This window comes from Alosa sapidissima, chromosome 10, assembly GCF_018492685.1.
Source record: "Alosa sapidissima isolate fAloSap1 chromosome 10, fAloSap1.pri, whole genome shotgun sequence".
In the NCBI taxonomy this organism is placed as follows: Eukaryota; Metazoa; Chordata; class Actinopteri; order Clupeiformes; family Clupeidae; genus Alosa; species Alosa sapidissima.
The window spans coordinates 3,335,479-3,397,290 of record NC_055966.1 but is presented as its reverse complement, the minus strand read 5'-3'; the positions used below and the strand labels follow the sequence as shown (position 1 = coordinate 3,397,290).

At 39.6% G+C, this 61,812-nt stretch overlaps 2 protein-coding genes across 2 annotated transcripts; one reads left to right on the top strand and one right to left on the bottom strand.

Annotated features, from left to right (window-relative positions):
- Positions 1-1,883: 1,883 nt before the first annotated feature.
- On the top strand, positions 1,884-6,293 carry LOC121721054 (transmembrane protein 196-like). Its single transcript, XM_042107626.1, has 3 exons — positions 1,884-2,273; positions 4,843-4,899; positions 5,977-6,293. Exons 1-3 carry the CDS (start codon positions 2,109-2,111, stop codon positions 6,247-6,249), a joined length of 495 nt encoding a protein of 164 aa, XP_041963560.1. The 5' UTR covers positions 1,884-2,108; the 3' UTR covers positions 6,250-6,293.
- A 7,656-nt stretch (positions 6,294-13,949) lies between these two features.
- Positions 13,950-30,768, bottom strand: hdac9b (histone deacetylase 9b). The gene is made up of 11 exons (XM_042107958.1): positions 30,277-30,768; positions 25,603-25,844; positions 24,900-25,050; positions 24,340-24,466; positions 24,132-24,253; positions 21,952-22,083; positions 20,562-20,674; positions 19,453-19,575; positions 19,086-19,257; positions 18,731-18,942; positions 13,950-15,310 (listed from the first exon to the last, which is right to left on the bottom strand). Exons 1-11 carry the CDS (start codon positions 30,380-30,382, stop codon positions 14,978-14,980), a joined length of 1,833 nt encoding a protein of 610 aa, XP_041963892.1. The 5' UTR covers positions 30,383-30,768; the 3' UTR covers positions 13,950-14,977.
- Between the last annotated feature and the right edge of the window lie 31,044 nt (positions 30,769-61,812).

Sequence of the window (61,812 nt, the reverse complement as noted above, 5' to 3'; positions counted from 1 at the left end):
GCACTGTTGACTTACTCATTTGCACTATCACCATGACCACTATCACCATTGCACTACCACCATGACACTCATTCACACAGAGCACCATAGAGCACCTTACCATACCTTACTATGCACAGAGAATCATAAGCTCAGTCCCTGCAAGCGCCTCTGATTTATTAATCACCACTATGTGGATACTGTTTTTAGAATTGATTTAGATTAAGTGTTAGTATAATTTGTATTTTTGTAATTTGTATTTTAGTATATTTTTATATATTGTATTAAGTGTTAGTATAATTTGTATTTTAGTATATTTAGCATATTCTTTATCTTCTACTGTCCTTACTGCTTAGTTGTGTTTTTATATTATATACTTTAATTACTCTTTCTGCTGTTAAAGAAAGTGTTTGTGTTGTATGTATGCTGCTGAGACCTTGAATTTCCCCTGGGGATCAATAAAGTATCTATCTATCTATCTATCTAAAACAATAGGCTGAGGTACAATATTTCATTAGTAGGCAAATCTAGTAGTAACAGTTTTAAACATAGGCCTTTAGCTTAAGAGTTTCAAGCATTTTCTTGAAATACTAAATAAATAGTTAAAATACAGATAAATAATATATATAGATAGTTAAAATATGGTAATCAACCTTGCTTCTAAACATGTTTCAAGTAAATTCTTCAGAAAGCCATCAACCTGTTTCATGGTCCTCTTTTTTCATGAATTATTCATTATCCGAGACAACAATTTTAACCATGTCCATTAATTTCAAGCATTTTCTTTAGTCTTGATCTTAAATCTGAGCATGGCTTTGAATTCCCTATATGTGAAAAACCTATAAAAGCACATTACATTCAGGTTTTTACCTTGTACAGTCCAAAAGATACAGTAAGTGATTAATTAGATTTTGACCTGGCGGCGCCATATTGGATTTCTCCATTTTGGGGCATTATGGGACATTTTTGAGCCTGGCATACAGAAGATTTGAATTCAGCACCCTTCAAAACCCCTAAAAATGTTGTATGCCAAAAATTAACATGATTTGCCTTCGGGACATTACATTTTCCAAAATCCTGCCTAGTCTAAAAGAAGGACAAACATAAGTTCAGCTCAGTGTCATGGTTTCTTCACACACTGTTGGGAACTTTTGCCAAATAGTTCAGTCTTCGTTTCATCAGACCAGATGATTTTACTTCACATGGTCTGAGAGTCATTCAGGTGCTTTTGGGGAACCGCCTATTGCAAATCAAATCAGAAATGTGTACTTTTCAGATACAATGTATTTTAAAATAGGAGAGGGAGGAACTGCTAGAGGGAAGAACAGCACTTGTGTGGCTACTGAGTGTGAAGGAATCCCTTTCCAGAGTCACTGAGGCAAATTTGATTAATGGAATATGACCGGTTTTGTTGTGAGAGCCTTTCACTGAATCCAGGGCATTGGATGGCAGGCAAGTGTCTGTTCATTGTAGAATCAGAATGGATCACTGTGAGTAGCCTACCCAGGCCTTGTATGGGTGAGTGTTCTATGTAATAAAGGAAGCAGTGACTATAAATAGAAAGCCTCATACTTTTTCTGAATAGTTTTTCTATAGAACCTTCTCTGATGTTCAAAACATAACTACCATAAACCAGCTACAATAAACAAACTGTGTAGCTAAATGTATACATGATAAAAGTAGACCTAATCTTTCACACCAAACAAATGCACAATTAGCCACCTACTTCCAGCAGTTCCTCACTAGAGGGAACAAGGGATCAAAGGAGACACGTGACTCATCCTGCCACATCACGGAGAACTCAACAGTTATGTTGAATAAAGAGGCAATAGAAAGGTTCAGTAGAATGTCATGCGAGGCAAATTGACCTAGAGCACCAATTGTCACATCGTTTGTGTGCACACGAGAGTCGGTTGGACTTTCTCACTGAAGACATTGTCACCAACGATATCGAACTACAACAAATACTATGGACACCAACATTTTACAGGGGACATGATCGTACCTTTTTGCCAACATAGCCTATCAACAACCCAACAGACCGTATCGCCGTTAGAAGATTGCGGGTTAAGAAAGATGCAGAAGTGAAGTTCAGTTGCAACTTCTGAAGGAATGACGTTCGAGAAAGGATGTGCAGTAGTCAGAACATCGCATGGAGTCTTGCGGTGCTCTCGTTTGTTGAGATGGGATTCGGCGTGTCCAGCATCACGGTGGGAATGTTGGAGGGCAGGAGAACCCGAGCTGCGCTTAAAACACATCATGGGGAGGGGGCGCCAGTATGGAGCGGCGTGGCTGTAGGTTGCACTTTCATGTGACTTCCAATTCGATGATAATACTCTTAAATTAGTTAGCTGTTTACCCTATACCTCCATTTCGTGTATGGAATATCCAAATAACCTCAACTGAATTACATTTACAGTCAGTGTGATAATTGATGATAAGGAAAACATAATGTAGGTAGGCTAGCCCATGTGTTTTAGCCTTATGTTTACTTGTCTAAATTGTTAAAAAAAAAAAGCATGATAAACCCCTGAAATCAACATGCAACACCAGAATCAAATCTGAAAGTCCAGGTGTCTGAATGGGTCCGTGTAACGCTTTGCAGTGCTTTGTTCTATTTGTTCCATCCATCGGGTCCAAATAAAAAATGTGTTCAATAATCCAATTTTCAATTTGTTTTAACTGGTCAGCAAATAGATAATTGCTGCTATTTTCTAAATGTGTCATTAGTCACGCAAGATAAAGAAAACAGAAACTGGATTGGAAACAAAAGTAAAATTCAGTTAATATTGGATTTTGGACCCTTTTTTTTTAACTGTTTTTGTTGGGCTGAACCACGCGTAGGGGTTGGTGACCTGATAGATATTGGCGCGCGGTGTTGGTGATCACATTTTATCAGCGGATGTAGAGCATAGACTGTAAAAAATAGATGTAGAGATGGAGGGCTATCAAACACAGTTCCGCTTGCATCAAGGTGCCAAGCGATTGATAATGTCAGCTCGAGATCAGAACTTCAGATGCAGAGGGAGACATTGCTGCGTCCTGACACTTATGAGTAGGCCTACGTGAGCCCTAGTAGCCTACAGGCCAATGTAGGCTATTTGCTGTTGAAATTAATAAATGGATAAACGGATAAATTAGGCTCACCGTTGTGTCTTCGTTTAGCCTAATGAAACCTAGTCTAGCGTAAAGCGTTAAATAAGCAAAAATACCATGTCAAACAGTGCTCGGGGTAGCCTGTATAGCCCGGTATAGCCAAGACTGACGTCGATGACATTCTGCTTTGGGGAATTATTTGCTATGGCATGGCTATGGTATTCAAATATAGGCTACTGTAGATATGTTCAACATAGGCTGAAAGTTATGTTTAACGTGCCTTCTCCCAAAAAGTTTGTCATTAATCTCTAAAGTAATGAGTCAAAATCACAAACAACTTCAGGCGGCGCTCCCTTCCACCATCTAGCCTGGCCCAGCTAGATGGTGTTCTCCCCCCGGTGTTCGTGGTTCAGTCCAATCACAAGGGCAAAAAAGGAAAATTAGAAAATTGACGCATCATTTCAATTTTTAACTTCTGAACAGAAAACCGTAACTGTGCTCAATTGAAAATCAAAATAAGCAACAATAACCCATTTACTGTGCCGTCCTAAAGAATGGATAACGGATTTTTAAGCCTATTTTTATATTTTTTCATGTGAATTCTGCAAATAGAACATAGCACTGCAAAGCGTTACACGGACCTGAATGTGTTACAGGTCTTGTAGGATTTCACTTAGAGATGGTCTAGAAAGATTATCAGGATGATTCTATACAACTGCTTTTAAAAACAGTGTTCATGAGAATGTCTCTGTGTTTTGTTAAATTCGGTGAACATCATGTCAAACTCTACAGCAAGAGGTGCAAGCTAGAGGATTTGCCATGGTCCTCACAATCCCTAGGCCAAAGCATCATCAAAAATCTGTTGATATGCATGATAGGTCAAGAATAATCCCTGAAACAAACCCCCCCCAAACAAGAATAGAAACAAAAAACGACTAGAGCCGACTACAAAAAGCTTTTACAACCTGATATATGTGTGTGTTTAGTACTGACCATGAAGGGTGGATGCCCAGACAGTTTCCTTTTTTGTTGTTTGGAAACTACAGTATAGTATGGAAATAAAAAAGTAACATGTTTAAAGGAACCATATGTAAGAAATGTATTTCAATTAATCATAAAATGGCCCAGATATGTCACTAGACATTAAGAAATCATGTTAATTTCAAATACTTATATCACTGACAACAGTAGTCCAGCCAGGATATTGTCATTTAAAAAGTGAAGTTGCAGCCCTCAACTGATGTTGATGTTGTGTTTTGTCATGTCATGTTGTGTTTTGGCCTGATGCACCACCCTCCACCTATCTACTAATCACAAAGTCAGTAGTGTTTCGGCATCCGGGTTGGCAACCTCGAGTCAGAGGGGAGGGGGAGGATACACCGCTCTACAGTAATTTGAAAGTGATTGCAGTACCAGTTTTGGCCACAATCTTACATATGGTTCCTTTAAAAAACAAATTGTTCTAACCCGCAAATGTTGGTATGGTAACAAGTTGTGGCCTGTCTACTTTGTCCTAATGAGTCCATTATCTCTTCCAAACTTATTCCCATTAGAGAGGGGGGCCTAGTGGTGGACAAATCTGGTGATATGCTGCTTGAGATTTGTTTTATCCGTGTGAAATAATTTATCTTTCTTGTCGACAGCTACCAAGTTTTCGATATAGCAACTTTAGAAATAGCCAACCGTAGAACCAGAGAAACAGATCAGTCAGTAATTGTGTGTGGTGTTGCACTTTGAATCCTTGATTTTTGTCTTTTTCCCCAACAGTTTCTCATCTGTGGACTATGTGGAATGCTTTGTGCAAGGAGGAGAACAGGGCTAATGGTGAGTTTCTGAGATTAGATTGTATTGCATGACATACAGTAAGTCATCTCTGTTTAAAGTCTGAAGTAGCCTATGCTGTTAGATTTTCATCAGTGCACAGACAACCTAGCCTGGCCCCGCCCACCTAGATTTTCCTTCAGGGAGACATGGAACACCATAGTTCATAACCGTTTCCCTCAGACAAGAAAAATATCAGGCCAATCAGCGACGAGAGGGGAAGTCGAAACCGAAACTTATTGTGATAAACAGAAGCAGCAACACCTGCAAACGTCAAAAAATGCAGTTGGAAAAATTCAGAAATTTATTTACAGCAAAGGTAGACCCACATACACTGTTGAAGCTGTTTAATGTCAGTTTGTAAAGTGTAGGCAAAGTAAGAAGTAATGTTAGGAATCTCTGATCAATGGTATTGGTAAGGCTGGACCAATGATTTCAAAGTTAGTCCCCGTCGTAATGCAAGTGTTGCAAACGTTTCCCAATCGAGAGTCACTAGACTCTATTCACTTTGTGAATGAGTTTGGATTTTTCCAGGCTACAGACAACCCATCAAATGTTGTTTTTTTTTTGCTACTGGTCTCCCCCTACAGTTGTGGAGTATTTTTTTTTTTTTTTTATAAATGCCACCCATTGCTAGTACCCTTCCCCCTGGACATGGTACTGTACATGAACATTTGTTTACAAACCAAAGATAATCTCCAAAAAGTCATGTCAACTGACAAGGTAATATTACACAATTTCATACAAATAGTAGGCTATTGCATAATTGCCGTAAAGCAATTTGTGATTCTCCGGGTTGAGGAGAGAGAGAGAGAGAGAGAGAGAGAGAGAGAGAGAGCAATATATATGGCATATGAAATAATTCAGGATGCCTGTTAAAGAACTGCCTCATCTACTCACTATATATATATATATTGTACTATAGATTTCTTGTTGATTACTGCAATATGCTACATGCTTAATTATTCTGATCAGTAATCTGCACTAGTAGTCTGGTGTTGTTGGTGTCATTGATCTGGGATGAATATCTGTGGTGTGTGTGGACATCAGGAGGTTCCAGTGATTTGTTTGTGTTTGCAGATGATCCTCTTCTGCGCCTGCTGTATCTGTGGCCTGATAAGTGGCATTCTGAACGTGCAGTTTGTGCGTGCGGCAGCAAGACGTGCTGACTTCATGTCCTCTCTGCAGCTGGCCTCCATCTGCCTGGCATGTCTGGGAGTGACCGTCTGCACCCTCAGCGCCTGGCTCACCTGCCGCCTGGCCAGCGCTGAGCAGCAGCGGATGTTCCTAGAGCGTGAGGTCCACCACTCTGTAGAAATGACCGAAAAAAACAAGTCAGGATGCAGCAGCTAATGAAAATCCTTTCACACTGGAGAATGGCATCAGAGGCTGTTAAGATGCGCTTCTGTCTAACAATATGTCAAAGCAGTTAAGAAAAATATCATCAATTAAAATTATGGCACGCTATATCCCTGGATCAAAATGGCATTTTATGCATTTCATTGCATAAGTCTTTGCATGCAAAAGACATCCTATTTTATGTTCCTAGTAAATATATAGAAAAAGTAACCTTCTTAGAGCCTTGCCATTTTGTCAGTGCTGTTTCCACCCCTCAAATCCAAACTCCAAGGCATTCTGAACTTTTTTCTTATTCACAATGCAGGTCTGGGAATTTGAGAAGGAAATAAGGGTGAGATGGGTAATGTATTTGCTGTTTGCTGTCAATGGGCCGCAGTGCACAGCAGATGATTTTTTAATTGGTTCTAGAATAATCCCAGCATTAGGTGCAGAAGTCACCTATGTATGGAATGGAGTGCTGGATCAAGTATTGCATCTTGGGGTGTACTATTTGTTGTAGGAAGATAGTTAGGAAACAAAGGCCAGTCATCAGAAGCTGCACCCTGGAATACAGATAGAAAATCTAATCAGAGAAGGAGCAGTAAATCTAAGTCTTGAAACTTAGCAGTATTAAAGAATACTATAATGAAACTGTTTTTGGAATAATGTAGCGATGAATTATTATTATACCACTACTGAAATGGAACATTATCCTACCCAAACACAACCTGAATCCAGATGTTTTAAGAGGATTAAAAGGCTTTGTTTATAACTTGGGACAAGTGAAAAGAGCTGGTTAAAAAAGCCTAAATGAGACAGAAATTAAATTATTTTTTCATTTAATATGCTGGACCTTGCAATTACCTTCATTGTGTAACAATGATATTTCCTTTACAACATACAGTATCAATGTTACTTTACTTGTTTACCCTACATTTTTCGTGACATAATTTAAGTGGTTCTTTCACATTTGCCACAGTGATTTTTATGTATTATTTGTTCATTTCATGATAAGATCCTAAAAACAGCATTCAGTCAGTTTTGCATTTACAATTATAAAAAGAAATGTCTATGTGATTTATTGTGGAAAATAATTTTTGGTTTGGTTTAGTCACGATACCAAAATTATGACTTCGATACGATACCTGCCATAAATATCATGATGCTCGATACTGAAACGATACTACGGCGAAATCCTAAGATATCTGGAAAAGAAAGGACTCATACCTCCTCCAAGTGTATTGAGTCATTTGTGTTGAATTCGGTGCACTTTTGTAGTGTGCAGGTCAATTCTGGGTTCTAAACTTCCTACATAATTATTATTTTTATAGTCAGTAAAATAGTAGGCCTACTTTGTGTGATTAAGTCCTTTATTTTTTGTTATAGTTAATTTACATTGTGTTGTGTTTTGCCAATAAAGTAGCTTTAAATAGCCAAACTAGGCTAGATCAAGGTCAGTGTTGAAATTACTGCATGCAAATCACTGAATGCTATGCAGAGGGGCCTAATCTTTAGGCCATCTTATGTACAGTATAGGCTTCCCTAGGCCTTCCCGTGTTCATGGGATTTCTTTGACAGTTGCAAAGGGAAAAATGTAAGGATAGTCTTCTTTGCGCCCAGTGTACAAGTACGACGTTCCAACCACTCAGGTCTTCATCAGATAGGCCTACACCATTACCTGTTGCAATATGTCTGTGTGCATTCCTACATTAGCCTACGTCTGTTTCTTTGATAACATGATTTGCTACCAAGTAACAATAAGCCGCTATTATTATTAGGACTCAACACGCTTTGGTGGTATTATATGCTGTGGGCTTTAATTAGCGCATTTCGGGTATCCTATCCTACATCTGGGCAATACTTATTGAACAAATTTCAGTCTACATGCCATGACAAATAATACCAGTAGTACTGACCAAACATGAAATAGATTGTTTACAAGTTATGGTAATGTTATTCTGGCGTAAACATTGCGCTTTCATCACGTTAGCACCCTATGATTACAGCTTGTTATGTCTCGTCAAAATGATTACAGCTCGTTATGTCTCGTCAAAATTCATTGATGAAGGAAGGTTCGCTTTATCCTAGAGAACCATACTCGTTTCACTTCATACACTGAGGGGCCAAGAACTGGTCAACATCCATACACAGAAAATCCCTTGTTCAGTAAGGCAGAGGCACGTTGTCTACGTGATATGCAGGACTATACGCAGTATACCCAAAGTCCTTTTAGGCAAGTCCCTCCACTCGACGGCCATATTGCAACGCTTTTTGGGCACTCATCGGGCATCCTATTCGGCAGAAATGTGCGTGCGCAAGGATTCACGACACCAATCTTGCTCCAGCGGTGAGTTCACAACACATGATTGGCATGATGTCTTCACAACACACCATATGATTGGCTTAATGTATTCACATCACACCACATGATTGGCTCAATGTATTCACATGTTGACGTTTTGCCGAGGAAGGGGTGGGATATGTGTAGACAACTGCCATATTGGCATAATAAACTAGCCCCATGCATTTCTATGGAGGTTTTTTTGAGTGCTGTGTCTCCTCATTATAAAGTCTCTGGTATACCCACTTAAAAAGCATCACCATCTCAGTATGCCCACTTAAAACAGACAAGGATAGGTATTAATATTTGGGGTTGATCACAGTATACCCACTACAGCTAACTAGACTACACCACAGCAGTAAGGTGCATACCTTTCACCAGTCTTACCTTGTTCAAATATTTGAATGCTAAATGCTAAAAAACAAAAAAGACAATACAATTCTTAACAATTTTCCCATTTATTTATAATGTGCATTGAAAACACAATATACAACTAAAATATAATAGACACTTCAGTGGAAATACATTGATATTTTAAACAGAAATCATACATCATCATACACACATTTTTCGTTCAATAAAACTGTTTCCCCTTTTGTTGATAAGAGAAACCACTTTCACTGCCAGTTTGCGTACATTAAAACAAACACATACACACACACACACAGCATGTGAGCAACAACTACATCATATTTACACAATTTTTTCAACAACTTATTTGGAATGGTCTTTGAAGGCACCGTCTTGCTTCCAGTTAGAAAAGCCTGATTCTGATTTGAAGACTGACGATGGGTCATTTGAAAGCGAAAATTACGGAAGGGGTAGCAAAACACTAAAGATGGAATCTTGCGGAATACCAGTTTAGGAGAGGTTGCACAGAACCATCTGCTCTAGAATGGGAAATGTCTGGAGAGAAGAAAATGAAACAAGTTTGAGTAACTTAATTGTTATTAACTTTCATAACCCACTGTCAACCTGGCGTTTCTAAAATGAATGACAAAATATGCTCACTGTAGTGGCAATAGGAAATAGCATCATACCATTAGGAGCAGCTATGCTTGGTGACTGGTGGTTCTGAAGACTGTGGGTTGAAGTCAGCTCCTGCGCCATCCCAGTCTGTAGGTGTAGGTTTCACAAAATCCATGCTTGTATTCAGCATGTCGTCTGGCAACTGTAAAACCAGTTATTATTTTTTAAAATCATATAAAGCTTGACTGAATAGAGTAGAACATTTAACCAATTTATCTTAATGAAACTCTCCTTGTCCTAACACTTTGAGACAGAATTCATGCGAAGCCCATGAATCAAATAAACTCAGAATAGTGGTTAATAACTTTGCATTTGGTAAGGCGCACGCACTAGCGCATGTAATAGTATTAATTTCGGACCCCAAACAAACAGGATGTCCATTTCTCTGCATTTCATATAACACCATTTCAAACACTTCATACATTACCTTTCCATACATAAAATCTATCAGCATGCTAACAAACAATCAAACCTCAACTCAAGTAACTTAACGTTAAGTTAATGTTAACAGTTCACTGACTAAGTCAGTTAACAGTTCACTGCAAGCTTGCTGCTGCTTCGTAATTTAATTGACATACTTAACATATTGTGACAGCAACAAATAAACGTCCCTTTCACATAATGATGATAACCAACATAGAGATTTGTGACTCACCAAGAAACTTCTGTGGAGGATGAAACGCTGCCATCGGTTCTTCACGTTAGAATTTTAGCTGATACTTTCGTTAGCCAAATGTATCGGTTCTTCACGTTAGCTGATACTTCCGTGAGCCAAATGTATCGTTTCTGGTTAGCCAGTTTTACAGTTCACTGTGTGCTTTAGCTTTCAAGCTTCATAGGTGCATTACTGCCACCAGTTGTTTGGGAATGGAATTGCATCTCTGATCGTCGTTCTCAACAAGTTTGACACTTATTGATGATTGACGGTACAGGGGCCAATGAGATTTCAGATGGGGCCCGGGCCCCTGTGGCCCCGCCCCTAGAACCGCCCCTGCTAACCATGTAGTCGTGTTTTCTATAGCATATTCGTTAACCTGTCTTTGAACAAAAATGTTGGGATATGTCTGCGAGGTGTTTAGCCAAGTTCCATGCGTAGCCTACTGCTTTTAAATGACTTTGAAACATATTTCACAAACGGGCCTCTGTGTACCTGATGGCTTGCCTTCACTATTCGCGATGTATCCAAAATAGTTGCAGATTTCACTTCACCTTTTGTTTTATCCACAAGGCCGAGGACGGTCCGCAAAGAACTACTGTATGTTGACGTTAGCTGCGCACTCACTCACTTACTCAGAGCTGCCTGCTTGACACGCCCACTTGCCTAGATGCGTGCAAGGAGCAGTGAGAGCAGCAGTTCACGCAGACACAGAACGTTAATTTTAATAAAGTATCGATTCTAAAAACGTCGGAAATCGTATTGTTTTTTGCGTGAAGGCATCGTGATACCTTTTTAGTATCGATACACCGTGCAACACTAGTTTGGTTACCAATCTGTATTGTGTGTGACATCTCACATCATGAATATTCATGAAAGACTCCATTTTGCTGTCCTTAATCTGTTATGCTAGCCTGGGTGAGCCCAGACAAATCTGAGAACATTTGCATTTGCTCCACTGGTCCGTCTGGCGAGCTTCCCATTCAAGCCAATTTCCGAATCACCAAAAACCCAGGAACCAATGACAACCACTTATCCAGCAGAGGGTGGGCTTTATAGGATGACAGAGGAGTACAGTTAGCAGTGGTTTTAAACACTTCCAATGGCTCTCCTGATGCTGTAAAATGTGTTTTTCTTTTGAATTGAGTGAACAACTGCATTGTAAAATCTTTGTTTACTCTTGAAAGATGTGTAGCAAATCCACCTACTTCATTAAACCAGAAATGTGTCTGGTTTTCATCTTTCTTTCATTCTGTTTACATTATAACTTAGTGCAGTCTCAGCAGGCTAACTATGTTTCAACTTATATTTCTTTTGAAATGTTGAGAAATGCTAGCCTGGCTAGCGCCACCACTTCTCAATGAGACGTGGTCTGGGAACCAAACATTCATTTTCTCGTATTTGAAAAAAATGCCCAGATCCGTTTATTGGGTGCCACGGATGTCTATTAAATGCGTCTGTGCATAGCTCATCATCGTCTTGCTTTCCCACCTGTTCTGTGATTGGTTCCCTATCTCAGGCGAAAATTTGCTCCATGGTCTCCAGGCTGCCTTAGCAGCGTGAATCAAATTGCGCGCAAGGCAGCATGGGAACACCCAGGCTAGAGAAATGCACTCAATATGGATATTCTATATAATATATGACTGACAGAAAAATATAAAAAAAAAATGCTTTTACATGGCTTAGGATACGTCGAGTGCTGTCTACCGCCACATTAAAATCAATGCAAAATAGAAAACTGGATTTCTGAATAGCTTACTGAGGTGTCATGGCGACATGGCTGTAGATCCTCACTTGAGATCCTGAGAGTTGGAATGGTTCTGAAATGGCATAAACATCTTTAAAACATCAAGATTTAGGTTGCTTACTGTAATGCACAAGATGGTGTTTATGGTTGCTTACTGTAATGCACAAGATGGTGTTTATGGTTGCTACTGTAATGCACAAGATGGTGTTTATGGTTGCTACTGTAATGCACAAGATGGTGTTTATGGTTGCTACTGTAATGCACAAGATGGTGTTTATGGTTGCTACTGTAATGCATGCCCTTTTTGTACTTTTTATCCTTATTCCCTCTTCTGCATAGGGAAGCCTAATCTAAGACTAAGAGCACATCTCAAGGTTATTCTTGCAAAAATATGAAATGGCCAATGACCTGTTTCAAATATCACTTCTTCACATAATTCAGAAAGCAGATTGAAATCTGATTTAGTTCTAATTCATCTAAATCCTGATTTAGGTTGGTAATGTTCAGTTTTCATATTCATGTTATCATAGGTCTATTGTAAAATTAATATTTCCAGTCCTTGATTATGATCAGCTAATTCACATTCAACTGTTGTGAAATTCTTTACAGTCACACAGCTGTGATCGCATAACATCAGTGAAAACTGTGTGGTTTATGGCAACCATTGAACAATAAGATTTGCTTTGAAGACAAACACAAGCTTTGCAGAAGAAAGTTATCGATAAATTGTTGCAATTTTTGTTGCTGTGTGTTAATGCAGTAACCTTCTAAATAAACAATATTCTTCTTAGGGTTTTTGATTCTTGCCACACCACACAAAATCACAGAATAATATAATTATAAATGTAAAAAAATATTAAAGGTTGTATCAGCGATGGCCTCCCTCCCATACAATTGAAACTCTCCTGAACGCGCATCTCGTTGGCAACACGTGTTGATAGCAATTGTTTTTGTGTGCAGATCCCAGAGCCTAGGCTGCCTACAGAGACACGTTTTTTTGACGGTCTGCTTATGGGGCGGGCGGCTAGCGGGTCGTTAGGAAAGATTAGATGAATGTGATAATTTATGGTTGGACCCTTTTTGGGCCTGCAATCGCTGATACAACCTTTAAAATATTAAAATTAATATATAAAACCCTGTTCAGACTCTAACATGATATGGTTATGGGATTTGGCTGATGCTTTTGCCCAAAGCTACATACAAATAACAACAACACAATAGTTAAATTTAACATTAAACAATTTAAAAAGTTGACAAGACTACATTAAGGAGAATAGCAATAATAAACAACAATGTCAATTCAATCAAAAGCCTATTGAAAATAAACAAATACTATAATATACAAACCATAACGCATAAGAAACGCTTAATAAACTAAGTGTTGAACAGATATGCCTTTAGACCCCTCTTGAAAGACCCAAAACTATCACAGGAACGGAGAGCACTGGGCAACTCATTTCACCAACATGGAACCACTGAAGAAAAGAGTCTTTGACCTAGCGTTTATGGCTGGTTGACACAGCAGACTGATCAGAAAGCTGTAGTGGGCGGTTGGGGATGTACATCTTGATCATTAATTTAGATAGCAGGGAGCAGATCCAGTGTCCTATAGGCCAAAGTGAGAGAATGTAATTCTGCCCACTATAGGGAGCCAGTGGAGAGTAACTAGGAGAGAAGTTACATGTGTCCTCTTTGGCTGATTGAAGACCAGGTGGGCTTGCAGCATTCTGAATCAGTTGCAATGATCTTACTACACAAGCAGGTCAGCTAACAGTGAATTACAATAGTCCAGCTTGGAGATAACCATGGCCTGTACAAGAAGTTGTGTGGGAAACATATGTATTGTATGTTAACATACTTCTTATTGGAGCAACGTTTTCTTGTTGGTCTGTCATTGATTTGAAGATGTCACAAAAAGTTCTTACCTAAAAAAAACTAGTTAAGAGGGTGGGAATGAATTTTATTTTAGTGTAATGTAAAACAGAAGGCAAAGGAGACATACAAAAAGAATAACATGAAGTTTTCATACTGCCTATGACACCTCGTCAAAGAAAGATGAATAGCAGGATATGGTAACTTCACTTGGATTGTCCACTCACGTTACAGATGGTTTTTAAGAAGTTCAATCTTTGAAATTGTTGTTTAACAATTACTGAACACCACCTTAACCCTAAACCACCTAAACCCTTAACTCTATCCTTAGCCATAAATTGTTGTTAACAGTCAACATATGGATAATATGAGCCTGTGTAGATAGTCTATAGGAGACCATCAAAATAAAGTATGACCAAGGAGACTAATACAGAAATGTTGAAATGTATAATATGCAGACTTGAAACATACTCTGTACATATGACATCATGGTCAGCTGGAGGAAGGATGACATTGCGGTGCATTTACATCATTGTGATGAGTGGACAAACTGAACAAATTGCCTACTTTTCCCCTCTCTTGTGTGAAAACTCCTCCTTGCGGTTGTGGGGTAGAAGGATTCTCACAACAGTTTGGACAGGACACATAATCAGTATGGTTTCACCTGTCAACCTAAGGAGAACATCATCTAAGCAAAAATCGCATGATTTTTAAAAATGACTACTGCAGGTACAGATGAAAATATGTACTACTTTTACATTGAGACATTAAGACATGTTACATGATAATCATTGTTCAAGTTATTACAAACACTTGTGTTTATAAGAACTGAAAGAGACAGGCAGAAATACCATACGTTACATATTCTAAAGCTGCCATGTATCTCTCATCTTTAAATGATGACACATTTATTCACAGGACAGATTTCAAACAAAGAAAGTCGCCTTGAAGGAACAAGTTATTAACATTGTTTTCACAGTATGTACATAACATCAAAATGTTGTTTAAATTCCATTAGCTCACGGAAAAGAGAAGTCCAGGGTGGGGGTGAACATACAGGGGCCGTGTTTTCTAGCTGCACCCGCTCTCTACAGAGGCCTTAGTTGATGGCTCGGATGACCAACCTCCCTTTCACTTGTGGCTGATAGGTAGAGACTTGTCTGGGTGGAATCTCCTCATCACTGTCGGTAGGCTCTTGTTTGACGTTGATGACTTCATGGATTGGGGCAGGGTTAGGGTTGCCACGAGAGTCTGTTAGTTGTGGATCTGTGGAGCTGTGGAGGTGTGTGCCGTTTGAGGTGCTGTGTTTTCGGATGACACCACCAGAGGGCGATCTCTCCTGTGGCATGGACTGCTCCCTTGGCTGCTCATCCTCTGACTCTACCAACTGATTGCAGGGTTGTCTTGACTGCTCAATGGATTGAGACAGCAGCTGCATTAAACAGAGAATGAAGAGACAGGACATGAAAAATGAAAGCAGCAATATAACCATGGTATTTGTTGTGTGGTATAAAGAAACAATATATTTACGATATTCAAAATATACAACAGTATATTTTAAGGGTGGAGATTATGCCAACTGCGAACAGATGTGTTTCTGATTATATTAAGCAGTTGGTCTGAATGAGGTAGGACCCTATTTTCATTGGGAGTTATCTTAGGTGTAGTGTCAATGTTGTTAGGACAGTGTTAATGTAAAGATCAGTCAGCAAAAGACGGATTTTGCAGACCGTAAAGGAGATTTGTCTTGGTGGTGAGGTACCATACAATACACAATGACCATACAACAGATATCATTTCCTCAGGTTGACCTCAATTCAAGACAGCTTTTTATAACTGACCCTGAACATTAATGATGGATTTTAACAGACTTGTGAGACTGTGTCTTAAGTGAGACCGATTATCCTGGATTATCAAACTGTTATAGCCTACATTCTCAGAAGCCTTTTTCCACACTCCTAGCCAACAGGTGTCAAGGTAAAGGAATCAGCTGTCTGCAGTTGCATGTAGACAATTACCAGCTCATTCAAATACCCCCCCGACACACACACACACACACACACACACACACACACATATGAGAGGCTGTCTAGGCCTTAATTCATACTTGGTCTTACACACACTATCATAATCTTGCATACACCACTATACTCATGCACACTCACTATTATAGTCATTTTACATGTATGTATGAGAGGGTATAGTCGTGTATGTGCGAGAGTATAGTAGTGTATGTGAAGGAGTATAGTAGTAAATGTGAGAGTATAGTAGTGTATGTGAGAGAGTAAAGAGTATAGTAGTGTATGTGAGAGAGTATAGTAGTGTATGTGAGAGAGTTTAGTAGTATATGTGAGAGAATATAGTAGTGTATGTGAGAGACTATAGTAGTGTATGTGAGAGAGTTTGATAGTGTATGTGAGAGATTAGTGTATATGAGAGAGAGTTTAGAAGTGTATGCGAGAGAGTATACTAGTGTATGCAAGAGAGTATAGTAGTGTATGCAGAGAGTTTAGTAGTGTATGCGAGAGAGTATAATAGTGAATGCGGGAGAGTTTAGTAGTGTATGCGAGAGAGTTTAGTAGTGTATGTGAGAAGGTATAGTAGTGAATGCAAGAGAGTATAGTAGTGAATGTGAGAGAGTATAGTGGTGTATGTGAGAGAGTATAGTGGTGTGTGTGAGAGAGTTTGCATGAAACGGAAGGAGTTTGATTTCACAGTTCCTGATTGGTTTGTCAATGTCACTTCGCTCTAGCTAGCCAATTAAAATCAAGGAAGGGGCGGGACCTACACTGTCAACAATGTTCGTGTAGACCTAGCTTTCTTTTACTGTGTCTATGAGACCTAGAGCTAGTGGTCGAGGAAAAAATCAGCCAAGTCCTATGTGGCTACTGCAAACCGAATGCAAATTAGGCTACAAAGACATGAGGGGTGCCTATTCTATTGTAATTGATAGGCTACGAGCTGCTTTTGTCTGGCGAAGTCATATTTTAGTGAACTGAGTCCTGAAAAATTGCTGCGGGACCTAGCATTTACACTGTCAACACAGTTCGTATAACGTTAGTGGTGGAGGAAAAAATCAGCCAAGTCATATAATGTGATTAAAAATTAAACTACTACTGCAAACCGAATGCAAATTACAAAGACACAAGGGGTGACATATTCTATTAGCCTGGCTAGCGCCATCACTTCTCAATGAGACGTGGTCTGGGAACCAAACGTTCATTTTCTCGTATTTGAAAAAAATGCCCAGATCCGTTTATTGGGTGCCACGGATGTCTATCAAATGCGTCTGTGCATAGCTCATCATCGTCTTGCTTTCCCCCCTGTTCTGTGATTGGTTCCCTATCTCAGGCGAAAATTTGCTCCATGGTCTCCAGGCTGCCTTAGCAGCGTGAATCAAATCGCGCGCAAGGCAGCATGGGAACACCCAGGCTAATATTCTATTGTAATTTTAGTGAACTGAGTCCTGAAAGATTGCCATTTCAGTTAGCTAGTTAGTTAGCATGCTGCTGGTAGATAGTTTGGTAACCTAGCAACAATAAACACTTGACCCGAAGCACTCTAAAAGGGGCGCTGTCTGGAGCTCTGTTCTAGCATCTTTGGCTGTCAGTGCAAAAATAGCCATGTGGACACAGGCTCACGAGTCACTGGCAACAGCAGACAAGGTTACCAAAACGTCTGCCAGCCAAACTGTAATGCATGTCCTTTTTGGAATGTTGCTGGAATGCTAGCTAACTAGCTAACTGCAAAGGCAGTAATCTTTCAAATCTCAGTTCACTAAAATATGACTTCGCCAGACAAAAGGAGCTGGTAGCCTAGGCTATTACAATAGAATAGGCACCGCTTATGTCTTTGTAGCCTAATTTGCATTCGGTTTGCAGTAGTAGTTTAATGTTTAGTCACATAGGACTTGGCTGATTTTTTCCTCGACCACTAGTCTACACGAACATTGTTGACAGTGTAGGTCCCGCCTCTTCCTTGATTTTAATTGGCTAGCTAGAGAGAAGTGACATTGACAAACCAATCAGGAACTGAGAAATCAAACTCCTTCCGTTTCATGCAAACTCTCTCACACACACCACTACACTCTCTCACATATACTACTATACTCTCTCGCATACACCACTATACTCTCTCACATTCACTACTATACTCTCTTGCATTCACTACTATACCTTCTCGCATACACTACTATACTCTCTTGCACACACTAGTATACTCTCTCGCATACACTTCTAAACTCTCTCTCACATACACTACTATACTCTCTCACATACACTACCAAACTCTCTCACATACACTACTATACTCTCTCACATACACTACTATAGTCTCTCACATATACGACTATACTCTCTCACATACAGTCTCTCACATACACTACTATAGTCTCTCACATACACTACTATATTCTCTCACATATACTACTAAACTCTCTCACATACACTACTATACTCTCTCACATACACTACTATACTCTTTACTCTCTCACATTTACTACTATACTCATTCACATACACTACTATACTCTCTCACATACACGACTATACCCTCTCATACATACATGTAAAATGACTATAATAGTGAGTGTGCATGAGTATAGTGGTGTATGTGCAAGATTATGATAGTGTGTGTAAGACCAAGTATGAATTAAGGTCTAGACGGCCCCTCATACACACACACACACACACACACACACACACACACACACACACACAATCCACCCTAATGTATATTTCTAGGAATGTGAGTAAGTCTTTTACAAAAAGCTTTCACAACAAATGGTGAATTCCAAATGAGATAGGGTTATGCTCATCCTGAAGCAGCTGGTCAATGCACACTAGCAACGTACCTTGCTGAAGGAGACCTGCTGTTGGTAATTTTTCTGTTTGTCCAGAAAGTGCTGCTGTTGAATCACAAGCTGGGCCAACGTGCTTTGGGGCAGTGGTGCAGACTGTGTGCGCTTGAGGGGACGATGGCGGGGCAGCTTGGACCGTCCACTACACAGAGATCGCTCCTTTGTGGCAAGAGGCGACAGGGACTGTGGAGACACAGGGGACTGACCTGTGCACAAAAAATGACAGAAAAGATATTAGACGCATATGAGGATGACATACAGAAAGAAGAAAAAAGCGTAGATGAAACAGCGGAAGTATAATGACAAATATATATTTATTTATTTTTTTAAACGGCATGACGGCACACACCTGAGGAGATGATCCTCTGCTGGCGGATCTGCTCTTTCTGCAGGAGGTGCTGAAGGAGAGCTTGTTGACTGCTGCTTGCTTTGCTCTCCTGGCTGAGAGGCAGAGGTACAGGGCCCAGCAGCTGGGTGGGCAGACCGTGCCGAACCACGGCCCCACCACCACCTGGGGCAGCCTGCTTGAGAGAAATGCAACTTAAAGGTTAGGCAAAGATTAATTGTAAAAAGCTACAAAAACACCTGACACCTGAAAATAATCCCTAGAAGACATCCCAAAACCATAATTTTACCCTGTAAACATCACTGAACCCCAGCTATTCTGAGACTAAGAGCTCTCGAGCAGCTGAATCAAAAGAGAGATGTGCACTTACGCTAATTGGAGAAGAGGATGCTGCCAGGCCCAGAGTGATGTTGGGAAGTGAAGGAGATGTGTACAGACTCAGCACAGACACAGGTCCGTCAGGCCCCACTAACCTCGGCTGGGAGGGCCAACGCTAAGAGACAAGAGACCAAGAGGAGAGAAACCTTCAAAGTTCTGCTAGATGCAGACACAACAAAAGTGGGGTTTTTCGGTGAGATGGGATAGATCATGAATAAAAGCTTCCACCAAACTGATATGAAAACTGATGTAACCCAACCATTATGGATGAGATTAGGCCAACGTTATGTACTCCCATTGACTTAGACGGGGGTCAAACTGTTCCTTCTTCCACCTTACGTAAGACAACTTCCTGCTTTTCAAAATGAATGTAAGTGAATTATGTTGTTACACAGGTTTCACCTCCTGCAATTTCTGCCCTTTGATGTAAATGAGTTTTGCTCAAAGGCAATAGGAAATAGGAAATACAACATTTTAAAATAATATCAGCCTTTTTCAAATGAATGAAATTGCAACTAAGTTCAACTATACGAGATTTGTTCGTCTCTCCAGGTGCATCTTGACAGTAAGTTGGCCGGAATTACTGTTCAGTAAATCTTTAACAAACATACACAGCCACACTTCAGTTCTCTTAAACATGCCAAAAGGTAAGATGTAAAAGGGCATAGCCCTTTCAGAACAGCCATGTTGATCACCTGGGAGTACAGGGTAGTTGCCTAATGTCATATAATTCAAGGATGACTTATTGTCAGTCGATTTTATTAAATCTCACAGTAGTAGTGAAGTTAGTCTGGGGAAGCAGGTTAGCATGGAGTGTTCTGGCAGTTACTACCACTGAATTATGACAGAGGAGGACAGTCCGAACAAAGAGAAGAGATAGCTAGAAGTTTAAGGCAACAATAGTGCAACAGTGTTATTGCAAAGCATTTTTTTCTCAGAATACATGCATTCCTGAGATACTGCCACTACTTCACATGTGGTCAAAAACAAATATAAAAATTGCAACAGCAGTGCACTCTGAAAACATTCCATGATATGGCAATGGAGATAGACCACTGTAAACTTCTAGGAGGAATGGTGTGACAGAGAATACATTCTTACCTCAGTACGCGTGGTGGTTGGGAGTGATGAAGGCCCATTTTCAGCTCCTATTGCACTGGAAGCCCCCTTGGGTGAGCTGGGACCAGATTCAGAAGAATTTATCTCTGTTGACTCTGTAAATCATAGATAGCAACAAGACGAGTCAGGTGACTGTAGACCCTTGCACCTATTGGTCAGTGAAGAAAGTAAAAAAAGCATGGAAAGCAGATTGGCTCAAAAAGTTTTCGGTAACACTTTATAGTAACTACACACAATTCATCATTTATTAAGCCTTTGTTACTTAGTTAATGGTTTGTTCATCATTAGTAATTTCTTGTTCATACATAATTTATCATCAGTAAAGCATTTGTTCACACAATTATAAATGGTTTGTTCATAGTATTAAGCCTATCCCAAAAATATGTTTGTAAGTACATGATTTATACTTAATAAGTAATGAAACAACCACTTATAATGAAATCATTTTCTTATTATAAACCAGTTGTATCATCCATCAATGTGGCCTTGCCCTTTAATTTCATTGACATGTGTAAGTCGCTTTGGGTGAAATGTCGGCTAAATGAATAAATGCAAGTGTAAACTTTATAACTCATTTGTAAATGTGTTGCAAGGCATACAACGTCCTCACTTTAGATGAGCTCACAAAATATCATTGACTAACCACTTGTAACTCCTAAGTTAATTATTAATTATAGTATTAGGAAGTGGTTTATAAAATATGTATCCTCACCCTAACTAATCATAAGTACATGTGTATGTAACAACTGTTAAATAATGGAAATATTACTTAATCAAAACCATATTATTGCATCATTTATTAAGTATTAACAATAATGTATAAACATATTTTAGATATAGGCTTTTTTACTTTGAACAAACTATTTATAGGTGTGTGAAAAAATGCTTTACTGATGATAAATTAGAAATGACTAATGATGAACAAACCATTAACTAATAAGTAACAAAGGCTTAATAAATGATGAATTGTGTGTAGTTATTATAAAGTGTTACCAAGTTTTCTTCAACTTTCGTGGTAACCAACCACAATTTTACGTCTTAACATGTTGAACATCTTAAGGATTAAAGATTTAACAAATAGAAATCCTGCAACCGGATTCTGATCTGGGTAATCATGTAGAAGGAGCGACATGATTGACCCTCAACCCTGCATGAACATTTGAAGGAAACTGGAGACTAGTACTATGTTTATGTTTACTAGTTTATGTTTTGTTAGCAGACACACACACACACACACACACACACACACACACACACAGGGAGTTGAAGATAAAAATTGCCTTAATGCTGAGTCATGAGCCAGCAGTGTTCACAGAGCTATAAAGCGAGAGGTTAGGGATGTCCATCAATTGCCAGGCGATGCAAGCCATACCTAGGAGCTCCAGGGCTCTCTTCTTAAATGGAGCTGTAATGGTTCCTTCATTCCTCTTCAGCAAGGGGCTACTCCTCCTCTCAACAACCTTCTGTTTCAGCCGAGAGCGTATCTTCAAGTTGGGCTCTGATGCTGTATAACAATATAACATAACAGTTGGTTAAAAGAGTGCAATTGTTTACACAGAAATCCCTGTAATTGTAATGACAGAGGCAAAAACTATGTGTTGTATAATAGCGTAAAGTAAAACTGAATAATTAAGTACATTTAAACACATCTTTAACACATTAAAAGACCTCTGTCAGCAGGCAGACACAGACTCATATCAACGACCATAAAAGGCCTGATCTCAGGATGGACCTCTGTAGGACCTCATAAGACACAAAAGCAGACAATGAGAAGAACTGGCCCAAAAACACTGAGAATGTCCTATGCTTAAGATATGAGTTGAACCGTAGTAGAGCCGTACTCTTAATGCCAACACACTGTTCAAGGCATACTGAGAGAGTTGTGATGAACAGTATCACAGGCAACGTTAAGCAGTGAAGATTAGACATACATGAACGTTAGACATACATGACATTAGACATTCATGACATTTCATCATATTTCCAATCGAGGGCGCTGTGGCGCAACAGGCTATAGCGCCCATACCATGTATGGGTCCAAGTGCCCACGGGGACCCAGGTTCGAGTCAGGCCTGTGGTCATGTCCCGATCCCACCCCATCTCTCTCTCCCACTCCATCCTGTCTATCTTCACTGTCCTATCCGAATAAAGGCAAAAATCCCCCAAAAAATCATATTTCCATTCTGCACACAGCGCTTCATCCATCTCCACATCAGTTACTCTTGGCGGTATATCTCACAAACGCTTCACTCATCCCATAGCAAACTATACATCAAAATAAACTGCAGACCTACCGGACACGAGGATATGCATTCCTCTGGATAGTAAGCCGTTCTCGAGTAATCCACAAATTTGTACATAGTATCAAACTTTGGGCTGTAATTCTAATGTAATAGCAGCCAAAAATAACAAACTTGCTTTCCATATCATCAAAGAATCAAAACTTGATCATGGCATGCACAGATCAACTGTGGTTTTGAATAGACATCTCTACCAGCATGCTTCAGGTTACATGAATGCAAAACAATCATGGGACCAAGCGGCAACATTCTAATCTGAACAATGAAGCCAACCCGGAAGTTTGAAAAACTGCAATATATCAAAAATCTGCTAGGGGCAGGTCCCAAAAGCGTGCTAATGTCCATAGACCCCCATGTTAAAATGTTGTTTTCACAACGTAAATTCATGTTTTTACAGATTGGTCGGCGTGGTTAACTTGATTGACAGCTGACATCAAGCATACGGCTGCAGGACAGCTGACATTGACTGACAGCTGACAAAATACACTGACAACAAATACAGTTCATATTATATACATTCAGGTGGTTTTATGCACCTCTAAAGTCATTGCTTTATAATTGCTCACACATAAAAACTCACAGTCAACTTTCCATTAGCAATCTGCAACAAAACCCATAGCTGATGCAACTTTCTTGAAGTTTCCATCTGGCTTTCCATTTTCAACTGGTATACAGCCATTCAAATATGCTGAGAGAACCAATCCAATTCCTTTCATCTTATGTGCACCTGCTTCTAACCCTTAACCCTTCTTAAGTTTTATCCCAGGGAGGGTTTCTCAACCTCATCCCTTCAGGGTGTGTGTATGGGGGGGGGGGGGGGGCACTACCCTCATCTCTTTATCTTTTTACATCTACTCTATGGGCTTCATTCAGGCTATTCTAAGTCAAAATTGTCAAATTGCAAAATATTGCAAATAAGGCTATAGCAATGAATAACACATACTTTACAAGGATTATTTTCCAGATGTTCATTAAATAGGCCGCCATAGTGTACTTTGTGCAGCAAAGGCTCTCTGCAAGCATATTTCTCTTGTTTGGACTATTTTTGTCAACCTCATTCTGTTTTATGTGCAACTACAAGATATTTAGAAACAGACAGGACTGTAAACCACTGCTTCTGGCTTATTGATTATGTCTGCACATATACCTAATGAATAAACAAGGCAAAAGTTTGGGATTACATGACATGTTACCTGAGAGCAATATGTTAATGAGCATGGTCAGGAGAGTGAGAAAGCTCTATTGCACACACCTGTCTTACGCAGAGGGAAGTCATCTTTGCTGTCTTGAGAGAAGGGGAGGATGAACTTGGAGGGAGGTAAGGTGTCTCCAAGAGGAGGGGAGCTCTGATCCAGAGATGTATGATGAGACGCGCTGAAGACAAAAGTTACAGGTGAATACAAATGGAGTAAACATAATAATCACTGAGCTATCAATTGGAACTTTACAATAACACTTACATATACCACTGTTTCGGACTGAGGCCTAGTGAATTGTGGGATCCACTGGAGAGGGCATCCTTTGTAGTTTTGCTCAACAGAAACTCTTGGAGTTTTTGTTTCACCTGAGTGCTGGCAACTGCACCTGCTATAAAAAAAAGCCATAAGAAGAGATTTTTATATTCGTTAACTTTAGCGCGCACACACACACACACACACACACACACACACACACACACACACACACACACACACACATATGTATGCAAGCACACTAAATCATTAAACTAAATAAATCATTGCTGGAATCACACATATTTCAAATCATGTTATTCTGAGCTTGGAATGATGAAACTGTTTTGTCCATTTGACTCATTTATAATTTGCCAGGATGCAATGCTATGGTGTATTTTAGAAGCAACATTAGAGATAATAGAGATCAGGGTTCAGGTTTGGAAAATGAGGGTAATGGATGAGATGGAAGTGAAATAAGGTGCAGACATAAGAGGTGAGGAGTATTACTAGGGTGACCGTTATGGAAGAATGATGTGTGTTGAGGCGAAGAGAGAGTTTGTTCTCACCCTCTCGGTTGCGCTCGCGGCTCCTCAGGGGGGCGCTCTGCAGCTCCTGCCGGAGGCCATCCTGCTCCTTATTGGGATTCTGCTCCTCCTGCTGCTTCTCTTTCTGGAGCAGTTCCTGCTTGTACTTCACAACCTGCAACTCCTGCTGGAGCTGACATAATCACAAACCAGTTTTGACCACTGTGCCTTCAATAAAAACAGAAGCTGCTGACATGAACCAGCACTTCACTTCTTTTGAACTGAGTTTGCTACCACGCTGCCAGAACTAATGGATTTGTGGTGGGGGACTAAAATGGGGGGACTAAGGTGTTCTAGCAGCCATACATACACAGCATACATATACACATATATTGTAAAATTAAGAGACTGCTGCACATTTTTCTGATGTCATCCTACGGTTGCTGAGTGACATTCAAATGAGTTGACAGTCATATTCAAATTTGCAACGGTCTCTTAATTTTGAATATGACCTTCAACTCATTCAAATGTCACTTAGCGTCCAGGATGACATCAGAAAAATTTGTAGTGGGCTCTTAACTTTTTTCAGAGCTGTACATATACATATACATATACATATACATATACATATACATATACATATTCCAAAAGACACAGCCTGCTGTAGATGTTAGTAGTGTAGAGTCATTTGCATTGGTTGTGTAGGTTTTAACTGGCTTTTGAGCAGACATTGTGATGGGAGTACCTTGAGATGCTCTTGGAGCTGTGCTTGGTGTTGACGCAGCAGGTTCTCATGCTGCTTTTGGAATTCGCTGATTAGCAGCTGCTTCTGATGCTGCTGCTGCTTCTGGATGAGCAGGAGCTCCTCTTGCAGCTGCCTCTCCCACACCGCAGGGTCTGATCCTGGGTCCAGCAACCTCACATCTGTGCGCAAGTCCAGAGGTGACACAGGGTCCACTGAAAGAACCATCTCTGGCTTTATGTTCACTGACACAGTGAATGAGAGAGAGAGAGAGAGAGAGAGAGATCAGCATAACACAAACAAATTTGTAAAGTGTCTGGAATGAAAGGCAGGCCTTAAAAACCCACCCCAGGTAAGCTCTGCTGCTAAAGACCTGAGTGACACTAATAGGCCCCTAGTAAGACACAAATGCGTATGGGTACTTATCTGAATGTAAGTGGTCTGACGGTAGTCTTAACATTAAATGTACCACTTTAGCTGTATGTGGATGTATTGTGCATACATGACCAGGGCACTGCTAAGAATGCTGACAGAACACTGGCAGTTTGGCCTCCCAGTGATATTTTTGGATACACATTAAAAAGGTTTTTAAGGGCCATCGTAGTGATTAGGGTTTTTCAGATTTGGAATACTCTTTTTTCCTTCTTCAAGCCTTTGCATTTTATAGCCTACTTAGTGGTACTGTGGATATACTCGAGTATCCATTTGAGGAGATTGCATTTAGAAAAAAAAAATCAGATTATATGTTCTAGATGCTATAATTATTCAGATTATGTTTCAATAATCTTTTATCATGACTGGCAATTCAATAAAGAAAAAAAAACACACACACACACAAATAATGCTATGACATGTTAAGCAAGCCTTGCTTGATTGGCTGTGAAAGGTCATGCTCGGTCAGTGGCAAGGCTCGTAGGAACAAGATTAACAGACACAGCTCATCCCAGTCCTATATATCTTGCAAATATTGTGCCTTTTATTTTGCCCATTCATATGTGATTTGTTGGTGATTGAGATGTATAGAAAAATATGATAATAATGATAATAATTTAGTTTGCATAATGTGTTGATTTGGTGTAAATCTGGTAGGTTATCTGCAGGTTTTTACTGTAATATGTCACGTTACAACATGCTGGTTGAACTGTGAGTCGCTTTTTGTTGTACAATTCTATTGGACCATGAGCTCTTTCATGATATGTACAATGCATTCTCTCTTTCTGTTCGCTTGATCTCGCTGTCTCTGTGGTAGCTACACATTTTGGAAGACCAAATCAATTACAACTTAAGGCCAAAGAAATGGCAACCCTGACGTCAGTCCTGATGCTCTCTCTTATGCTGCTCTGTTGCACTCAGGATCCATAGGAAACGTCTGCATGCGGCAACAACATTTATAAATAGCAACATAAAAGCTAACAGACCAATCTAGGGCTATGACAACTCCCACATCCTATCTACCATCCCTCTCGCTGCTATAGCAACAGTGGGGACATCATTATGACTCCTCTTTCTGCACATACTATGCTGTGTTTTATGGCAGCTCCCTCCTATTCTGCAGGGGACATTTGATTTGGCCGTATGTATTGCTTCAGTCACACAGACCCCCCCCCCACACACACACAGAGAGAGAGAGGCTTGAAATACTGTACAGTCACTCTAATAATGTCCCCTCAATTCTACCACAGCAGTACATATTTAAATATATTCATCAGACAAGACTCTTCCTCTTCAAGGTAGACAATATTCAGACACAATATCTGTCCCTTGTAAAGCAGAGAATCTGTTTGTGCATCAAAGGCAAATAGCTAGTGTTCTCTCACTGTTCTGTGTGGCAGGTGGGCCATGTTCCCTCAGCACAGTCAAAGCTGGCCAATGAAACAGCCTGCTTCTCTAATGGCCCTAAATATAGCATCAAAACACCTGCTGGTTCACACTCTGTTCTCCTGTGATATCTCATTTATCTCCACTTTCCCCTTACATTTACCAACCACTACCCTTTTTAGACAGACATGCATTAATCTTCTGATCTAGGTGTGCGCCAAGCACAAGCGCCCTTAGTGCTACTCTCTCTGTGGAATCTCTTTCAACAACACATTTACTATGATGTAATTTCCTATATGTTCCCTTCCTTTTACATCCATAGATAAAACAGATTGACAGAACCACTCTGTAAAACTTAAATAAAGAAAAGTGAAGTCAATATGGGCCACTCCCCGCTGGGTGCGCTGCCTGCGCAGCCTCAAGCTCAGTTGGTGACGTGGAGAAACAGACTGAAGCACAGTAACTCGTAGTCACACTTTGAAAAACGTACTGACATAAGAACGTGCAGAGTGCTTTGAGTTGACATGTATTTCAGAGATCCATATTATATTGGACTGTGCTAGAGTCAATGTTCATTAAGCACAAGAAGGCCTTTGCTTTCACAATGTTTTCTAACCATTCATCTCATGTCATGTTACTGAATAACAAAATATTAACTTTGAAATTATATTTTCTGGCGGTGGCAGAACTCAGCTTCATATCAGCTGATGCCCAGACACCTAATCTGCAATGTAATCAGCACAGCTGTCACCACAGATGTCCGAAAACATGAGTATTACAAAGAGCAACTTCCATGGATTTATATGGCACCCTTAGATCACTACCTAGCTAGCTGGTACTAGCTTACCATCCAAAGTATGCCGATATACAGTTTACTGATCACATTTCTGGTTTTCTTCAATATCTTTAGTTTAGTACTGATATTCTTCATCATCAGTTGCCCACTACATCCCACAAAGGGAATAACTTAAACTGCTGTTAATGTCCCTACTATAAATGTGATCAGAAGCAAACATTTTAAACAAGCTTTTCCAAGGCAACATTCAACGACAACATTAAGCAGCTCTACTGGTTAGGCACCGCATTGTTAAAGGTAATATTTATTAAAAGTTATTTGGTATTTAAGTTATGAAAATTAACCTTCAAACTTGGGAGTATTCTGTCAGAGCTATCATACAGCAAACGTGATAGCCTGGAAAGGTTGTGTGATATGTTGGAGACAAAGAACATTTATTAAGGATAGTGAGAAACAAAAAGGAGCTAATTTATCACACAAAAGAAGAAACAATAATAATTAGTTCCCTATTTGGTCCCCCAATGGTCAGCTTGATATATCTACTGCAAACAAATGTAAGCTTATAAACCATTATGTGTCTATGTGTCTCAGGGAGGGCAAATACAGTTGAGATATAGACCATAAACTATGCAATATTTTTTTTAAAAATGTTAACCATCACTGTAAAAAAATGTGACTATCCAAATATTCACCATGTAAACATAGCCTATACTTTTGATGTCAAGTCCAGGATATTTGTTTAGTACATGGCAAGCTATGTGAAATATAATCTAGTAATTAAAGATAAAAAATAAAAGCAAGTAAAATATGCAAACATGTATAAAATACTGGTACCAAAACACACACAATTGGCCCAAAGTCATGGAATTCTTGTCACTCAGTTTTTTCCCTCCAATAGTTAAAATAGTAGCATTTTCAGTTGAAGTAGTAGCACCAACTTAGCACCCTAATGCCATAACTTTAAAAAAGCCAGACTATGAATAGCTGACCTACAGGATCGACAGTGAGTCTGAATTGTCAAAACACCAATGGACTTGTCTTCTAACCCAATTGGCTAAGACCAATAAACTTGTCTTTTAACCACATACACATACAGACTATTAGGAACACATGATCACTCATGCGCCTCTTTATTGCTGACTGTTTTGTTGCCATAGCCCATTGTAAGTCTCCCATGGTGTCCTGCAGTCTCCGGCAAGTCTTTCCTATTTCCATGGGCTCTCCACACTCTGCCTACTGCCCTGTTTTATGTGCCCTAGTGCCTGAGAATAAGCAGGTGTAAGCTGAAGTAAGCTTTACGGAAGAGCAGTATCTCATTATGGCTCCATCTATCTAAATATAGCATTTTATTTTTGTAAACAGATCTACATCAACTGTATTTGTGACATACAACATACATCTAGATGAGATAGCCAACAGCAGACTAGTAATTAATCTCTTTATTATAATGTATCATGTTCATGGTTTTATCTGACTGATCATCCTATTAAACAGCAAAAAGATACTTCTTGCAAAAGTATACATTGTGCATATTTTTTAAATAGAGTGAGTCTCACCCAGCATATAATTTCCAGACATGATGAAAAGGTCATGTATTGCAAAGCACAATTATCCTTCCAAGAGATTAAAATGAGTTATTTAGAACATGAAAGAAAAAAATACCCTACATTTTATACTGACAAAATATTTGTCTGCTGTTAAAACGTCTTTGAAACAAAAGTATTCAAGACAACAGCTCATGACTCCATGTATACAGTGAGGTAAGCACCATGTAGAAGTGAGGTAAACAACTCCTCATTAGCTGATCTGACAGCAAAAGTTCTTAAGTCATCATAACTATTAGAAAGAAAAGAATTCACACATAAAAAAGGAGGAGTCTGACTTACAAACTACTACAGACCATTCTATTTGATCTACATCTGGATATAAAAATCAAACCAAGGATACACATATTAATCCATAATACTACCATTTGAAATGTCTGCAGGCTACAAAGACATTGATGTAAGAAAAGACAAAGAAATAAAGAGTGAGAGAGAAGCGAATATTTCCCTTGTAGTCACCTGAATCGTTGATGTTGTGCATGTTATGCTGTGAAGCAAGTTGCTGGTGCTGGTAAGTGTTGTCCGTGGAGAAACACGAGTTGCCCTCATAAATGGTCTGCAGCATACTTCCCTCTGCACAGTGTGTTCATCAGCTAGCGTTAGCGCTTCCTGCCACAGTCAGCCCACCCAGTGCCACAACCAACTTCCTCTCAAGAGACTCACTTTTCCTGCTGGCTCTCCTCAGGGAAGGTTGCTCTCAACACCGACAAACACACAAACACTGTGTGCTGCTTCCTCAATCCTCATGCAAAAAACCCTCCAGGAGGAAAATCTACTCTCCTCCACTTGCTTCCACGGCTTTCCTGATGTCTCACTTCCAATTGTACAGCAGATTGCTATGGGTTGTGAAAAGCACTGCTGTGAGCTGAGCGTGAAAGGCAGCTCCGTCAGATGGGCTGCTGTAGTCAGGCTAGAGCAGCAGAACTCAGCAGTGTGTCTTCACAGACTCAGTCATTTGCATGTGCATCAACAACAGCGTGCACCACAGGTGACAGAAATAGAACAATGGCTGGCCCAGCTAAAAATAGGTCAGGCATGGCGAGGGGATTGGAGCAGCATTTGATGGGTTTATAAATACCACACCAAACACAGCTGCCCATTTCAGCTACTGCCAGCAGCCATGTCTCCTGACTTGCATTCATACTGACTGAGGCTTACTCACTCAATACTTCTCTCTTTTCTCTCCCTATCTCTCTATTTTTTTGTTAATAAGTAAAGGTAACAGGCTCCTCTTCTCCCTCTCTCAACATATATATACATATATGTTTCCTTTAGTTTCTCCATGTGCCCATGTGGAAGAGGTCTGTAAAAAATAGGAATCACACAACTGATGTACAATACTTGCACAAAAAATCCGACTAAGAGCTTGTATTTCATTCTAAAATTGGATAGTGCCATTCAAAATGCAAGGTCTTACATAAAACATCTATTTATTGAATGTTACTATATATAGGGCACATGATTATGCGTTAACACAGTTATTGCAAACACTATACAAAAATTCAAATATAGGAAAATTACAGATAGGAAAACCCCCTTTGGTTTGTTGAAACCCTTAAAAAATATCCTATTGCCAGGTGTCTCATGCGATTTGGATTTCTGCTACACAAAGTTACATAGTTTTACATTGCCCTTAAGTCTGTAGAGAACTCGGAGTTCAGCTATGCTGAGGCTGTGCCTTTAAATTTTTCATCTTCCTCCATAATGTGACCTGTCCCCCAGCCACAGGCATGCAGCCAGTCTATTTATAGTAGCTGAGCTCTAAGGCATGGTAGACAGAGAGGATGGTTAGGAGATGGGGGATGGGGGGAGGGGGGTTGGAGTGTGTTTGCTTTCAACAGCATAGCTACAGCTGGACAACTAATTAACTTTTCAATCAGTCTATTGCCACAAAGTAAAAAAAATCCTGCATGTGTGTTTTTAATGCATAAGATAAATGAAACTGAAATTATGCACTGACAATAGGACGTATGAAGTGCATCTTGATGTCGTTTTTAACCATGAAATGTAAAATGCATTTATGTTCTTTCTTCTAACACTCATATGAATGAACAACTGCAAATTCATTGAAAAGACACAAGATTAACTAAATGGATTCAAATAGCATATAATCCTGGTTAATCATGATCAAGTCACAGATGTCTTTCCTGGAGAGGATTTGGAGCTCATTGCCTGAGGTGCTCAGTGCACATAGCCCAAATGTAAACTAACATGAAATGTAAACACACATGAAAATCCCATAAACGTGCTTCTAAAAGTTTAATTAATGCTCATAAAACCTCATAAAATTCAAGAAGTATAGCAGACACGGTCTGTGTTAATTAGTGCTTTAAACTCTTTTAATTCTATAACATGTATCCAGACATGTTGCACTGCATTTACACATATCGAACAATTTTAAAATAAAATGATCAATTATTTGAAATGGATAATTTGTGAAAATGTCCAAACAATGAGTGGACAGTTGTGTGTCAATGTGAGTCAATATGATAGTTTGTGCAATACTATGCTGTCTCAGAATAGTTTTAGTTAAGAAAATCATTATGTAAGATTGATACAATAATAACAGCTGTATTCTTTGAGTAGTCTTTGAAGAGAGGCATAAATAAGGGTAATCTCAAGACAGTCAACCCATCCACAGACCAATTGTATTTGGTGGTGTGTGGAAACAATTTAGAGCAGACACGGTGCCCTACTGCTCTTCATCTCCAAATACACAGCTTTAGCTCCTTGTGAGCTGAGATTAACCTCATGTCTGATGCCTGATATTTATAACAGGCTCATTGACCAGGATGACAGGATCATGAGCAATGGAGAAATAGCTTTCAGAGACAATCTAGTAGGTTAAAGAAGAGGCAGGGCCATCATGGCTCATGCGTCACCAACATCCTCCATGCTCTAGTCCTATTAAAGTGTTAAAGTGTGAACGTCAGAGTATTGGCTCCAGCTCATTAGTCATATCATTCATACTCCACATACAGTAAGTCCCGCTGGGCCACAGCCATACCTGCCATTCAACCCACATATATCAAGCAGTCACAGCAGTTTGGGATATTCCACAGCAAAATAAAGTGAAGGACTGGTGTTAAAGAATGTAGAACACATTCACTGTTGAAAGGTGAGATATTAGAGAGCAGCATTGATTGTTGGCTTGAAGACAGATTCCTGTCTGGACAGCTAGTGGGAACGACAGGTGTTTTATCTAACATAAACATAATCAACATAAATGGGAAGATGGTATCAAAAGTAGTTGTTCATAAACCATGCCACAAAACTAAGTGTTGCTTTAACTCAGCATTTTACGATTAGGCTATACACTTTATATTACAGAAGCCTTGTTACAGTGTATCTATACACCATGAAGTAAAGTATAAATACACTGTGTAACAAAGTGTAATACCATGTACTTAGGTTTTGCATACATAATGGAATTTGTATTTTTTTCGTACTTAGATTCTTGGTACATATGTAATAAGAAAAATAAACTGATATGTTATATGGGGTGAGGTTGGGGGTGATCTTCTCAAGACTTTATTCAAATCTAAAGGGGAAATTAACATTTTATAGTCACTTACACAAAACAACCACACTGGTATAATAGTTTTGTGTTACTACATGCAATTAAGCAAACCGGTTAGGTTGTTCATGGTAAGAATAGCTTTTCAACCCCCCATGGAAAAGGGGATTATAACTGGCTGCACCATCTCTTTGCCTCACCATGAACATGTTGGTCAAGGCGGCAGCAACTGAATGCAGAGGTCCTCTGTCCAAGTCTGGTGTCTGACAGTCCCTAATCAGAGCCTTTATGGATGACATCAGTGTCAAGAGGCTCTAGCTCGTACTGGTAACCAGTGTAAAGATAGTAAAACAGGTTTGGTTACATTTCTTAGTTTTAGTCAGTATTCTGGCAGCAGCATTCTAGTTGAAGACTTCTAGCAGCACAATCAGGAAGATCATGTAATTATTTAGTTTTTTCCAATACATTAATTGCGTGTGATTGTTCCAACACAACACTTCTAGTTGGCCACATTTCACTCTATATTACTGCACCATGAATTGATACAAAAGTTAAGGAATCTACATTGCGGCGGCGGCGACAGAGTTTAATGCTGATGTGCAGGTTGTATTGAAAACAATGGAATGTAATATAATGGCCTATGCATGGAGCGCTTTGGAGATGCGTGGAGATGTCTTTGTGTCTTGCCGTTGCTTGGCAACCATTCTGATAGACTAAATATATTTCTTGGTGGAAGAATGATTATGAATAAATCATTTGATATCTTGTTGCTGTGCCTTTAATCTTGTCAAAAACACGATGCGCCCTTGCTGTTCTAAAATCACTGGAACCTACGGTCTCTTGGGGCTTATTAGTTAATTGTATACCATGGCTTGGTTGGATTTCTTATTGTGACATGCTCTATCATAAACTTTATTAAGTCACCCAACGCCCTTAATATTCTTAAAAGCTACATTAAAAACTGTAAAAAAGCTATTTTACTGTCTGTCTTGCACAAAACGTTTAGAGTTTTTGTTTCAAAATCATGTATGCCACAATGTTGAATTAGTTGGCCTAGTAACAATAGCAGGATAATTAGCAAAATAACATAATTCCAGGAAGTGCATACTGTAGGCCTTATTCCTAACACCTTAAAATATTTGAACCATCAATTCTAATGATGCAAAATTATCCTTTACAGAGACTATCATTCACAAAGCGGTGACCTGCTTTGTAGACGGGAGAAGTATGAAACAAAATGTGTCCACAAGGTGGTAGTATTAGGCTGTGTTCAAATGTAACTTTGTCAGTGCATTTTTTGATGTTTGCAGGTGTTGCTGCTACTGTTTATGTTTTGGTTTCGTTTTCCCCTCTCGTCGCTGATTGGCCTGCCATTTTTCTTGTTTGAGGGAAATGGCAGTGGTGTATTCTAGTTAGCTGTAGTGGGTATACTGTGATGTAGCAGTTACCTGTAGTAGGTATACTGTGATTTCCACCTTTACGAAGCCAATATGATGGTAAACAAACTTGTAATAGGCGAATTGTTCACCTAGCATACATATATGTAGCTATACAGGATAGACGTAGTGAGTCTCTACCGAGAAAACCAGCCATGCAACTTCCAAGAGTGGCGCCCCACCAAATCTCGTGAGAATCGTGAAACATTACCTTGTCAATAGATATAGCTCTTTGGAGATAGTTTTTGCCTGTTGTTAATCCTTCACCTCCACAACAAAAACATTTGCATTGTGTACAGGGGTGCTAAGTTGCAAGAAGTTTGCTATTTACAATAGCAGAGTAACATATAAATACATTGTGACTCTAGAGGGAGCTCTACACTCGCCAAAAATACCTAAACCTGCATAGTATACCTTTAATATGTATCCTTGCTTGTTTTAGGTGCATAGTTCTGTGTATCACATGGACTACACCACTGAACGATTATGAACTATGGTGTTCCGAAATAGATCTCCCTGAAAGAAGATCTAGGTGGGCGGGGCCAGACTCATGCAGGAGATCATTGTAAACGGCTCTGAAAACTTTTTTTAATTCTCACATCATGTGGACATGCCTTACTTTTTCCAATGCCCAAGGCAGCATCAATATCTGTGATTACCCTGTCAATTAGTGCTCTAGATATGTCCAACATCAATGAGTGACTCTTGATCTTAGAAAGTAGTCGAATGACTAATATTGACCAGGGCCCAGTTCCCCGAAAGCATCTTAAGCCTAAGAGCGTCGTAAAGTCCCTCTTACGAACGTCTTAAGATTTGCCGACTGTTTCCCAAAACCATCGTAGCTTAAGAGCGTCGTGAAAACACTCGTAGATCTACGAGTTCTCCAGAGTACTCGTTACCAGCTAAGAGCGTCTTAACAGTACTTCTCACTGAGGTCACCAACAGGACATACAGAGGAATTACAACTTAGAATACATAATCCAACTTACGTTTCCATTCTTCATTGTGTTTAGCCTACCTGTGATGAATCAGATTTTAGCGTGCAAAATAGCCTACATTTAGTGGTCATAATAATGTGATGAAAAGCGGACAAAAATGCAATCAAGTTATGAAACGAGACGTTGCCAGAATAGTTTGACATTATCTTTGCTAAGTGAAGGCTATATTTTATTAGGCCTATGAGGGAAAAAGCAGAGAACGCAACATGTGGTTTAGTCTGTAGCCTACTGCATAAAAATCTAAGCCTACACATTTCCTCTCTTTCTAACTCGACTTCTTTCTTATCTTCAAACGTGTTCTTAAGTGAAATTATTGCATGGTGCAACAATCTAATCTTAAAATAATTACAATTATTTATGTCTCTGTGTGGTATATAACCTACTTGGAATGCTTACATGCAGATGTCAAAGTGTTTCTATTTTCGTATTGATGTGAATTAATGTGTAGATCCGAAGTTTAAATGGTAGGCCTATAGCTGTGACGTGCAGTCACCTGACATCACTGTCAAATCAGAGGATATTTCAGAACTATTAACGTGGACAGCTCCCCTTAAGAGCATCTTAAGAGCAGTGCACGCGCGTTCACGCTACGAGCATGTTTGGGAAACAGTCGGAAAAACCAAACGAACGATCGTAAGATGAATCGTAGAAAACCCTCGTAAGAGCGTGTCTCCGCCGTTATCGGGAAACTGGGCCCACTTGTGCAATCATCTGAGGTGGAATCCACTGGTTTCAGTGAAGGATACAGAGAACCTATAACAAGGGGGCAGCCGTGGCCTACTGGTTAGCACTTCGGACCTGTAACCGGAGGGTTGCCGGTTCGAACCCCGACCAGTAGGCACGGCTGAAGTGCCCTTGAGCACTAACCCCCCACTCCCCGAGCACCGCTTCACCTCACTGTGTGTTCACTGTGTGCTGAGTGTGTTTCACTAATTCACGGATTGGGATAAATGCAGAGACCAAATTTCCCTCACAGGATCAAACGAGGAGGGCATTCGGCCCGACCCATCCAAGGTGAGCGCCATAGCACCAAGCAACGTGCAAGGCCTGCGGAGGTTTCTAGGCATGGTGCACTACCTGGGGAGATACCTGCCCAGCCTATCAGACACAGTAAAGCCCCTCAACGACCCGCTGAAGAGTGACGTGGCATGGACCTGGGACATGCCCCAGGCCGAGGCCTTCAGCCAGGTAAAGCACAGCACCCACACTTACATTTTATGACATCAGCAAGCCTACAGTAGTCAGCGGACGCCAGCAGCTACGGGCTGGGAAGCGTACTGCAACAGCGGCACACTGATGGACTTAAACCGGTAGCATTCTGTTCAAGAACACTGACAGACTCTGAGACACTACATGCAAATAGAGAAAGAATGCTTAGCAGCCGTCTGGGCTTGCGAGAGATTTTTTCATTATTTGTACGGGCTAGAAAATTTCACGGTTCACACGGACCACAAGCCGTTAGTGCCCCTAATTCACAACAAAGATCTCGACACAGTCCCTCTGCGATGCCAACGTCTGCTCATGCACCTGATGAAATACAACCCCACTGCAGAATATGTGCCAGGTAAAACACTGACAGTAGCTGACACACTTTCTAGACAGTCATTGCCTGTAATGCAAAATGAAGTGTCAGAACTAACCTGTGATGTCTCAGTATTGGAAGATGCAGCCCACTCAGCATGGCCGGTGTCCCCGTCCAAGCTGGAAAGGATTAAGCATGACACAAGCGCGGACTACGAGCTCCAGGTGGTGAAGAGTCTGGTGGCTCGTGGCTGGCCAAACCATGTGAGTAGCGTCCCCGTACAAGCTAAAGCTTACCACCAGTGGGGAAACAGCCTGTCGGTCTCCAAAGGACCGGTGCTGGAGAACGCATTGTCATCCCGCACAGCATGAGACACGACATTCTCAACCGTCTGCACGACGGGCACCAGGGCATCACCAAGTGCAAGGAGAGAGCACGCATGAGCGTGTGGTGGCCAGGCCTGGAGAGAGATCCAGGACCTTGTGACGAAATGCCTGGACTGCCTGCAGGTCAGGCCAACACAGAGGAAAGAGCCTCTGATAACAACACAGCTACCATCCAGGCCATGGCAGCGGATTGCAGCAGACATCTGTGAGTACAAGAAACAGAACTATTTAATTGTCATTGACTATTTTTCCCATTATCTGGAGATCACCCACTTACCTGACATGACCAGCCAGTCCAACTGTGCTCACCTGAAGATTATCTTTGCGCGCTGGGGGTGTCCGGATGAGCTGTACACCGACAATGGAGGACAATTTGCAAGTATGGACTTTATGACTTTACACACGTCACTTCCAGCCCTCATTATCTTCAGTCCAACGGCGAGGCTGAGAGAGCCGTACAGACGGTCAAAAGGATCCTGCGGCAGGCTGACCCGTTTCTGGCTCTCATGAGGGGCCACACCCCTTCAAGCTACAGGTGCCAGCCCTGCGCAGCTTATGCTGGGTCACCAGATTAAAGGGGTCATAGAATGCAAAACCGAGTTTACTTTGTCATAGATGAATAGTGATAGTTCAGTGGGTGAAATGGACATACAGAGAACTTCAAAACCCCACCGACACCTCCTTCCTATGCAAATCTCACAATTCGAAACTCTCGCCATAAAACGGGCGAATCCAAACGAAGCTGCGAGTTTACGCAAACTCGCAGGTGGTACCTTATTTGGCTCTGGCCTGTACATTTGTCACGCCTCAAAATTTACATACAGACCAGCCCACTGGTGCTCTGAGCCCAGGAACGTGAATGGAGAGCGAAGATGAGACAAACACTAGTTTAGCTGCCTGCTCGTTTACTTCCACAGGAATTATAAAGCAGACAGTTCTTCAAGGATATCGAAAATGAGCCACGGTCGTAAATGCAGTGTTCCAGGTTGAAACTTAGGCTACAAAGAAAGCTGAGACTTTCCATAGTCTTCCCAAGGATTCAAAAGTTCGAGGGGCATGGATAATGTTTTTCTACCAGAAGAAGATCACTGCAAAGTTCGACACTCCGTTATTAATTTGCAAAACATTTCACCGAAGGCAGTTTTCAAAACCTTGTACAGTTAAGCACGATTTGCTAAGCTGCTGTTACTGAAACGAGGGGCTGTTCCGACCGTAAGGTCATCATAACCGCATGCTGTAAGTATTATTTTGTCGCTAAGCAGTTATTAGCCATGCTAACGTGTATCTAGCAAGTAGAATGTGTGATTTAGTTAATTGGCAAGGCTATTTAATTTTCCTGTGTGTCATTCGGATAAAACATGTGTTGTCATGTTAACCTACATTTTACTATGCATGTTTGTCGAGATCTCTGACAGATTATGTTCTCAGCAAGATACAGTAGCTAACTGAAGCTGAGTAACACGATAGTTTGGTTGCTAAGCTGTAATATAACCCATACCCATATAACACATACGTTTTTGACGTCAGAAGTGAAAACAACTTCACGTTATCAATTCAAATGATATCTAGTCGATATGTTAAAAACCGTGTTGTCTAGATACAATGGATTTATTTGCACGTTCTTATTTTAGAACATTACAAGAACGGCAGCATGCCAAACAGATGCTCTAAGTGTGGCATCTTGCGGAGCTTAGAATATTAGCAAATGCTTTTGCTGTGAGTTAACAGCTTGGTGTGTGCATGCAAAAGTGACTTTCACTTGTGTTACAACATTTCTGTTGTTTGGTTTAGGTTTTATCTAGCAGCCATGCACTTCAATGACAATGCTGAGTCCCCACAACAGAAGACAGCCAAGGAGAAACTATGTACAGACTTGCCAAACAATTTGTAAGTTTAATAAAATATATGTTTTTATTACAAACAACAAATCAAAATGTGCAACAGTATAGGCACTAAAAAGAACTTATCGATTCACACATAACAGGCTGTCTTGTGCTACTGGTGTCAAAATCATCAACATAATTATATATATAAACAAAGCACAATGTTCAGGGCCATACAATTTGTTTATTGTACAGTATACAGCCTACAATGCACTGTATTACAGTATCCAATATAAGTCCTTTTTCTTGTCCTCTTCGAGATCATCAAAGACCCTCTTCCTTATTGGGATGCCGTCCAGTGGATTCCTGTGTCCCAGGACTTGTGTGCTCAGCTAGACAGACCTTCCATGGAGGATGCTGTTGCTGAACATGTGTCACGCGGTTCAGTCGAAAAGGGGTCTGAATCCAACGTACTGCCCTGAAGTATCCGGAAGTTCCATCCATATGCGTAGCACCACACACAAGGGGATCATGACACGGACGTTTCTTCTAAGGAAACCCCAGCTCCTGCTCACAAAAGACCTGTAGGCCAAGTCACTTCATTGCCTGCAACGAGAACAGGGTGGAAAAGCAAATTTTTTTTTACTATTTATTTTTTAATATTTTACATCAGAGTATCACTGGACGATTGTTGAAAAAAAAAATAAAGTTTATCATTTTGTGGTGTTGATCAAACTGTGTTTTTGCAATATGATGAACCAATAATGAATGTGTATTGGTTAAAAATATTTTATTTATATACTGTAACTGCTAACACTTGTATCAGATTGTCCTCGCCTTTCCATTCCTCTGATTCCCAAACGGCCATGGTCAGCTCTGTAAATATTCATTGCCTTTTGCAAAGAATATAGAGGCACAACAGATTGAGGCCATGATGGTCGTTCAGGTCAGCTCCTCAGGAACCTGGGTCATTCTTTTAATAACCTGTAAAAACAAACATAATTTCCCTGCTGTTATTTCGTAATTTTGAATGAGCAGGTAGCACAAAGTAGCAAATGTCTCCAGTTTTAGTTACCAGAGTTGTAAGATCACATATTAGGCTACTACAGGGAAAGAAGGTAATAATCTCAATCAGATGTCAGCAGGATAGTTACAAGATTTCATCCCTGATAATCATATCTGTAATCATCCTGGACGCAAATCATCCTTAGCCTTTCTGTTATTAATGTTATGTTGTGTTATGTTTATGGAAGCCAAGTCAATGTGATGTTTTGTTAAGTTACAGTATGTGTTTATGTAATGTACATCTGTTTGTCGTATGTAGTATTCTTGTGCATGTCGTAGTGTTGCATTTTCTGTAATGTCAATGATGTTTGCAAATAAAAAAAAATAAAAAAAAGGATAGTTACAAGATTACATTACACTGACTGTACCTACTGTATTTTAAGTAGCCTACTATGTAAATTGCCCCTTGGGGATAAATAAGTGTTTTTGAATTTACACAAATTGGCCTAGTAATATTTTCGTTGACCTTTCACTTCAGCCATAGGCTACAAACTGCACAGAGCTCCTGCCCAGCTAACTGGACGTCCCGTTGTAAGATCATACATTACTACATGGAAAGAACGTAAAAATCTCGATAATCAGATGACTTAATCAGCAGGATAGTAGTTACACGAGTACATTAGACCTACTGACACAAACGTAATATTTTCATTGACGCGAGCAGTAGGCTACTCGTTTCACTTCAGCAATAACGTTATAGCCTACGAACTGCACAGAGCTCCTGCCCAGCTAACTGGACGTCCTGTTGTAAGATCGCATATTACCACTACAATAATGTATGTAACTCCTAATCAGATGACCTATTCACCAGGAGAATATACTTACTGACTAAAACGAGTACTTTCATTGCAAGCAGCACTCCTTTCACTACAGCATAGCCTGAACTGCCCACGACGGGCTACAAACTTTTCAGCTAGTTTCTAACTGGACATCTTGACAAAAATTGCACAAGGGTACAAGTTGTAAAACATTTGTTTGTGTGCAAATGAATAACTTCTGTTGCTTACAATGCCAAAAACTAACCTAATACAATGTTTAGCTTAGTCTACGACACTAACGTGCGAGTATTACAGCTAGCTAACTGGGCTACGTGTGGCAAACTCAAGTAAATGACAAAACTTACCACTCTGAAGTAGTCATTTCCAATCTATGGGCGACTGGTTGCTCCTCTATTTCAGATTCTTCCTCTGATTCAGGCTCAAATATGCTGTTCAACACCTATGTCTCCATAGTATTTCCACCTTGGCTGTTTCAGTGAGTGCTGTCGGCCATGTTTGCGTCTTTGCTCCGGAGCTTCGCTCGTTGTAAACCAACCAATCAGCACGCAGGTCATCTAAATATTCATGAGCATACCATAAAAGGAAGAAAACCTCTCGTTTCATTCTAGGGCTTTTAACCAGGCTTGCATTAGGGCGCATAGAACAGCACATATGCCATTTTCAGCCCAACCAATGTTACACACCCTATTCAGAGACCTTAAGGACCAGCACAAAATACCCTATATCATCATTCTATCACCCCTTTAAGACAACGGTGCCCACACTCGACACGGTCCTGTCTCCCAAGTGGCTGGACTTCCAAACGGTCAGACAGGCGACGCCAGAGCCAAGGAAGGCTACAGGCGAGCTTACAACAGGCGTCATGGCGCCCGAGCGCTTCCACCTCTCAACCCAGGGGCAAGTGTAACGGATGCCAGCTAGCTAGCCAGCAGCTATCCGTTACATATACACAGTTTTAACCCAGCTTTGCAGTTACAGCTGATAACATCTAACAAATCAGGAGGAGCAACAGGACAGGACAGAATCAAGGGTGGGCAAGTTCCTCTCCTTTCTTCATACCTGTCTTCTAACTCCCTCCAAACGCGGTTATATCCACAGCCGGTGGATCAGGACGGTCCAATGCAGCACCTGTAGATGGGCACGTTTTCCATGGAGGAGCAAGACCTCACCGCCAGGGATGAATTACTGCACGGGCCTACTGGGCCAGGCCCAGGGGCCCAAGGGGTCAGGGGACCCTGAAGCCCAAGCCTTTGCATGAAATCATTGCCTCAATATCAACACATCAGGATGTAGGCTATGAATCTGATTGAATTTAGTATTGGCCATCCCCAAAATGCACCAGAATACAGGAAATCACATCAAACAAATTAAAACATTTCTGAGGAAGGACCCCCAAACCCCCCTTCCACATATGTGACAATTAATGGGGAGCCCTTAATACATCTGGGCCCAGGGGCCCGAAAGTTCATAATCCGTCCATGCTCACCGCTAGGTGGAGGCCCAAGCAAAAGGATCCGAAGAGAACTCTTAAGGGGTACTGAAAAGCTTACAGAGGCCTTCAGACCTTGAGCCCCTGCCCCCGCCGGACAGCTTTAGGCTGGAGTTGGTGGTGGCCCTGGCTGCGTAGCAGAGCAGAGGTGGAGCGGCAAGGAGGTGGTGCCTTGAGGACGGACGGTTGGCGGAGCCTGTTCGAGTCGGCCTGTTCACCGGTGCTCTTTAGAAAATAAAGGGGGAAAAAAAGTTTGTTGTGTGAAATCCGATGGCACGAGCCAGAGAGAAGGTTTAGGCCTTGGCGCGATCGTGGCGGTGTGGAGCGGCCGGAACAGCGGAGGACAGCTCTGCGACAAGGCAGCAGAGGAGGGACGCCAACGTCGGTAGCTGTAGCCTGATTGCACAGCGTGGTCCGGCTGTGATGGAACTGGAGTCTGCTGCCCCGACTGGCGAGACGACGGAGTGGAGCATCGGAGGTGCAGTGCCAGTTACGGTGCTCAGCGCCGGGGAGTCTGTGGCAGTGGAGGCTAGGCCCCGCCAGGTGTTGGAGGAACGTTGCGGTGGTGCACACTGCGAAAGTGCGACCTGAGGGTGTTCTCTAAAGGGAGCTGGGGACGAGAGGCGACAGACCAGGTGACCGCTAGCACGCCCCGCATTGGGCCGCTAGTGGTTGTGGTTCCCCAGGGTGAGTAGGGCTCTTGCGGTGTGTGCACCCCACCTGCTGTGTGGCAGTGCCAGAGACTAATTGCTGGACTGAATGTGGGAACGCCCGCGCCGAGGATGGCAATGGCTTGCTGGGGGAGCTGTGCAACGCCAGCGTGCTGGACTGTGCTTGAGATTCCCACGATGTTTCGCGCTGGGGATTCTGGGAGAACTGAATGATCATCTCAATACCAATGTTTCCCAAAAGGCTTGTCCCAAGGAGAACAGTATTACCTTAAACACACATGAGGAAACTGAACAGTCCAATCAGTAGACTAGGATAAGCTAGCCAACTATGCTACTTTGTTTACAATATTTCCAGGCTTCAACCAGACAGCTGAATGTGGTAGAGTTGTAATAGAAATAATAGGCCTAAGCTATAGGCTAATCTGCGCTGTGCTGTCATAAATATCAGACATTCAGTATTCTCTCTTTTTATATCAGGATATAAAATAATACAGATATATTACATTGTAATCCTCTGGTATTCTAAGGTAGGCTATTGAAATGTCTAGCCCCCCCTCCAAAAAAAGAAAAATCGAGGTTTGTATCAAACCGTGGGTCAAAAAATCGTGATACGAATCGAATTGTTAGGTTGGTGTATCGTTACAGCCCTACTGTATATCGCTACAGCCCTATCCTCCAAAAATCTGTCTAAATTGTACCAAAAAAACTCAGCAAAATCAGCTTAATAACAGTAAAATGTGACCAAGTTTAAATAGTGATTTTGAATCTTGAAAATGTCAGATATGGACTCAGCATCTCCAGTAACCCCTAAAAACATACTAACATTGTCCATTTTGGCCAAGCAGCTCTTATAATATGATCAATATAGGCTATTATGCTAATTTATGCTAATTAGTTCAATTACACAAATTAGCATCACAGTCCCGCCCCTCCGAGAGAGAGCTTAGTTTCCGGAAGTAAATTTCCTATTCATTTGTCCCATTGACGTTTGGAAAAATCCGTATCTAAAGAGTTTTACAGCATGTCTTAGGCTAACCAGCTATGGCATAACTCATAAGCATACAACATATCATTTCGAGTGAAAAAACAAAGAGAAAATCCAAAAAAAGGCAAAGGTACAAGACTGTGTACATATTTTCATTTCTGAGCGAAGGAACTACTCATCCCATAAACCACCGCGCCTCACTGAATAATATAGGCAAAATCGGCGCAATTTATTTTGCCATTTAAACCATTTCCAACCGGCGACAGCACACGAACCCTTTCCTCCAAACAGTGATTTTTATATAGTGAATGTGCAGTTATTTCAGGAGTAATCGTGTAAATAATAGTGTTTTGATATTGAATTTTATATTTATCATTGTGTATTTTATATTGTGTGTGTGTGAAAGCGGTTAATATTAACGTTCGCAACATGGTGCAGTGCTTCGTAACGTTACCTGACATCCTATGCTGTCATCACTGCTCAGTCAGGCTGATGCATGGACTGGTGCATGGTCTGCGCTTGGACCACCATATTCAGTTTATTAAAGCAACACCAAAGAGTTTTTTATACCTTAAAATAATCTTTCCAAAATCGTTTCAGTGGTTCATCAACTCGTAACAGGGTGAACGGCAATTCTGCATTTGCTTCGCGGCCCTCTATTGGCTATAACCGCACTATGTAAGTTTGCCAGATCGGGTAGCGGATCTGTAGTTCGATGGAATGAGACATAAGAAACTACAAATTTGACTTGCATCTGATGTCGCAATACATCGTACTTTTATAAGTCATGCAAAATATTCTACCTTGTCTGTGGACATTGTTATTTGCAAAGCCTGTGCTGGATAAACAAATAGCATGCGTGCGACAGAGGGACAATTCTTTGGTGTTGCTTTAATAGTATTCCTAGGTTAATGATTGATATGAATCATACAGTATGAAGGCTACAGTAGCCTAGCTAAAGTTCACTAGCACTGCTAGCAGCATTGACGTTACCAACCTCTCTGCTTAACTCACCACAACTTTGTAGGTCTGATGCATGGACTGGTGCATGGTCTGCTCTTGGACCACCATATTCAGTTTATTAATTTGCCGTGAATTACACAAAATGTTCATTAAATGTATTAAGAAGTATTCCTAGGTTAATGATTGATATGAATCATACAGTATGAAGGCTACAGTAGCCTATCTAATGTTAACTAGCACTGCTAGCAGCATTAACGTTACCAACCTCCCTGCTTAACTCACCACAACTTTGTAGGTCTTGTCCCTCATGCTGGCCCTTACAAAACCCACAAACTGACTCTCGGACACACAACAGTCAATAATGTGACCCGATTTAAAGTGGCTTTCACCCCTTTGGACACTCACTAAAACATAATATATTTCATACCTGTGTTGCAGCAATGTTAGCTGCATTATGTAATGACATTGTCACTCCCCGATGTGAGTCGCTACCCGATGTGAGTCACGCATGCTCAGATTGATAGGTTTTACGGCATAACGCCAAGGGATCCGACTGAAATCCATAAAATAATTCACTTTTCTGTTTAAAAAACATTTTAGCTATCTAAGATTGTTTAATTGCTAACGTTAGCAAACGCCATTCAAGTGACAGCCTTTGTTGTGCTTGATTGCTTACTTAGCCTAGCAGCTACTTGCTTACTTGCCAGCAGTGAACAAACTTCATTATGTAGGTCAATTTTTATTGATATTACAGAAGTCTCTCGCTAGTAGGCTACTTCAGCCTCTAATCTAGAACTGACATTAGAGATCATGCCGTTAAATAATACAGTAGGCTAATGTCATTATTCTGTGGCTAACACCACTGGTAGTCGCAAAGTAGCAAAGTGACGCATGCGCGACTCACATCCGGTAGCGACTCACATCGGGGAGTGACAACAAGCGGATTGAGAGGCGCAAACGTTCGACAATTTCCGTGTTCGATTATTGCAAGGGGGAGGGGGGAAAATCCCCCTTTATGCAGACCACAGTAAATCCTCGCTGCACTAATGTCAATGGAGATTTGTGGAATTTTACCAATAAATTGGTCATTATGTCTTTCTGGATTTGTTGAGGGTTTTTTGGAAAATTTTGTCATAATCTGTAAGTGTTTGGGATCAGTTCAAGCCTAAAAGTGTAATTTTTTAGTGTTTTTAACGATTATATACAATAATACTGTGAACACAATTATGTTATTTGTTCTTATTGCTTATTAAGAGAGAAAGTTTATTTAGTGACGTAGGGTGACACTCCCACTTATGCAGACCGGAACTGTCTCGTTTTGCTCCCATAGTAACGAATTACGTTGCTCTATCTTGCTAGTAATCAAGGATCTTTGATACAATGTCGGAAATGCTAAAGGTTAACCTGTCGGCTACCTGAAAAGTTTGAGTGTTTAAACTAACATTTACAGTGGTCTATTTGATAGTGTATTGGCCCTGACTAAGTTTGTGTGATGTATAAACCACAATCCTTGTTGATACAAGTACCAATATTCGTCAAGAAAGTTTTTAATCACATTAAGATTTTCGCCATAGGCAGTAAAGACTCCGCCATCTTTGTCAATATTTTTCGCTAAGAAAGTTTCAAACTATGACCATAACAGCCTTTCCACCAATCAGAGGCATCACTGTGGGATTGTTCAGGATTGTGGGTAATGAAGTACTTATCCAAGAGATCGCGAATAAAAGGCATTTATCTCAAAACAAGGTTAGTGCCCCATGAACTCTTGGCGTCTATATGAGCATATACAATCGCTTAGTACAGCCGTAGCTGGTTTTAAGTCTACCACGTGCAGTTAAGTTTTTATGGCTTTTACCGCAATTGTCAATGGAGAAATTGCATTGAATTTTTACTTCCGGCATGGGCTGTGGGCGGGACTGTGCAGCTCTATGGAACAAAGTGGCACTAGTTCCGGACTCCTAAAAGGGCGTGGTCAGTGACGACGTTGAAGCCGTTAAGCCATGAATTCGTGCCCGCGGAAAGAAAAAGACAAGTGGTCAGTGACGACGTTGAAGCCGTTGAAGCCAGCAGAGAACCATGCGTGTCCGAGAAAACGTGAGTTGATGAAGCAGTTGGTTGTCGAGGAAAGTAACAGTTTATATCACAAACTAATGTTGAAAATTATGTATGTGAAGGTTATACTTGTATCAGTTTTAGTTAGAAAATGTATAAGCGTATTACACAGCTAGTTCAACTGTTTCGCCATTAAAAATAACATCTGGAGTAGCCTAGTGTTAGATTAGCAAATCTTCGGTTAAATCTATCTGTGGTAAATTAGCTAGATATTAACGTTGAATAAGCACGGTTTAATCACGCAGATCCATATCATACGAGTGCAAGATCAAAGATACGGTTTAAAGAAAAGCGAAGATCCGCAAACCGGAGAGCTCCCATTAAAGTTTTTTTTCCCCCATTAGCACTAACTTAGTGGTCTAACGTTAACGTATAAAGAAAATAGATTATCATTAGGCTGTTGATTAATTTCACATTGTTGTTTAATGTTATTTTCCTTAATGTAATCCTACCATGCTATTATTATATTATTGATTGAATGGACAATATTGTTTATTATTGCTATTTTCCCTCATTTTCATTGTTTATTTCAATATGCTATTGACTGAATTAACATTGTTTATTATTACTATTGTCCTTATTATAGTCTGACCAACATCTCATTCTGTTCCCTGTTTAATTTAAGTATTTTATTGTTTTGTATGTATGACGCTTTTGACAAAAGCATAACCATAACCACAAATATATGTTCATGTTCAATTTGATGCCAGCAACATGATTCAAAAGATAATTTAAAGAGATTTGCAGATTATTACATTCTATTTTCATTCACATTTTACACAATGTCCCAACTTGTTCTGTTTTGGGGTTGTATATTAGACCTTAATGTAAAACCACCTTACTTTCACTGCTTCCTTGATTGTTTCTGTTTCTATTTCTTCTAGGTGTTCTTCCACTCGGACATTCACTTCATCTGTCTCTTCATACTCATTTTGTTACAGATCCTGATGCTGTTACTATAGCTGGGAAGGAATATGTGACAGATCTGGAAGATGCCAGCAAGGGATGCTCACTCAACTGGCTGTGTGGTTGCCTGTATGTGCAACTGTAAGTGCCACTGAGCTGGACTTTGCTGTACCACATTGTGCAAGTGTGAGGGAGGCTGTAATTAGAAAGTCTATGGTTTAAGAATGAATTGTTTTTGTTTTTTTGTGTTATTTGACTAAAATATAATATTGATCCTTAACATGGTGAAAAGCCTAATATACTGTAACTTTTCACTGTGGCATAGTTCTGAATTTGTGTTTATTTAAGGTCTCAACAATGGTCCTTTTGGTCACAACATGTGATTTTTGACACTATAGTGATAATGACCTGTCCAATCAACAAAGAAAGGCATACCTTGGAGGTAAAATATGGGTCTAGGGACCTGAGTATTTCAATGTGACTTTTTCAGATATTGACAGTTTATGAGCTAAATATGGCTATAATACTACATGGAAATGGACTTAAAATAAGCAGAACATATCAAAATTGGATCCCTTGTATCAAACAAAGTAGAGAAAATGCATTATACAACAATTTAAGACTAAAGGAAGCTGAGATAACCTTTTTTCTTTTTGGCGGGGGCCATTTTGGATTTTAAGGATAACTGCCACTAGGGGGGCCACCCAACTTGTATGCATGGATTTTTGAAAACCTTAGGCCTATACCTAACACCCTTCCAAAAATCAAAAACTTATCCAGAAGTGCCCAATTTTCATGAATTGCATCCTAGCTACTAGACACTTCAACCTTTCGACACCTAAAAGATGAAGACGACCTGCACTTCAGCTGCTGCTATTTTGTGCTGTCCAACTATACATATGGGCAATACCTACCAGTATTTTCAAATCTTTCCAAGACACGGTGTCTACCATGACTCGATGGAGGCGGGTTAGGGCAGTTAATCAGGGTTGGCACAGCATTGTCAGTTAGACGCTTTCTTTGTTGCTGCAAAATACATTATCATCAGAAAGAACCTTTCCTTCATGATGTATTGTTATGGTTATTTAGGTGAACTGTGATGTAGTTGACAACCTGAAAATCAAATAAGACTGTACCATTTGGTAAATCATGTCCGGTTCAAAATGAATCTCGCAGACTCCATAACCGCCTTTTCTGAGAGTGGCTTGGGGCAGATGAATAGAGAGGGAAAGTAATCTCATCGCAATCTAGTGGTTGCGTTCCTAGAGTTTAGCGGAGTGGATGGGATTTTTTTTTAGAAAAAATATATCTCGGTGCACATTGGGATCTTAATTTAATGCCTTCCATATGCTAGGCACTGGGGTCACCTCTATTGATTCAAGTGGTCTTACCTTATTTTTAGGATCAATTGAATTGTTTTGAGTTTTTGTCGTAACATGGTGATAATGAACTACAGTTGCATGTGACGTCACAGGTTTGGGCGCTTATCTCTAACTGATCAATACGGCAATTTGCTAAACTGGCTTAACACATTTTTGTAATAACGGAACGTGATGTAAACCGCGTGGTGATAACCTTTATGTCTGGATAACTGGTGTTGTGCTTCTACTCACATGAAGAGCTGGCAGTAAGTGTTAAGTGTCAATGCTAACCAGGCTAATAAACAAACCATGCTACCCTGAGTAACGTCGAAGGGTAAAGTCACGTGACTTCTTTTGTAATTTGTTTATGAAACAAAAGGAGCAATTTCGATTTCTTTAAATAAGGCAAAATAGGGTCATGATATTTTCACTGTTAGAAGATTATTACTGTATAGACACTAAAAAATATTTTTGGTGGATAACATCGCTGATTTGGCTTCACAATATTTAAAAAAAAAATAGGTCTATGGGACTTAACATTGGAGCTGCTCTTCGATAGGAACGCAACCACTTGGGGCGCTGGTTTTCACTTTCCCTCCCTATGGAGAGATCGGTGCGCCTGATATTAATAAGCCACCTCTTTCTCCTAGTAGTTCAATAAAATGGTATAAACAAATTTTCTTTTTTTACTAGTCTTTGTACTTCATTTAAGACATGTGGAATGCCCTTTGAAAATGAGCTGATACACACACACTTTAACATCCTGCTGTACCCGGTACTCATACTCATACAAATTATGTTGTATGAGTATGAGTACCTTTCATGCTGATTGTAACATTGCTATTCTGCCAGTAGGTTTGGCTGGCATTATTGATTCACAATTACAATATGTGTAAACTATGTAATGTTAACAACTAGGACGTACTTGTTACAGTGCATGAAAATGCACTGTACTGTTCTTCCTAGGCTTCTTCTTATTACAGTGCATGAAAATGCACTGTACTGTTATTCCAAGGCTTTTTACAGTGCATGAAAATGCACTGTACTGTTCTTCCTAGGCTTCTTCTTATTACAGTGCATGAAAATGCACTGTACTGTTCTTCCTAGGCTTCTTCTTATTACAGTGCATGAAAATGCACTGTACTGTTCTTCCTAGGCTTCTTCTTATTCTTCTTCTTCTAACGCGTTTAATGCAGCTTCAACCGTTTAACGTAGAAACTTCATTCAAACTATGTTACGTAGGTCTTACTTAGGACATGGGTGCTATGTATTTTTCAGCTTTGTAACTTTTATACTTTTTAAACTATTAATTAAAAACTGTTCAAAATGTCCCCATAGACTTAACATGGGCTGATGACATCACAATAGAGCCGTTAAGCAATTAGAATCCTATGGCAGGTGTTCGGGCCACCTGGACCAACTGCCAGTCTCAGGCTTTAAGCATACAAACTGGCCCTATTAAGACTACACATCCTGTTCAACTGCTTCCTCTGCCAAAAACTGTTTCAAAATAAAAGTCCTCACTATAATATTTTACTGTTAAACAATTCAACCCTTTAAACTACTGAACTTTTTAACTGTTCAGCCCATAGACTGTATATATAGAACTGGACAGTGTGCCGTCTGTTAAGAGTGATGCGAGCGTTAGTCCAGAGCCCCCTGGTGGCTGGCTGCAGTACAATGTGTAACTCCGCCCATCCCCATGTATTTCAATGGCCAAGTAGCCAACTTTCCGTGTCACTTTTCTCATCTAAAACTATTTTTGTATCAACAACTTTTTATTCGAAAAAATAGTTTTCAAGATGCTTCAATACACACAATTTTTCTTTTCTCGCTGAAATTATTTTTTTTAATGTTATATTAACAAATCTAAAAGGGCGTGTTTACACCTATGATTGACAGCTGGCTGCAGACACTACCGCGTCATCGCTCACTTATTTTAACACCTGATTTCGACACATAATCTAACCTAAATAAGTGTTGCTGTTATTATCATTAGGCTATATCTTATCACAGTCTGACTAAATACATATTGATAGTCATACATTGTGTAGTTGCTGGTAGGAGACATCGTTGTTAGTTGTGACAGATTCTTTGTGAAAAAATATATGTTCTGTTCTTTCGTAGATGCTAAGTATATTAGCTCATAGCATGCTACATCATGCTAGCATTAGCCAGTTGATAGGTAAAGTAAAAGGGCTCTGCTATATTGATCCGAAGTGACGTTAGCCAGTCACCATCATTTACACAACCTCGACAACCTCGGTATGCCCATTCATGAATCAGCCCGACAAATAACGTTACTTGTGTTTTAGTGAACACATTATTGGACCATAGCTTAACGTGAGGAGGGATTCAAAGTTACAAATGGCCAATTTGCTTAGTATGCTCAGAACAGTGGTATCTGAAAATGCGTTAAGGTATCGTTGTTACCTGCGATTGCACTGCTGGAGAAGCATTTTGCATTAGAAATCCTCCCGTAGACGTACATCATTTCAAAATAATACGTCTAAATTGAAAACTGTGACAACTCATTGATAGGCTCTCAATATGTCTGTAATCGTATGCCTCTACCACAGGCTTGCTCGTCTTTCACCAGAGAGGGTGCTCCATTATAAATCAAAAATGTAATACTGCAGCCTTCATGTCAGCTGTAAAAATATGAGAACATGGACCTACTACATCAGGACAGGATACTCTAAACATTTTACACATAATCAGGAAGCTACTTTGCTGTTCAGTGTGTGATGTGTTTAAAGTGGTACTACGTTTAAAGAAACATTTTTATTCTTTGTTTCAAGTGCATAAGAAAATACCACATTATGATGGTTATGGTTACCCTTAACAAATACAAAACAATATAATACTTAAAACAGGGATCAATCAATAGCCTAATGAAATAAACAATGAGGGGGGAAAGCAATAATAAATAATAATGCCCATTCAATCAATAATATAATAACAATAACATGGTAAGACTACATTAAGGAGAATATCAATAATAAACAATGTCAAATTAATCAACAGCCTATAATGAAAATAAAACAGTACTACTGCATACAAACCATAATGTATAAGAAGTGCTTAAAAGACCAAAAACTATCACAAGAACGAAGAGCACTGGGCAACTCATTCCACCAACATGGTACCACTGAGGAAAAGAGTCTTGAATTTGACCTAGCGTTTAAGACTGGTCGACACAACAGAAGTTCATCAGAAGACCACAGTGGGCGGTTGGGGATGTATATCTTGATCATTGAATTAAAATAACAAGGAGCAGATCCAGTCAATGTCCTATAGGCCAAAGTGAGAGATTTAAATTTAATTCTGTCTACTGTAGGGAGCCAATGGAGAGTAACTAGGAGAGGAGTTACGATGTGTCCTCTTTGGCTGATTGTGGCATGTTGCAGCATTCTGAATGATAGATCACACAAAAGAAATAAAAAACATTCAATATTGATTTAGTATCAACCAATAATTATTCTGATATTAACATTCTTGTAACATCTACATCTTTGTGTAGGCTACAGTTAAATACTAAGCAATGGCCTCTGACTTAAATACCAAGGCAGTTAAATGACCGTGGTATAGTCTACGTGATACACAGGACTACACAGTAAACCCATTTAAAATAGGCAAGGATATGTATTTAATAACATTTGGGGTTGCTCACAGTATACCCACCACTACAACTAACTAACTCGACTACACCACTAGTTAAATGGCGCATTGCAATTTACAATTTGTGTGAGTTCAGGGGCATACAGAAAGTTGAAGTTTGGGTGACATCAATAAAGAAAATAGAAACAAAGGGATGTGTACAGCCTCAAGTATAAATGATGTCACATTAACAGAAGGTTCAGAGCAGAGGCAGACCTTTCTTGGTGCCATGCAAGTTATTGAAAGTCATGTGTTTTCAGAACGTAGTGGTGCTGTGCCATGTCCCATGTATAAGGGGCTTCAGGTTGATCCAGTGACGGTGGGTGATGATGTCAGGGAGATGGATGTCAGGGTACTTGGAGAAAGGGGGAGGACATGCCACCTCAGACCACCCCAGCCAAACATCTTCACGTAGGCATTCCCTTGCTTGCAGACTAATGTAGACCATGGAGACCACCTTGCCGCCACCTCCAGTACATTCAGTCATCACCCATATCTTACCTGCAAAAAGGAAAGTTACAATAAAGTTAGTCAGACAATTTTACAACATTACAAAGCATCTAATCAGGCACTCAACACCACTAGTAATACCAATTAATTAAATATATGTGTGCAATAAACTTCACAGCCTACCTATAATGTTAACTACACATTTAAATATGCGGTGTGAATGTTATTAACTTGCGTCAGCTTGAAAAATAACGTTATCAGTATGACTGATCATGGACGTTAGATGACAAACTAAGGTCTTTCTCAAATGTTCACCGATATCCCTGGGAAGTGACTGGTTCTTGGCGTAGCAGCTAGTGTTTAATGCAGGCGTTTCATTTATCGATCATTCACTTATGCGGTCTACAACTACTGACCTACCGATCTATTTTTTACAGTCTATGCTACCGACCTACCATCACAGAAGTAGCTCTAACAGAGGTGTCGTTAACGTTAGAAAAAATGGCTAGTAGTTACATTAACACGAGGTTGATGAGGTCCATGCTTCACATTACGTTAACGTTAACTTGCGTTGCTTTATCACATCATACCATTGCTTTATCACATCATATACTGTACTGACTGTCTAGTGTTATTAATCCCCATGTACAGTCAATGGTTACTCCATGTTGAGATAGCATACATGATATTTGAAAACAGCAACAACTAATAAAACCAAGTATATCATGCATCGACTGTTAAGGGAGCTGTGTGCTAATCTTCACTTCAATGACTAACTTAGCCTCCCGGTAACGTTAATGTAGCTGCTAACGTTAGCATGTAATTCGCTGTCCGCATTTCTGTTGTTAGCTCATTAGTATTCACCATACTAAATTGTCACAGTCTATAATCAACATAATAAGCTCTCTTAGACGTATTTAAGAACACCAATAGACAAAAAAAACGTTTCAGTTGATACGCAACACTTACCAGACAAGAACAAACCGATTGTTGTTTGTACTGTTTAGCTAACTCAGTCACAGCCGTAAAATTCATCCAGCCAGCTAGCCTTCGGCGCCGAGTCGACCTGCGTTGTGGAAAGGAGAAGGGGGCGGGTTTCACTTGACAAGGGGCGTGTTTAACTCGCTGAGTGGCAACTGAGTGGGCGTGCCTGACCGCGACTCCTCTTCACTGCGCATGCTTCAACTTTTGCTGCGCAGCCGCACTTCAAATTGGCTCCAAATTTTCCAAGATGGCGTCGCCTCGGCGGCTTCAATTCCATAGAACACTGTAGAATGCAGCCACACTGTCCAGTTCTATATATACAGTCTATGGTTCAGCCATTGTAACTGTTACTTGTCATCAACTATGACTCCTACCCACTGTAGCTAGTTAGCTAAGTTAGCTAAGTAACATGGTTAGCATAGTTACCATGCTAGCATGTTAACATGCTAGTTAGCATTTTTAGCAAAACTGCTAAAAATGATTAGCTAAGTCACATGGTTAGCATAGTTAGCATGCTAGCATGCTTGTTAGCATTTTAAGCAAAACTGCTAAAAATGATTAGCTAAGTTAGCTAAGTCACATGGTTAGCATAGTTAGCATGCTAGCATGTTAGCAAAACTACTAAAAATGATTAGCTAAGTCACATGGTTAGCATAGTTAGCATTTTAAGCAAAACTGCTAAAAATGATTAGCTAAGTTAGCTAAGTCACATGGTTAGCATAGTTAGCATGCTAGCATGCTAGTTAGCATTTTAAGCAAAACTGCTAAAAATGATTAGCTAAGTTAGCTAAGTCACATGGTTAGCATAGTTAGCATGTTAGCATGCTAGTTAGCATTTTTAGCAAAACTGCTTAAAATGATTAGCTAAGTTAGCTAAGTCACATGGTTAGCATAGTTAGCATGCTAGCATGCTAGTTAGCATTTTTAGCAAAACTGCTAAAAATGGTTAGCTAAGTCACATGGTTAGCATGCTAGCATGTTAGCAAAACTGCTAAAAATGATTAGCTAAGTTAGCTAAGTCACATGGTTAGCATAGTTAGCATGTTAGCATGCTAGTTAGCATTTTTAGCAAAACTGCTTAAAATGATTAGCTAAGTTAGCTAAGTCACATGGTTAGCATAGTTAGCATGCTAGCATGCTAGTTAGCATTTTTAGCAAAACTGCTTAAAATGATTAGCTAAGTTAGCTAAGTCACATGGTTAGCATAGTTAGCATGCTAGCATGCTAGTTAGCATTTTTAGCAAAACTGCTAAAAATGATTAGCTAAGTTAGCTAAGTCACATGGTTAGCATAGTTAGCATGCTAGCATGTTAGCAAAACTACTAAAAATGATTAGCTAAGTCACATGGTTAGCATAGTTAGCATTTTAAGCAAAACTGCTAAAAATGATTAGCTAAGTTAGCTAAGTCACATGGTTAGCATAGTTAGCATGCTAGCATGCTAGTTAGCATTTTAAGCAAAACTGCTAAAAATGATTAGCTAAGTTAGCTAAGTCACATGGTTAGCATAGTTAGCATGTTAGCATGCTAGTTAGCATTTTTAGCAAAACTGCTTAAAATGATTAGCTAAGTTAGCTAAGTCACATGGTTAGCATAGTTAGCATGCTAGCATGCTAGTTAGCATTTTTAGCAAAACTGCTAAAAATGGTTAGCTAAGTCACATGGTTAGCATGCTAGCATGTTAGCATGCTAGCATGTTAGCATGCTAGTTAGCAGTTTTAGCAAAACTACTTAAAATGATTAACTAAGTCAGCTAAGTAACATGGTTAACATACTTAGCATTTTAACATTGTTAGCATGCTAGTTAGCATTGGAACTTGGTTAACATTATTATCTTTGTTAACATAGTTAGCATAACTGCTAGCAAACATTAGAGCCATTCCAACTTAGCCATTCCAACTCAGTTATCGTCAACTATCTACCTAAATAATTTAACCATTTAAACTATCCACTTATTTGACTGTTCAGTCATTCCAACTATATTAAACCTCATCTACCTAGCAACCAATATAGTTTGTTTTTACTCTGTATGATATTTTACATCATATTTTTGCATTTTCATGCACTGTATTTCCTTCAGGAAATGCTTTTCTAGTTCTTATTCTTCTTCTTCTTCTAACGCACTTAATGCAGCTTCAACCGTTTAACGTAGAAACTTCATTCAAACTATGTTACGTAGGTCTTACTTAGGACATGGGTGCTATGTATTTTTCAGCTTTGTAACTTTTATACTTTTTAAACTATTAATTAAAAACTAATCAAAATTTCCCCATTGACTTAACATTATGATTATGACATCACAATACGGCCGTTAAGCAATTAGAATCCTATGGCAGGTGTTCGGGCCACCTGGACCAACTGCCAGTCTCAGGCTTTAAGCATACAAACTGGCCCTATTAAGACTACACATCCTGTTCAACTGCTTCCTCTGCCAAAAACTGTTTCAAAATAAAAGTCCTCACTATAATATTTTACTGCTAAACAATTTAACCCTTTAAACTACTGAACTTTTTAACTGTTCAGCCATTTTAACTGTTACTTGTCATCAACTATGACTCCTACCCACTGTAGCTAGTTAGCTAAGTTAGCAAAGTAACATGGTTAGCATAGTTAGCATGCTAGCATGTTAGCATGCTAGTTAGCATTTTTAGCAAAACTGCTTAAAATGATTAGCTAAGTTAGCTAAGTCACATGGTTAGCAAAGTTAGCATGCTAGCATGTTAGCATGCTAGTTAGCATTTTTAGCAAAACTGCTAAAAATGATTAGCTAAGTTAGCTAAGTCACATGGTTAGCATAGTTAGCATGCTAGTTAGCATTTTAGCAAAACTGCTAAAAATGATTAGCTAAGTTAGCTAAGTCACATGGTTAGCAAAGTTAGCATGCTAGCATGCTAGTTAGCATTTTTAGCAAAACTGCTAAAAATGATTAGCTAAGTTAGCTAAGTCACATGGTTAGCAAAGTTAGCATGCTAGCATGTTAGCATGCTAGTTAGCATTTTTAACAAAACTGCTAAAAATGATTAGCTAAGTTAGCTAAGTCACATGGTTAGCATACTTAGCATTTTAACATTGTTAGCATGCTAGTTAGCATAGTGACTTGGTTAACATTATTATCTTTCTTAACATAGTTAGCATAACTGCTAGCAAACATTAGAGCCATTCCAAGTGTCAGTTATCTACCTAAACAATTTAACCATTTAAACTATCCACTTATTTAACCGTTCAATCATTCCAACTATATTAAACCTTATCTACCAAGTAAATCATTTACCTATATAAAATATCCACCTATTTAACTGTTCAGTCATTCCAACTATATTAAACCTCATCTACCTAGCAACCAATATAGTTTGTTTTTACTTTGTATGATATTTGACATCATATTTTTTGCATTTTCATGCACTGTATTTCCTTCAGGAAATGCTTTTCTAGTTCTTCTTCTTCTTCTTCTTCTTCTAACGCAGTTAATGCAGCTTAAACCGTTTAACGTAGAAACTTCATTCAAACTATGTTACGTAGGTCTTACTTAGGACATGTGGGCTTTGTATTTTTCAACTTTGTAACTTTTATACTTTTTAAACTATTAATTAAAAACTAGTCAAAATTTCCCCATAGACTTAACATGGGCTGATGACATCACAATAGAGCCGTTAAGCAATTAGAATCCTATGGCAGGTGTTCGGGCCACCTGGACCAACTGCCAGTCTCAGGCTTTAAGCATACAAACTGGCCCTATTAAGACTACACATCCTGTTCAACTGCTTCCTCTGCCAAAAACTGTTTCAAAATAAAAGTCCTCACTACAATATTTCACTGTTAAACAATTTAACCCTTTAAACTACTGAACTTTTTAACTGTTCAGCCATTGTAACTGTTACTTGTCATCAACTATGACTCCTACCCACTGTAGCTAGTTAGCTAAGTTAGCTAAGTAACATGGTTAACATAGTTAGCATGCTAGCATGTTAGCATGCTAGTTAGCATTTTTAACAAAACTGCTAAAAATGATTAGCTAAGTTGGCTAAGTCACATGGTTAGCATAGTTAGCATGCTAATTAGCATTTTTAGCAAAACTGCTTAAAATGATTAGCTAAGTTAGCTAAGTCACATGGTTAGCATGCTAGCATGTTTAGCAAAACTACTAAAAACGATTAGCTAAGTAACATGGTTAGCATAGTTAGCATGCTAGCATGTTAACATGCTAGTTAGCATAGTAACTTTGTTAACATTATTATCTTTGTTAACATAGTTAGCATAACTGCTAGCAAACATTAGAGCCATTCCAACTGTCAGTTATCGTCAACTATCTACCTAAATAATTTAACCATTTAAACTATCCACCTATTTAACTGTTCAGTCATTCCAACTATATTAAACCTCATCTACTTAGCAACCAATATAGTTTGTTTTTACTCTGTATGATATTTTACATCATATTTTTGCATTTTCATGCACTGTATTTCCTTCAGGAAATGCTTTTCTAGTTATTATTCTTCTTCTAACGCACTTAATGCAGCTTCAACCGTTTAACGTAGAAACTTCATTCAAACTATGTTACGTAGGTCTTACTTATGACATGTGGGCTTTGTATTTTTCAACTTTGTAACTTTTATACTTTTTAAACTATTAATTAAAAACTAGTCAAAATTTCCCCATAGACTTAACATGGGCTGATGACATCACAATAGAGCCGTTAAGCAATTAGAATCCTATGGCAGGTGTTCGGGCCACCTGGACCAACTGCCAGTCTCAGGCTTTAAGCATACAAACTGGCCCTATTAAGACTACACATCCTGTTCAACTGCTTCCTCTGCCAAAAACTGTTTCAAAATAAAAGTCCTCACTACAATATTTCACTGTTAAACAATTTAACCCTTTAAACTACTGAACTTTTCAACTGTTCAGCCATTGTAACTGTTACTTGTCATCAACTATGACTCCTACCCACTGTAGCTAGTTAGCTAAGTTAGCTAAGTAGCATGGTTAGCATGCTAGCATGCTAGTTAGCATTTTTAGCAAAACTGCTTAAAATTATTAGCTAAGTTAGCTAAGTCACATGGTTAGCATAGTTAGCATGTTAGCATGTTAGTTAGCATTTTTTGCAAAACTGCTAAAAATGATTAGCTAAGTTAGCTAGGTCACATGGTTAGCATAGTTAGCATGCTAACATGTTAGCATGCTAGTTAGCATTTTTAGCAAAACTGTTAAAAATGATTAGCTAAGTTAGCTAAGTCACATGGTTAGCATAGTTAGCATGCTAGCATGTTAGCATGCTAGTTAGCATTTTAAGCAAAACTGCTTAAAATGATTAGCTAAGTCACATGGTTAGCATGCTAGTTAGCATTTTTAGCAAAACTGCTTAAAATGATGAGCTAAGTCAGCTAAGTAACATGGTTAACATACTTAGCATTTTAACATTGTTAGCATGCTAGTTAGCATAGTAACTTGGTTAACATTATTATCTTTGTTAACATAGTTAGCATAACTGCTAGCAAACATTAGAGCCATTCCAAGTGTCAGTTATCGTCAACTATCTACCTAAATAATTTAACCATTTAAACTATCCACTTATTTAACCGTTCAATCATTCCAACTATATTAAACCTTATCTACCAAGTAAATCATTTACCTATATAAACTATCCACCTATTTAACTGTTCAGTCATGCCAACTATATTAAACCTCATCTACCTAGCAACCAATATAGTTTGTTTTTACTCTGTATGATATTTTACATCATATTTTTTGCATTTTCATGCACTGTATTTCCTTCAGGAAATGCTTTTCTAGTTGGAGTTGATAACATTATTTTAGGGTGTTATGTAATACAACAAAAAAATGTGTAATGTACCTGCATCTTCTACGTCATGTAACATTATGCTCGTACTACTAACAACTAGGATAACCTATTATCTAGCAAATACATACCTTTCTGCGTCTTTTGGGAATGAAAATACGGACACATTTTTGTTGGAACAGCCAATTGCCGAGCAGAATTTGGGCATTTTCAATGTAGACTTAATAGTTTGTTCAACAACTACAAGGTAGGCTACTATAGTTATACCTAAAGTAGGCTACGTTATTTTAGCAACGGTTCCTGGTCTAGTGTGCTTTGAGAACAGGTAGCCTGCACGAGCCCTGGGCTTAGCGGAGACAGAGACAGACCACAAACAAAGTCATTTTTCTCTTTATTTATTTCGCTGGAAAATACAATTTCAATGTGGGAATGTTAGAAAGACATGTGGCTTGTAGAAAATGGGTTCATAACTTACATCGCTGAATGTAGGGCTAAGGGAATGGTCATAATCCGAGAAAATGTTCATTTCTCCCATAGGAATACATAGACACTGGACCTCCCGCTAGACTCCTAAAAAGGCGTGGCAGTTTCGAACCCTACGTCATAGCGTGCCAGAATTTACCCCCTTATGAATCGTCTCGCTTTATCTATGGAATGTTTTTTTGTGCCAAAATTAAATCAATAAATGAAATATATAATTAAAAGTTTAAATAAATAAATGAAATATGAAATAAATAAATCAAATATTAAATAAATAGTTAAATAAATAAAAATGTTAAATACATAAATAAATAAAAGATTAAATGTAAAAAACATATATACATTGACATTTACATTCCATATGCACGGTCTTGTAATGTGCCATGAAATAAATAAATACTTCAGTCACCCATCAAGGTGGGACCTAGCCGCTGATTGGTTGCTGCCTAAAAAAAAAAATCAAACTTTGTGAGCATGACTGGCTGATCAGAATAAAGTCATTGATAGAAGTTAAAAGCTAGTGCTACTGCTAACAGCCATAACCTAGGCATTTTCATTCAGAAAGATTGTGTGTTCTATGTTGCTAACTCTTGGCTGCGAGTTATCAGGACG

Excerpts from the sequence above, each read along its gene's own strand:
- LOC121721054 (XM_042107626.1), top strand. The coding sequence starts at position 2,109 with ATGTGCAGTAGTCAGAACATCGCATGGAGTCTTGCGGTGCTCTCGTTT. Across the intron at positions 2,274-4,842 it reads CAGTATGGAGCGGCGTGGCT|TTTCTCATCTGTGGACTATG; the intron begins GTAGGTTGCACT and ends TTTCCCCAACAG. Across the intron at positions 4,900-5,976 it reads GGAGGAGAACAGGGCTAATG|ATGATCCTCTTCTGCGCCTG; the intron begins GTGAGTTTCTGA and ends TTGTGTTTGCAG.
- hdac9b (XM_042107958.1), bottom strand. The coding sequence starts at position 30,382 with ATGCTGCAGACCATTTATGAGGGCAACTCGTGTTTCTCCACGGACAAC. Across the intron at positions 24,254-24,339 it reads AGTCCGAAACAGTGGTATAT|CGCGTCTCATCATACATCTC; the intron begins GTAAGTGTTATT and ends TTTTGTCTTCAG. Across the intron at positions 18,943-19,085 it reads GCAGAGGATCATCTCCTCAG|GTCAGTCCCCTGTGTCTCCA; the intron begins GTGTGTGCCGTC and ends TTTTGTGCACAG.